Below are 60,948 nucleotides of genomic sequence, written 5' to 3' on the forward strand. Positions count from 1 at the left end.
CCTCACCCTGGCACCCCTCTTCCCTCCATGTCAGCCACATCATCATATCACCTATGCTAATGGGCATGGACTAGCTGAGTGTCCTGATTCCATCAACAATGAGGTAGTGTCCCCTGCTGCCCACCCCCCATACTGCCCAGAGCCTGGGATGCTCAGATTAATCCATACAATGTCATAGCCACTGTTCTGCTAGTTGTCATTTTCCTGGCCAGGTGTGAGGTTTCCCTGGGCTCTGGATGCAATACCCCAGTGCTCACTCATCACTGTCCCAATGTGGGGCTCAGGCTGCACCGAAGGCATCCTAAGACAGTGGAGGCACCAGAGCAGGAGGACCCCATTCGGACTTGTAAGTCTGAGACAGGCAGTGTGACAGAGGGAGGCAGACACCAGCCTGGGAGCAGAGATCTGGATGAATCTCCACCGCAGCCCAGATGGTGGGGGTCATTCAAATGCCCCCGGCTCCCGGCTCACCTTCCTCTTCACATCTTCAACACAAGTGTTGTCTGATCATATACTACGTGCCCGGGACCAGGGATGCTATGGCCAATAGATGCAGCTCCTACCTTTAATCAAAGTTTGCTGGGCCTCAGTTTACCCATCTTTGGGGTGGAGCACCAACCCCTCCATGGTCAGCTTCACTGGGAGAGTGTCCAGACCCCAGAAGGTTGTTTATAGGGCCACACCAGGGAACAGAATCAGGGAGTTAGGGGTTCTGGGTTCACGTTCTGGTGCTGCCACCAGCCAGCTGAGGGGCCCTCCCTGAGCCACAGAATGAGAAGGGTTGAATCATAGCATTTGTTCACCACTGACAATGGCCAGAGGCCAGGGTTCGGGTTAACAGAGACTGCAGAGAAGGGAGAACAGCTCCAAGGTCGCATAGAAGCAGGTGCTGTGACCGAGCATGAGGTCAGGCAGAAGCTTCTGGGCCACCAGCCTGTTGGCCCCAGTGGGCTGGTGTCTCTGCACCTGCCACAAAGCTCATGCTGAGCAAGGTCTTCTGTGGTGACCCAGGGCCTCAGCCATTGGTCTTGGTGCATTGACAAATTTCTTGGTATGTGGGTTTTTTTTAATGTTTTATTATTTATATGTATTTATTTATTTGAGAAAGAGAATGGGTAGGGGCTCCAGCCACTGCAAACAAATTCTAGATGCAAGCGCCACCTTGTGCATCTGTCTTACGTGGGTCTGTGTTTTCTGTTTGGCTTTTTAGCAGTTGGTTGTATGGAAGCGCAGGAGGTTGTTTCTGTTCGTCTGCATAATGCTGGGCATGGTACCCAGGGCTTTGGGCATGCCAGGCAGTGCCCTCTGATGAGCCACACCCCCAATCCATGGTTTAGCTATTGTTGTTGTTTTCGGTTTCTCAAGATAAGGTCTAGCTCTAGCTCAGTCTGACCTGGAATTCACCAGGCAGCCTCAAGTGTGGCCTCGAACTCATGGCGATCTTCCTATGCCTGCCTCCCAAATGCTGGGATTAAAGGTGTGCGCCACCACGCCCAACCGTGTTTTAGTTTTGTTCTTGTTGTTGTTTGAGGCCAGCCCAACAGACTTTATTTACGCAACAATGAGAGAGAGAGAGGGAGAGAATCAGCATGCCAGGGACTCCAGCCCCTGCACCCCCTTGCATGCACCCCTTGTGCACATGTACAACCTTGCACTCTTGAGTCGCTGTGTGTCTGGTTTACTTGGGACCTGGAGAGTTAAACATGGGTCCTTAGGCTTCATAAGTAAACTCCTTAACCACTAAGCCATCTCTCCAGACCTGTTTCAGTTTTTTTTTTTTTGTTTGTTTATTTATTTATTTGAGAGAGATGGACAGAGAAAGAGGCAGAGAGAGAGAGAGGGAGAGAAAATGAGCACACCAGGGCCTCCAGCCACTGCAAATGAACTCCAGACACGTTCGCCCCCTTGTGCATCTGGCTAACGTGGGTCCTGAGGAATCGAGCCTCCAACTGGGATCCTTAGGCTTCACAGACAAGCGCTTAACTGCTAAGCCATCTCTCCAGCCCGTGTTTTAGATTTTTGAATCAGGATCTCCCTATGCAGTCCAGGCTGGCTTTGAGCTCATGATCCCCCTGCCTCAGCATCCTGAGTACTGGGATGGCAGCTGTGAGCCATGGGTCAGCTTGCTATGTAATGTTTGCTGGTTTGGTTTAGCAAACACAATGGGCTCATTGTTCTGTCTTCACAGTCAGCTCTACAAAGCAAGGACTGGTACTCCCAAGCCCCAGTAGCACAAGGTCCCCCAGGGTTGAGCACTGGGGTTCCCTACTGCTTTGCACCCGCCTGTTCTAATCTCACCAATTCCCAGCTGCCCTTCCTAGATGCGTGGTCTGCCTCCTGGGCACCACTTGCAATAGTAGATGCCTTTCCTAACCTGGTTGGGCTGCGTTGGCTCAGCTAGCTGCAGAACATCCCATCAGAGCTGCCTGATGAATCTCAGCCTACTTTCGTCCCCCACCCCCCCAAAGCTGAGGGGTGTGGGCACAGCTATAAGTCCAGCCCTGTGGCATCACCCATGAGGACTCAGAAGAGGCCCTTACCCAAGGCCACACAGCAACTGTGGCTTCTGTCTCCTGGCTCCAAGTTCAGCTTTTTTTTCCCATTTGTTCATCTCTCCTCCTGGAATGTTCTCCCGTAGGACTTTGTGTGACTCCTTCTTTCCCGCCCTGCCTTCATCATATCATTTCTAGCACAGGTCAACCCCTCTCTGAAAAGCTCCCATACAAGCCAGGCATGGTGGCTCACGCCTTTAATCCCAGCACTCGGGAAGCAGAAGTAGGAGGATTGCCATAAGTTCAAGACCAGCCTGAGACTACATAGTGAATTTCAGGTCAGCCTGGGCTAGAATGAGACACTGCAATGAGACACTGCAACACCCCCCGCCCCCCGCCACCTGCCTGCCAACAGACCCTGCTTTTAGCCCAGCAAGCCAAGAAGGCACAACCATGATCTGCATCGATCTGGATCAGAGCTTTACCATCAGCACCTGGCTTGATGTCAACTTGTCACCTCAGTAGGCCTTTGGTAGATGAGTGAATGAAGGTCCCTGAAGTCCCCACAGCCTGGAGCTCACACTTCTCCTGAGGCAGAGCAGAAGGGAGGCTGGACCGGTCCCGAGAGCCACGCAGGCTCACAGCAGCTGTGGCTGCAGCCGCCTCTGATTAAGACCCAGCTCACAGAGACCTTGCAGCCATCGGGTTCCATTAGTGGCATCAGATTTTCATGCGAAAGCTGGCGGAGGGCCAGAAAAGACATCACCAGAGAGGCTGGCAGGCAGGAGGCTGGGATGGGGCCCAGAAGCAGTCCAAAAGGTAACTCTCCCAGCTCTGTCAGGAAGACTAGCAGAGGCTGGGCACTGGGCAGACTCTTCCATCTGTCTCCCCTTCTTCACCCACCACCTCCATCTGTGCAGCACTGGGCTAGTCACTTGCCTTCCCACGGAATGTTCTCCCTTCTGTGACTGCAAAGGAAGGGGCTGGGATAGTCAAGGGGTTCTCCCAGCTTGGGGGTACTGAGGGCCTACATGATGCAGAGAGCTGGAGACTGTGCTCGCTCCCTGCCTCTGCCACAACCCTTTTGGCCCATTGTGAATATAATGAAATTTTTGCGTATGTGTGGTGTGCACACACAAGTGTATATAAGCACAATTCATATGTGGAGGGGTTCACTTGTATGTAGAGGCCAAAGGTCCATGTTGGGGTCTTCTTCAGTTACTCTCCACCTTAGTCTTTGTGGCAGGGTCTCTCACAGAACCTAGAGCTGACCAATGCAGCTACACTAACTGGCCAGAAACCTCTGGGATTTCCAGTCTCCACCCCCCCCCCAAGTTCTAGGATTACAGGCATATACCATCACCCATACGTGGTGAGGATCTGAACTCAATACCTCATACTTTCATGTCAAACACTTTCCTGCCTGTGTCATCTTTCCAGGCCCTCCCCACCTTACTTCTTATACCCTGAGGATAATCAAAGCATTTTTCTTTACAAGGTTGCTGTGAGGGTTGGATGGCATATTTGCATGTATAATGACATGGTAGAAGTTCAGTAAATAAATGCTTACTCATTATTTTCAAAACCACCAGCAGCATCATCACCACCACCACCATCATCATCATCATCACCACCACCACCATCACCATCATCATCATTACCAGCATCATCCTCAGTATTACCAGAATCATCATCACCACCATCATCATCACTATTACCATCACCACATCCATCATCATCACCATCATCACCATCACCATCATCATCACTACCAGCATCATCATCACTATTACCATCAAGATCACCACCACCATCATCACCACAACCATCATCACCACCATCATCATCACTATTACCACCGTCATCATCACTACCACCATTATCACCACCACCACCATCATCATCACCACCACCAACATCATCACTATTACCATCATCCTCATCACCACCACCATCAGCAGCACTATTACCATCATCACCACCATCACCATCATCACCATCATCATCACTATTACCACCGTCATCATCACTACCACCATTATCACCACCACCACCATCATCATCACCACCACCATCAGCAGCACTATTACCATCACCATCATCACCACCATCACCATCATCATCACTATTACCAGCATCATCGTCACTACCACCATCATCATCACCACCACCAACATCATCACTATTACCATCATCATCATCACTACCACCATCATCATCATCACCACCATCATCATCACTATTACCATCATATTCATCACCACCACCATCATCATCACCACCACCACCATCACTATTACCATCATCCTCATCACAACCACCATCCTCATCACTATTACCATCATCATCACCACCACCATAATCACCACCATCATCTTCACTACAACCATCATCATCACCATCACCAACATCATCACTATTACCATCATCCCCATCACCACCACCATCATCATCACTATTGCTAGTATCATCATCTCCACTGTCATCATCACCACCATCATCATCATCACCATGACCATCATAATCACCACTACCACCATTATCTTCACTATTACCACCATCATCACCACCATCATCATCACTACCACCAGCATCATCACCATCAGCACCATCATTACCACCACCATCATCAGTATCTTTTTTTAATTTGTTTATTTTATTTATTTATTTATATGAGAACAACAGACAAAGAGGCAGCTAGAGAGAGAGAATGGGCGCGCCAGGGCCTCTAGCCACTACAAACAAACTCCAGATGCATGTGCTGCCTTGTGTATCTGGCTTACATGGGTCCTGGGGAATCGAGCCTTGAACTGAGGTCCTTAGGCTTCACAGGTAAGTGCTTAGACACTAAGCCATCTCTCCAGCCCCATCACATCACTATCTTTTTGAAAAATATTTGTATTTCTATTTATTTGCAAGCAGAGAGAGATAAAAGAGAATGGATGCACCAGGGCCTCCAGGTGCTGTAAACTAATTCCAGATGCATGTACCATTTTGTGCATCTGGCTTTATGTGGGAAATTCAGCTCAGGTCATTAAGCTTTGCAGGCAAGCACCTTAACCATTAAGCCATCTCTCGAGTCCCATCGTCACTATCATTAACACAATTTGTCAGGCCCCAGGGGCCCAGAGGTGACTGACTATGATGGAAGTATGCTCACGGTCTCTCTGGGGATCATAGATGCTTAGGTGACTCAGTCAGAAACAATGTGACAAATGACTGTGAGTGGTCTCCAGGGGAAAGACACCCACCAAAATGCCATAAGGGCATGGCAGCCACCAGTAATCCCAGCATTTAACAAGTGGCTAGCTAGACTAGCCAATTCTTTGCTAGCTGGGTTCAAGTGAGAGTCTCTACCTCAGTGAATATAGAGGACAGTGATGGAGGAAAACACCCAATGTCAACTTCTGGCCTCCATGCACACTTGCACACACACACGCACTCACACACATATGAGGATACAAGTGGGGCTCAGAGAAGTTAAGTAACTTCCTCGAGATCACGTAGCAAGTGGATAACAGGACTAGGCTTTGACTTCTAAAAGCCCAGACCTACAGTAAGTACATTTTCACTAACGCCACAGGATTCCGTGTACTTCAGAAGAGTGGGCTGTCACCGAACAAGTTACAGAAAAACAGGAAAAGCACTGGTATGATGAGAGTTCCCACAGAATGGAAACTGGTCCCCCTACATGCAGGAATTCTGCTTCTAGGAATCTGTTCTAAGGAGTCACGTGATTCAAGGGGTGGGACGCAAGCACAGCATCACCTATAACAGAAGTGGGGACAGAGTGAACGTACTGGCGGTGGCAGGAAGCACAGACAATGCTTCTGGGGTATTTGCAGTGGGTCAGCAGTGAGTGCTGAAGTCCAGGGTTGCAAAAGTGGGACCCAGGATGGCAAGGAAGCAGATGAACAGGCCTTCACCATCACCATCCACGGGCAAGTTCATCGATCACAATGAGACGCTGCTGTGGTGGATCTACTCCAGAGCTAAGCAGCCTCTTAGGGTCTCATGTAGCCCAGGCTAGCCTCTAACTTCTGCATAACCAAGGATGACCTTGAACTCTTTTTTTTTTTTTTGACATTTTGAGTCAAGGTCTCACTCTAGCCTAAGTTAACCTGGAACTCTACCTGTAGTCCAGGCTAGCCTGAAACTCACAGTGACCCTCCTAACTCAGCTTCCTAAGTGCTGGGATTAAAGTCATGAGGTAACACATCCGACTTTGACCTGAACTCCTGATCCTCCTGTTTCTACCTTCCAAATGCTGGGATTACAGGTGAGCCCCAGCATGACCAACTTCTTGGCATCTTTTGAAAAACTGAAACATATGGTCTGGAGAGAGGACTTGGTGACTAAAATGCTCACCAAGCAAACATACGGACCTGAGTTTGGGTCCCCAGAGTCCATGTAAAAATGCCAGGTGTGGTAGCACACAGTAATCCCAGCATGGGGAAGCAGAGACAGGCGAATCCCTAAGGCTTGCTGGCTAGCTAATATTGCCTAATTGGTGGGCTTTAGGATCAGTGAAAGACCTGTCCCAAAATAAATAAGGTTGGGGGCTTGGAAAATGGTTTAGCAATTAAGGCATGTGCCTCTGAAGCCTAAGGACCCCGGTTTAATTGCCCAGGACCCACATAAGCCAGATGCACAAGGGGGCACACATGTCTGGAGTTTGTTTGCAGTGGCTGGAGGCCTTGACATGCCCACTCTCTCTTTCTCTCTGCTTCTTCTGAATGGACTAGGCTAGTCAGCCAGCAAGCCCCAGAGCTCACTGAATGGACTAGGCTAGTCAGCCAGCAAGCCCAGAGCTCACTGAATGGACTAGGCTAGTCAGCCAGGAAACCCAGAGCTCACTGAATGGACTAGGCTAGTCAGCCAGGAAACCCAGAGCTCACTGAATGGACTAGGCTAGTCAGCCAGGAAACCCAGAGCTCACTGAATGGACTAGGCTAGTCAGCCAGCAAGCCCAGAGCTCACTGAATGGACTAGGCTAGTCAGCCAGCAAGCCCAGAGCTCACTGAATGGACTAGGCTAGTCAGCCAGGAAACCCAGAGCTCACTGAATGGACTAGGCTAGTCAGCCAGCAAGCCCAGAGCTCACTGAATGGACTAGGCTAGTCAGCCAGCAAGCCCCAGTGATATGTTAGTTTCCACCCTCCCAGCACTAGGATTACAGGTGTGAGGCACAAATCCTGGCATTTTACATAGGTGCTGGGGTTCTGAACTCAGGTCCTCATGCCTGTGAGACAACCACTTTGCCCCTCTATTTTCTTTCCGATATTCCTCTATGAATTACTAATGAGTGTACCTTACTATAACAGTCGGAGTTGGAAGCAGGCGAGAACTAGGGTTTCCTTGTGGGTTTTCTGTTTGTTCTGGAACCTGTGGTACTCAAGTCTCCAATTCCTGCCTCTGCAACACACTGTTCTGGCTGGAGGACCAGGGACTCACTCCAAGGTTCTTTGTCCCAAGTCCTCTGACTTCCACTCTAGATGGTGAGGCCAAAGCCCCAGAGAGAAGCCCCTGGGAGGATCAGTTTCCCCATCTACAAAAACAGGAATGAGAAAACTCCCTAGGGTTGCTAGGAAGGAACCAAAGAGCACCCTTCGCCATGTCTATGGGGAGCTTTGATGTAGGAATGCCACCCATGATCATGAGCAAAATGGGGGTCAGGGCAGCAGGCCACCTTGGATCCAACCTGGAGCCCAGTGGGTGGCAGGAGCTGAGTGAGCCACATCCAGCTGTTAATAGCCACAGTCCTGTTCAAGCAGACAGGCTGGGCAGTGGATCCTTGGGAACCTGGCAGACCCCGGCGGAACCTGAACCATGCCTCCATGGGAATGGAAGCCTCAGGGGAGCCACAGGAACACGCCACAGCCCACAAGCTCAAAAGACCCCGAAAGACCCCATCTCGCCCGCTGCTTTTCCACACAGAGAATCGATTTTCAAAGGTGCCTCCCAGAAGCAAACTGTGTGATTCATCCCATCCTGGCTGCCAGCCACCTCTTTGCCAAGTTCCCCATCTCTTGCAGCTGGGACCTCACCACGACGGGGAGGGGATGTTAAGGGGACAGCTGGGGTGGGGCAGCTCATCAACACCACCCAACCTGAGGGTGTGGACACAACATCCCTACCTCGATGTTCTTGGTATTGCCAACTGAGGCCTTTGGCAGAACTGAGACAGGGGAATGCCACGCTGGGGCCAAGGGAGATTTTCCCAGGCTGAGGCTTAGAGGAGAAGGGCCCTGGCCAAGTGGTTAGAGCTGGGGCGACTTCCTGCCCCCTGAGGGCTGAGGCTGCTGCCAGTTTCCCACACCATCCCATTGCAGCTGGCCCTGGGATGTCCCAGGTTGTACTGACCAAGGCAGAGAGCGGGCAGGGGGCAGAACAGGCAGAAATGTGTCCCAGGATGATGGAAGAGGTTGTAAGGAAAATAGTCTAAGGGGCAGGGGGTCACGCAGGCGGCCTCCATGGCTGACCAACTGTGTGACCCTGGGACAGTCACTTCCCTCTCTGGGCCTCAGCTCCTCCCTCTATAGGCTGCCACATGCCTGAAAGTTTCCCACAGTACCCAGATCTTTCTGTTACCCCTGGGGCTGACTTTGTGGGGGACGGCCAACAAATGGCTGAAATAAGGGACGTGAGGCTGCACTGTGAGGGTCCCCAGGACAATGTCAGGACTGGGTGGAGAGCTCAGTGGCAGGGCAGGACCTCCACAGAGGCCAGGAAGCCCCTGGAGAAAGCAGAGACAAGCTATAGAGGAAACCACTGGAAGTCCCAGATTCAATGAACAGTCACGCAAAGCAGGGGAATTGGCACAGGCTGAGAGTCACAAGACTCAGGGTGACAGGAGGGGGCCAGATTGTCCCTTGAGCCCTAGTGAAAGGGTGTTTGGGCACAGAGGCCAGTGAGGAGGAGGATGAGTTGCAGTAGGAAGCGCGACAACCCCTGTTGGCTGGAGCAGGCACACCATGAGGGTGCACTCTCTGGCTGGGGCTTTTCTGTCCTGTACCCCCTTTCTAGAAGCCCCAGTGGAGCCCTGAGGTCCTAAAGAAGCCAGTTTGAGAACTCACCACCTGACAGGATGCCCTCCAAGGACCCTTGTAGGTTCCACCAAGATCCTAGAACATTCTAGAACTGCTCCATAGGCCACACTAGCTCCCTCATGCATACCCCACACATCTCCAAGAGGCAGCATAATGCTGTTACAGAGGCAGAGCGGAGGGTAGGTCACAAGACCACACAGGCTATTCCTCCAGCTACCCGAGGTTCCCACATGTCCCCTCCAGATCATCCTACCACCCAGGACTGTCACCTCTTTGGATAACTCTTCCCAGACTCCCTAATAGATGGTCACACCTTTCTTCACATGCCCAGGGTCCTGGCTTGTGAGCTCCCTCAGCAAGACAGTGACAGCGCTTCCTCTACCTTACTCACTCACTCATTCATTCATTCATTTGTTCATCCATTCATGCACTCATTCAGTAGGGGACAGACTCCTAAGAAAGTGGGACCAGGTCCATTGAAGCATCTCTTGTCATTGGCCATAATGTTGTCTCAGCCCAGCTGGCCATGCACCAAGCCATCAGCAAGGACAGCAATAATGGTGGCACTAATGCTGCCAACACTGGAAGTTATGTTAGAACCATTTCCATCAGTGATGTGAGCATCTCCCAGCACCCCCAACAATGGTAACATGAGGACCCCCACCAGCTCCACCCGCAGAGCCATCAGACCAACACCAGTGACAATAATGTCAGCACATGTAATGTTTGACGCCTCTCCACTGATATGAACGCTGCTCCATCACCCGGCCCCTGTCCTCCCACAGCGCTGTCCTTCCTGACACCATCACCACCAGCAACCAGACACCAGGACCAAGGACCTTACCAATGCCATCGTCCTTCCTCACCACCCCCTGCACCACTTCCCCCAACACATCACCGAAACACCACCACCACCCTCACCGGGAGCAGCAAGTGCCACCCCAACCCTAGCCGCCAAGCCAGTGGCAGCGTCGCCATGAGTAACACCATGCCCCGCCTCGGCCCTGTCCCGAGAGCCCTTCATACCAGGCTCTACACGCTGGACTAAGGCCTGCCCAACTCTGCTCAGGGCAGCCCCACCATGCTGCCTCCCTTGATGTTTAAGAAAGCAGAGGGGGCTGGAAAGCTGGCTTAGCCATTAGGGCGCTTGCCTGCAAAGCCAGAGGACCAAGGTTCAATTCCCCAGGACCCATGCACAAGGTAGCATGTGCAACTCAACTTCATTTGCAGTGGCTGGAGGCCCTGGTGCACCTATTCTCTCTCTCTCTGTCACTCTCTCTCTCACTCTGTCTCTCTCTTTCTCTGCTCCCTCTCTGCCTCTTTCTATCTCTCTCTCAAATAAATAAATAACTTTTTTTAAGGGCCGGGGAGATGGCTTAGTGGGGTTAAGCACTTGCCTGTGAAGCCTAAGGACCCCGGTTTGAGGCTTAATTTCCCAGGACCTACGTTAGCCAGATGCACAAGGGGGCACACACATCTGGAGTTTGTTTGCAGTGGCTGGAAGCCCTGGCTCTATCTGCCTTTCTCTGTGTGTCTGTTGCTCTCAAATAAATAAATAAAAACTGAACAACAAAAAAATTACTTAACAATTTTTTTTTTAATCTGGATAGATGGCTTAGTGATTAAGGCATTTGCCTGCAAAGCCAAAGGAGCCAGGTTTGATTCCCCAGGACCCACATGAGCCAGATGCACAAGGTGGCGCATGTGTCTGGAGTTTGTAGCAGCTGAAGACCCTGGCACACCCATTCTCTCCCCCTCCCCTTTTTCTTTCCCTCTCTCAAATAAATAAATGAAATTTAAAAATAAAAATAAAAATAAAAAAGAAACCTGGAAGAACCCACTATCTTGACCCTGCAATGCTCTTCCCGGGTCTCTGCGTTAGCCTTCACTGCCTGACCCGCCCGAGCTGCTCCGGGGCCGCTCAATCGTTCTAGTCCCACACAGACTGCAGAGTTGGCATACCTGCCCTCAGGCCAGGTACTCAGGATGAGCCACATGGAGTGAAAGGCAGCTGTCACTGTGTCACTGGCAGCCCAGAGCACACACTCACATGGCATTGGTGGCAACGAACAGAACAGCATCAGCCAGCTCCCACTGTATGGGCATAAGTGTGTGTGCTGCCCGGTACATCCACAGTATGGCCCACGGGGGGAACCGAGGCTCTGAAATGCTCATTGATGAGCTGAGGCGACCAGACCCCACCTGTACTTTTCATCTGTTTTCCCTTCATTCATTCATTGTTGAGAAGGAGGCTCACGAAGCCCAGGCTGGCTCTAACTCACGAGTTAGCCCAGGCTGGCCTTGAACTCACAATCCTCCTGCCTCTACTCCCCTATGCTGGGATTATAAGCATGCCCCAGCCACAACTGATGCTCTTTTTGTTGTTGTTTTGTTATTCTTTTAAAAATATTTCATTTTTATTATTTATTTGAGAGAGGGAGTCAGAGTGAGAGAGAGGGAGAGAGAAAAAGAGAGAGAGAGTGAATGGGCATGCCAGGGCTCCCAGCCACACTGCAAACGAACTCCAGACACATGCGCCACCTTGTGCATCTGGCTTATGTGGGTCCTGGGGAATTGAACAGAGGTCCTTTAGCTTTGCAGGCAAGCACCTTAAGTGCTAATCCATCTCTTCAGCCTATTGTTGTTGTTGTTTTTCAAGGTAGGCTCTTGCTCTAGCCCAGACTGATCAGGAATTCACTCTGTAGTCTCAGGATGGCCTTGAACTCATAGTGATCATCCTACCTTGGCCTCCCGGGTGCGCCACCATGCCCAGCCTCACCTTTACTCTTTTTTTTTTTAATTTTTTTAAAATATTTTTTGTTCATTATTTATTTATTTATTTGAGAGCGTCAGACACAGAGAGAAAGGCAGATAGAGGGAGAGAGAGAGAATGGGCGCGCCAGGGCTTCCAGCCTCTGCAAACGAACTCCAGACGCGTGCGCCCCCTTGTGCATCTGGCTAACGTGGGACCTGGGGAATTCAGCCTCGAACCAGGGTCCTTAGGCTTCACAGGCAAGCACTTAACCACTAAGCCATCTCTTCAGCCCACCTTTACTCTTAATCATTAGTCTACACCTCCTCTCGTCACATAATAAGCATTTCATGAGCACTTATGATGTGTGGTGCATCTCAGATACTTTCGTCTTTGTAGCAGACCATATAATATTGGCCTTGAAATGAACTTGAATGTGGTTTCTGCCAGGCTCCTGATGGAGACAGAGCTGCTACCTCCCTGTCTCCTGGACTATGGCATCCCAGATACCCAGTACCCTGGGGCAGTAATCTCAGGTTTCCACCCAGGGCAGAGGGTGGCTGAGGCCAGGCGGGCCTCTCTGCTCTTAGAGCTTCAAGTGCCCCTCTAGCTCTCACAGCCCCAGGGGCCTAGCGGGTTGGTGTTTTGGCACCACCACCAGCAGCTGCCCAGGCAGCCGGGTTTCATCTTTCCAGGCTGGATGGGAGAATCCTGCCCCCCTCCTGAGTTCTTGTTCCCAGAGAAAGACTTTGGCAGGCCCCTGATCCTCTCTCTTCCTTGGGACGGATGGCTTCCAGCTGCCCGCGCCCAGCCTGGGAAAATTCCTCTGAGCTCTGCAGGTCCCCAGATCCTGAAACCTGAGTGGCTTCCTCCATCCATCCCAGCCAAAGACGGTGCCTCCCTGCAGCACCAAGCCAACCTGTCTGCCCAGCATGCCTCCAACCAGAGTCACCAAAGACATGAGGTGACGGCAGCTGGGATGGGTCTTGAGACAGGCGGCACCTTTGGTCACTGACCACTGTATGTGCCAGGCCTTGGACTACAAGTGGTGAGAGGGGGCCCCCAAATCTTGGTGAGTTTGACATTTTACAAATAGGGAAACTGAGGCTCAAAGAAGTTCCCAACACTGATTCAGACACAGAGTTTAAGACATAGTAACACGGGATAGTATGAGACAAATCACCCTTCGCCCCGTTATGTCGTTACAAAGGCGGCGAGAGGAGGCAGGCATGCACAAGGGACCGTGCCTGGAACACTGGGTCTGAGTAAGCCTAGGAAGGCCTCGGCCCATCACCGTGGACTGGGATCTGACCCCATCTCTGTCTTTGGCCTCATCGCTCACCCTCAGCCCTCTTCTCCCAAGACACAGAGCTCTCTGTAGGAGACAGATGTGACCAGGTCCCTTTCCTGCAGTGACTACCCTACTGCTTTCTGGGTAAGTCTCCGTGCAAGGTCCTGTCTTGGGATGCAGACCCCACCTCCCTCTCCAACCAAATTTAACCTCGCCCCGCTTCATGCCCTCCAAGTTTTCCTAAGCACACCTTGCCCTCACAAGCTTCTCAGTCTCCACTGCTGTTGATCCCTCAGCCCGGCTTCCCCTTCCCCTCCTGGCCAGGAGTAGCATGCACCCCATCACCAATGCCATCTGCCTTTACATGGAAGCCATCCTGAACAAGGGCTGGTTCCTTCCTAACTGGGAACTCCCTGGGGTCTGCTGCCTCTTCTGGAGCTTGGGGGGAGCCCCATAAAGGAAATGCCAGGCCTGTAGCAAGCTCCCACTCATCGCAATTCATCGTCCTGGCTGAAGTCAGCCACGTTCAGAGCAGATGCCTGTGGCCGGGTCTGGTCAGCCCCCAGCCCGTCACCACCACTGCCGAGGAGGGGAGGGGCTGGCAGCCTGGAGCTGGGCTTCAGCTTGTACAGAGTGAGAGCAACAGGTGCTCCCCATCCCCACCCCCACCCCCACGACTTTCCCACATGCAGCCGCCAGCTGGGAAGATGGATGGGCCTTCCCGGCTGGCCAAGGCTGGGAACGGGACTCATGTCACTGGGCGTCAGTCACATCCCCGCCTGGAAAGGGCCATAAAAATGTCCTGGGGCCAGACGTGGGGTACAGGCCATTTCTCCAAGTTGTGGGAGATCATCATTTTTTTGTGTGTGGGTGAGTTAGTTTTTTAAGGAAGAAAAACAAAAACAGCAATAACATGAAAGAACGGGGGAGGAACAGAGGGCTGACCGCAGCCGATGCGCGCAACACACACGGGCTCTCGTCCTCCACCTGCCTGGCCTGGGGCCGACTGTACTGGGGCCTGAGCTTGGCGACAGCTCCCCAAGCCTCAGTTGCTCATCTTTCACGTTCATCCACCGGTGAGCAAAGCCCTACAGCATCCATTTTGTACCAGCCTGGACTTGAGATGAACAGAGGCAGGAGGACCACAGTTGGGTTCTGAAATTCTCCGAAGCAGAAGGGCCAGAGCTGTTGAAAGTGGGTAATCTCCTCAGCACACTTAGCTGACACTTAGCTAGACATTCAATGAGCGCGGAACTCTCTTTACCCTGCCCCGATATGGGTACTTTCATTGCTTTCCATTGAAAAGTAAATCTGGGGGCACACAGCGACACCTGGAGGACAGGAAATGTATCACAGCTTGCGCCCTCAAAAAGCGCACCTCCTGTCATTTACTGAGAACCTACTGCGTGTCAGACACTAGGTAGGCCTCCAGTGCAAGCCAGGAATCTTGCCTTCCAGAGGGAAGGGGTCAGAGACGGAGCCGCTGGGACAGTGTGCGGCCTGCTATGCAGGTGGGAGTGGAGCAGAAAGGGAAGATGGACGCAGAGGGGCTGGAGGGGCAGCCAGTCTCCCTGAGGGCTGGATGCTTAAACTGAGATCTCTGGTCTTACTAGAAGCTACCCAGCCTCCTGTTCCCTGAAAAATATAAGCCAACCCCTTCTATTTACAAATAGAGAAAGAGGGCTGGAGAGATGACTTAGCAGTTAAGTTGCTTGCCTATGAAGCCTAAGGACCCAGCTTCGGTTCCCCAGGACCCACATAAGTGATGCACAAGGGGGCCCATGCATCAGGAGTTCATTTGCCATGGCTGGATGGCCTGGCATGCCCATTCTAACCCTATATCTTCCCCTCCTTTTTCTCTCACAAACACACACACACACACACACACACACACACACACACACACACTGAAAATAGATAAATAAAATTTTAAAATGACAAATAGGGAAACCGAGCCATAGAGAAGCCACACAGCCCGTTAGAAGCTTGACCTCCTCACCCCAGAACTTGAGTTCTTTCCCTCAACCCAGGACCCCAGGCAATAAGCAGGGGAGGGTCTCAGCTCCAGGCACACCCTGTGGAAGGGACAGGGGAGGTGACAGGACCTCTAGGCTGGAGAAGGGGCTATGCTCCACCTGCTGGTCACCAAGACTCCTCCCAGTCTGAGGACGCCCAGGCCAGCCTGCCCAGCCCACTGACAGAGCCTCAGAAAGTTGATTCTCTAACAGCTATCCATCAACTTGGCACATCCAGCTGTTGGTATGACACGCGTGTCCCCAGAGCCTCATCTACCTGAGGAAGCTACTCCAGGAGCACCCTCCCTCTCCCCAAATGACCTCTGCCAGTCAGGGCTGGAAACTGGAGACCCCTTTTAGGACCCCAGCCCCCATCCACACTGAGAGGGGCCTCCAAATGTCTTGCAAAGCCTAACAGTCAAAGGCCTGCTTGAATGTCTCTCGGGGCTGGGGAGTTCGGCCCCTCCTGGGACTGTCCTGATAACAATATGGGCTCTGCGGATTGTGGTCATTACTGAATTTAAGCCTCAAGACAATCAGGTACCTTGGCAGTTTCCCTCTTGACCACAAGATGATCAAACTGAGGCTCCAAGGTCACTTGCTGTGTCCTACCCAGGGACTGGCTCACCCCAACGCTAGGGGTCAACCTCTGCAACCTCAGATCACCTTCCTGACCCTACCCATGGTGAGCCACCTGCTCTCCTTGGCCTTGACAACAATCCGAGTCCCAGAGGGACCCACAGATCCATGTCCAAGGCCAGGAGCAGGAAAGGAGAAAGGAGCTGGGGTCTAGCCCAGAAGGCAACAGTAGAAAGCTTGACTTTCTACCTGATTCTGCAGCAACTGCCGACACCGTCTTAGATAATGAAACGTCTATGTAGGCCTTTGGTCCCAAAAGAAAAGAGCAGCTCCTAAAAGAGGCCTGGGTCTCTTCTTACGGATCGGCTAACCCCGAGGAAGACTTGGGTTGAAGATGGTGGGTCATCCTGTGAGGACAAGACAGGCACAGAAATAGAAACCAGAGTTCCTGGGATGTCCTGGTGAGAGGTAAGGTCTAGGAGCCCAGGGAGGGACAGCCAACTTCCAAAGGACACTTGGCCACAAAGAGACAGACCTTGAGCCAGAACACAGGTTTTTGGGTTGGGCTAGACCTTCCTCTGAACCCTAAGCTTTCTTCAAAGTCCTGGAGGGCAGTCAGGACCCCGGAAGGTTCTGTTATCCCCAAGGGAACCTCATAAGGCAGAGCTGGCGGAAGGATGCTGTGCCCATAGCTGGTGGAGTGAGCTGGTTGAAGAATGCTGTGCCCATAGCTGGTGGAGTGGGACGACAAAGGGTTAATTTTCGGCCGGATTGCCTTGATCCCCTAAGCAGGCAGGACCCCAAGTGGGGCCCAGGCTTGGGTTTCATGCCATCCCAGCTCGGCCAGGCTATAAAATACGATCATGTCTCTCTGCTGATTGATGGGCTGAGGGAACCTTGGGGAGATAGGCTGGGGCGAGATCGGATTTTCAAGGGCTCAGGGATGACATTCTATCCAAGGCCTTTTGGAAACCTCTATGGGCCCATCTCTGGGAAAGCCAAGGAGAAGGCTGTGCAATGGGGACACAGCTCACACCTCCAAAGCAGCCACACGCAGAGGGTGTCAGCCTCACAGGTGCCTGGGTCCTTTCCTAAAATGTCAGGTTAGCTGGGCAGCTGCTCACTCATTCTTTTTGAGAGAACAATGTGTGCCGGGCCAGGCAGACCAGACCTAATGGAGCATCCAAAAAAGAGGGACTCTGAGATGACCCCACTCTCCTGACCCCAGTATGCAATGTGGAGAGCCAGGGCTCAGCCTCCACCTCCAAGCCAAGCTAAGTTCTGACCATAGGAGCTCTGTGACCTTGGGCACACTCCTTAGTCAACCCAGGCCTCATCTCTAAAATGGGCTTCATAATAATCTCTCTACCAGGAAGAGTTCTAGAGTGCACCAGCAGAGATACACATCTAGAATTTTTCTTTTTGGGCTTTTTATTTTCTGAGGTAGGGTCTCACTCTAGCCCAGGCTGACCTGGAATCCACTATGTAGTCTCAGGGTGACCTTGAACTCATGGAAATCCTCCTACCTCTGCCTCCCAATGTGCTGGGATTAAAGGTGTGCGCCACCACGGCTGTCCAGTCTTTTTTTTTTTTTTTTTTTTTTGAGGTAGGACCTCACTCTAGCTGGGGCTGACCTGGGATGACTTCGCAGATGGCCTCAAATTCATAACAATCCTCCTACCTCTGCCTTCCATGCAGTGGGATTAAAGGTGTGTGGCACCACGCCTGGCAACAAGCTTAGAATGCTTCACAGTGGGGCAGCCATTGGGAAAACGTCGTCATTTTGCTTTGTTGTCTTGGGTTTTTTTTTTTTTTTGAATGTTTATGTGTATGTGGTATAACTGCATGTGTACTTTCTATTTTTTGAAAAAACTTTTATTTATGTTTTCCTGTGTTTTTATTTATTTGAGAGCGACAGACAGAGAAAGAGGCAGACAGAGAGAATGGGCATGCCAGGGCCTCCAGCCACTGCAAATGAACTTCAGATGCAAGCACCACCTTGTGCACCTGGCTTCCATGGGTCCTGGGTAATCCAGCCTTGAACCAGGGTCCTTAGACTTCACAGGCAAGTGCTTAACCACTAAGCCATCTCTCCAGCCCTTGCATGTGTATTTTCATGCACATGGGTGCACATGCATGCAAGTGTATATGTGTGCACATGCATATGGAGGCCAAAGGTCAATGTTAGGTGCCCTCCTCGATCCCTGCCCACCTTACTTTTTGAGACAGGGTCTCTCTTGGACCTACAGCTTACCAGTACAGCTGGACAAGCTAGCCAGCAAGCCCTAGGGATCCTCCTGTCTACCCACCTCCAGTACCATCCTGCCAGGCTTTGAGGTGGGTACTGGAGCCCCATGGTCAGGTCCTCATGCACTGTTCTGACTGGGCCATATCCCCAGCCCCCAGCTGACCCTCAGTCCTGCCCCTCTGCTCCTTCTCAACCCCTCAATTCCCTGCCCCAGTGTCCTTAATCTCCCCCAGACTGAGAAAGCAAGTACTGCACCCCAGGACCCTTCCAGACCTGGTCCCAGAGCCCTCCTTCTGGAGCCAGCCAGACCTGGATTCTAGAACCAGCGTCCTCCCACTGGGCTGCTAGAGGCCAGTGGGTCATACAGACCCAAACACAGCCCAAGACCCCCCAGCAGGTTAAACTTTGCATGTTCCCAAGAAGGGGCAAGGCAGGGCTCTCTCCCCTTTTTCTTCCCACCTGCTGCTCAGAGGGAGGCCCAGACCCTGCACCCCAAAGTCTGATAAGCCAAGACTGTTCAGAGCTCATCCACTCAAGAAACAAAGACTCGGAGAGGATGAGAGGCTTGCCCAAAATCACACAGCAGGATTGCCCAGAGCCGAGGCATCCCTGCTTCCTTCACTGTTTTCCTTGACTGTGACCTTGATCTGCTCCATGGGGCTTTTGTCCATTAATTGCATAATGTTCGGTGCCTCAGAGGGGCCAGGCTGATCCATCTCCCCCTAACCTCTTCATCTGAGTGCTCTGGATGTGAGAGTTACAGAGTCCCCTTATTTTAGGGACCAGGATTGTCACATGGCAGCTGTGGAGGGTTCTCATTAAAATCCTTATTTCTAGCCAGGCATGGTGGTGCACACCTTTAATTCCAGCACTTGGAAGGCAAGGGTAGGTGGATTACCATGAGTTTGAGGCCACCCTGAGACGACACAGTAAATTCTAGGTCACACTGAGCTAGAGTGAAACCCTACCTTGAAAAACCAAAAAAAAAAAAAAAAAAAAAAAATCTTTATTTCTGGCCAGAGTCATCAAAATTGGCACTCAAACCCAGTCCAGATACCCAGGGCTCAGAGCTTCAGGTGAGGCTTGTCCAATGCACTAGGGTTCAGGCCTTAAGTGCTCTGCCATTCATACACTGACCTGGTCTCTTCTTTCCCCACCAGTGCCCCAAATTCTTGGAGTTGGAGCTGGGTTTGGAGAAGTGCCCCATCCCATCTCCCTGAGGACCTCTTGCTGGGAAGCCTGTTGGCCACCAGCACCCTGTACCTCCCCACCGCCACTATGGTGCAGACTCAGATGCCTCAAGATTTTCTGAGATTTGTGGGCTTCCTTGACTTCCGGGCCCTCGTCTGCACCTTGACTTCCTGAGACCTGTCCATGTTTGACTATTGCATTAACAAACAGGGCTGGGCGTGGTGGCACACGCCTTTAATGCCAGCACTTGAGAGGCAGAGGTAGGAGGATCACCATGAGTTCAAGGCCACCCTGAGATTACATAGTGAATTCCAGGTCAGCCTAAGCTAGAGTGAGATCCTGCCAACAAAAAGAAAGAAAGAAAGAAAAGAAAACAAAGAAACAGAGTGAGACCCTACCTTGAATAAACAACAACAACAAAAAAGCAGGACACTGGGCTGGAGAGATGGCTTAGCGGTTAAGCGCTTGCCTATGAAGCCTAAGGACCCCGGTTCGAGGCTCGGTTCCCCAGGTCCCACATTAGCCAGATGCACAAGGGGGCGCATGCGTCTGGAGTTCGTTTGCAGAGGCTGGAAGCCCTGGCGCGCCCATTCTCTCTCTCTCCCTCTATCTGTCTTTCTCTCTGTGTCTGTCGCTCTCAAATAAATAAATAATTAATTAAAAAAAAAATCTGGACACTGGGTAGTGTGGTCCGTCTGAAGTCCTAGCACATGGAGGACTGAGATAAGAAGAGGGCTTGAGCTAGGAACTGAGAGCCAGCCCGAGCAAACAGAGAAGAAGGAATTGCAATACACTAGGAGTTCAGGCACCAAGTGTCCTTCGTATGCTGACAGCAGGAGGAGGTTGGGAAAGGGGGCTTGGGGCTCACAGCCAGATAACCAGACCAGCTAATGGAAATGAAATAGAGTCTTAGAATTAGAGCAGCCTTGGTCACATCCTTAGGTAGAGAATCACTCACTTATTGAATATCTACCAGTGAGAGCTCTGGGCTGTTCTATGAACTGAAGTTTCAGCACAGCACATGGAGTCCTTGCCCTCAGAACAGTTCCATCTAAGGCTGCTGAGGCAGATTATAAGCTCAAAAGCAAAAGAAATACAGAAGGATTTGTGGTTAAGGCACTTGCCTGTGAAGCCAAAGGACCCAGGTTTGGATCCCCAAGACTCATATAAGCCAGATGCACAAGGTGGTGCATGTATCTGGAGTTCATTTACAGTGGCTAAAGGCCCTGGTGTGCCCATTCTCTCTCTCTGAAATAAATAAAGTTAATAAAAATAAAAATAAAAAAGAAATAAATACAAGAGATCATCTCAGATACGGGTGCTATGAGGACAGTCAAGTCCAGAGATAAGGCTACAGAGGGCTGGAGAAATGGCCCAGTGGTTAAGGTGCTTGGTCTGCAAAGCCAAATGACCCCCCAGGTTCGATTCCCCAGGACCCACATAAGACAGATGCTCAAGGTACGTGCATCTGGTGTTACTTTGCAATAGCTGGAGAACCTGAAACACCCATTCTTTCTCTATGTCTGCCTTTCTCTCTCTCTCTCCCTCTCTCTCTAAAATAAATAAATAAGATTTTATAAAAAGACTACAGAGAGACAGCCATGCATAGGTGAGGTGAGGGCAAGACACTCCAGGTAGAAGAGAGAACAGCACATGCAGAGGTCAAATGAATGGGTTCAAGGAAGAGAAAGGAGTGAACACAACAGTGAGAATGACAGGAACGAGGGGATGAGACAAAGCCATAAGAGTTAGGAACAGGTATCAGGGGCCTTACAGACTAGCTGGAAGTCTAGAAGTCTACTAAGAGTGCTGGGAGCTACCAAAAGGCTGTAAGTTGCTGGGGATGTGATGTGATCCCACTACAGGAAGCTGTGGTGGTTGACCAGATGTCCCCCATAAACTCGTGTGTTTTGAATGCTCGGTTCCCAGCTGATGAGAATTTGGGAGGTGGAGCCTTTCTGGAGGAGGTGTGTTGCTAGGGGTGACCCTTGATGGTTTATTAGTTCCCAGGTCACCAGTGTTAGTTGGATTCACTCTCCTGTTGCTGTTTTCCACCTCCAGTGGCATGGATGATGCCCAGCCTCTGCTCTGCTCATGCCATCATTTCTCTGCCATCATGGAGCATCCCCTACAGACTGTAAGCCAAAATAAAAAACTTTCCTCCCATCAGCTGCTTTGGGTTGGGGGTTTCGTCCCGACGATGAGACGGTAACTGCAGCAGAGGACATACCTGCTACTGAGGGCAATGGCCAGCAAGGAGGCCACAGGTGTCCAGGTGAGAGATAGTGACCAATTCTAACATGACACCCATGGGTGGGAAGCTGGGATCTGAGAAGCCTGCAAGGGGCCTGGGTGGATGTCAGTGTGCAGGAAGGAGGGCACGCGGGTGACTGCAGAAGCCACTGCGCCTGCAAAAGATTTCGAGGTATGGAGCCTGCCTTCAAAAAGTGCCTGTGGGGGCTGGAGGGATGGCTTAACGGTTAAGGCATTTGCCTGCAAAGCCAAAGGACCCTGGTTCAATTCCTCAGGACCCACATTAGCCAGATGCACAAGGGGCGCACGCATCTGGAGTTCCTTTGCAATGGCTGGAGGCCCTGGCGTGCCCATTCTCCCTCCCTCTCTCTCTCTCTCTCTCTCCCTCCCTCCCTCTTTCTCTGTCAAATAAATAAATAAACGTAATTTTTTTAAGTGCCAGTGCCAGTTGGCTACCATTGTTTCTGGCCGTGGGATGTGTCAAGCCCCCGCTGTTCTCAGAGGTTCCGTGCCCACTTGTGTAAAGGGGAGTAAAAGCATCTACTCACACAAGCGGGCAGAGGCTTGGCGAGCTATAAAGTACCACAACAGAAACCATGGAACTATTAACTATGCAGGTCAAAGCCTACAAACACGAGTGGCATCATCCTCAACGTCTCAGAGTCGGAGGGTAGCCACATGACCCCACTGTGGCACACCCCATGGGGTGGGGGGGCGGTGAGGGAGAAGCCACACGCTTTGCTGTCCTGAGACCGTGAAGGCGGAAGCAGCCTCCAGCTTTAGAGCCAGAAAGCCTGACTTCATTCACTCCTCACTCAGTCCCACCTTGAGTGAGCTTCAGCCAGTGGTTGCCCGGGTCTAGGTCTCAGTTTCCCTTCTGCGTAGGAAAGGGATGGGAGTTAAATAACCTCTGCAACTGTGACCCTGCTTTTAATAAACCTCAGGCTGGAGACATGGCTCAGTAGTTCAAGGCACTTGCTTGGAAAGCCTGACAGTCCCAGGTTCGATTCCCCAGTATCCACATAAAGCAAGATGCACAGAGTGATGCATACATCTAGAGTTCGTTTGCAGTGGCAGGAGACCCCGGCCCATCCATGCTTTCTCTTTTTCTCTCTCAAATAAACAAACAAGAAAGAAAGAAAGAAAAAAATTGAAAATAATAAAAACTTTCCCCCGCTCCCCCCGCCCGCCATGCACAAAGTGCAGTCACAGGCGCCAGCCTACGAGGCCCGGATGGCCACACCTGCGGGTGACTTCCAGGATGGGCTCAGCCTGGAGCCCATCTCAGACCTCACCAACTTCCCATTGCCCTACCTGCTACTTCTCCCCCCTCCACCTCCCTCCTCATGGCTCTGGCCGGGCCAGGGTTAATTGCCACAGCCCCCCAGCCCTCAGGAACAGCCAGGAAGGGGGGCAGCCCCTGAGCCGCCTGCCCGCCGGCTGCACAGCTGTCTCCCCACAGTCAGGATTACCAGGCTCCCAGGGGCCCGAGAGGAAGCGGATTGCATTCTTGAGGGCCTTATGTCAGGCTGGCTGCTTCCCCCCAACACATACACGGCCCTCCAGCCCCCTCCTCAGTCCTCTGCCAAGGCGGTTCGGCAGGCAGGGAGCCAGCGAGGCTGGGCACAGCCTGGGTGGGACCAGCTTTCTCCTCCCTCTCACTTCCTTTGCCTACAAAGCCAGGCCATTCCTTGGTTAACAGTGTGATCCACGAAGAACAGGATACATTGGAACAGCTACCCTACCCACTGAGTGGCCTGATCCCCGGGGGGGGGAGTACAACCTCAATCCTCAAAGGAGACCCCTCGGGTAGCAATGTCCTGCCATTACCAACTCCATTCTACATAGGAAGCTGAGGTTCAGAGACGCTAAGTGAGTTGCCTAAGATCACACAGCTACTAGGTGGCAAAGCCAGCATTCAGACCCAGTGGTCTAGCTCTGAGGTCCGCAGGCTTAATTCCATTAACTTATCTGTTTGGTCACAGTTTATTTCCTCTCTGTTTCCTTGCTCTGCCTTCCCTGTGTTCCAGGAGCCATTGCTGTGTGGCATGGGGGAAGGAGCTGCCCTCTCTGTCCCTGGTTTCCTTCCTGCGCAGCATCAGAACGGAGGTGCTGACATGCAGGCTGTCTGTAGATGCGTATGTTGGGGGTACTCCCCCAGAGCTGTGCTTCCGGAGGTGCAGGCAGTGAGATGCAGGCTGCACGGTAACCATCCAAGCGGGAAAATAAGATGTTCAGACAAGCAAGAGATTCCCCGAAATGGGCCTAAACTCCTGAGACGCACACATGCCAGCCTGTATCTCTCAGGTGCCCTCAGCAAAGCTGCCATCTGCATGCTAAAGGGACAATCCAATCATGTTCTTTCTGCTCATCTAAAAAGTAAGGTGGGGCTGGAGAGATGGCTCAATGGTTAAGGCACTTGCCTACAAAGCCTAAGGACCCTGGTTCAATTCCCCAAACCCACATAAAGCCAGATATACAAGGTGGCATATGCATCTGGAGTTCATGGAGTTTATTTGTTGTAGTGTCTAGAGGCCCTGGCACACCCATTCTGTCTTTCACTCTTTCAAATAAATAAAATTTTTTTGGTTTTTTCAAGATAGGGTCTCACTCTCACTCAGGCTGACCTGGAATTCACTATGGAGTCTCAGGGTGACCGCGAATTCATGGTGATCCTCCTATCTCTGCCTCCCAAGTGCTGGGATTAAAGGCATGAGCCACCACGCCCAGCTCCTAAATAAAATATTAAAAAAAAAAACTAAAAACAGGGCTGGGGAGATGTCTCAGTGGTTAAAAACCCAGCCCTAGCCTCCTCATTATAACTGCAAACACATTCCTCTCCTCTCCAACCTCAGTGTTTCCATCTGTGCAATAGGGACAGGGCTACCCCATCTGGCTCTGGAGGATGACCACATGCTTCCTGACCTGGGCTGGGGTTGCTAGGCACCAGGTCAGCTGCCTCTACAGCTTACCTAACAAGAGCTCAATGCTGGGTGCAGCCTGGCCTCACAGCGCGCTGTTCCTTACAGAGGTTGTCAGGGGCCTGTGGTAAACACACCGAGATACGCACACACACTCAAATACACACACACTAACGCATGAGCATGCATCCAGGCACATATACAGCAGGCACGGACATGCCATTTCTCCACGGAGATGAGTGATGTATCCAGGGAGCCATGGCACTGGTATGCTTACACAGCCATCCCATTCACATTCCCATGTGCACACACTGTCTCACACTCAGACACACAGATGCATCCAACACCTTCCAACCAGAACCCACACACACCTGTCCTGTGCTTAGCCCTGTTCTCTCACACTTACCCATACCTAGCCTTGCAGACCCCATGACATGGTAGTGACATGTAAACACATATACTATGTGACCACAGCCAGTCTGGTTATTCGACCATACTTTGAAGACAGACCAGCCTGCTTGCACGTGTGGGTGTCTCCATGCCCTGCGTGTGTGCGCACACACGCGTGTGCATATGAGTACTTGTGTCTGTCTATTTATCTGTCTCTTCATATATCTATCCAAGACCAGTTCTAGGCCCTTCCAGGTCCCAGGTTGGGAGGCTTGCCCAGGAATGAGACCAACAGCACCATCTGCTGTCGGCTTCTGGGACTACCCTTCAGTGAACACATCCTGGACTTCCATTAGCCTTGGCCAAGGACCCTAGGGCAAGGCCTGATAGCCCAAGGCCATGGGATACCCAGTCCTCTGGCTTGGAATGAATCTGGTCATCAGAACCACCCGAGGAAGAGCTGTACCCAAGTTAGGGCCACTCACCTTTTATGGCTGGAGAAATTGGGTCCTGGGGTCAGGAAATGAAGAAAAGTGTGACTTTGTGAAGGAACCACTATAACTCTGTTAAGGAGACCCGAGATTCTACATGGACCACTGGGACTGTAAGGGTATAACCACTGTGACTATGTGTGGACGACTGTGACCCTGCATGGGTTTAAGTGGCGACCACTGTGACCCTGTGAGGAGGAAGCCAAGGCTGCAAGAGATCACTGTGACTTAAGGGAATCACTGTGACACTCAAATGGAGCAAGGGAGGATCAATATGACTCTGTGACTTGCTATAGGGGTCAACCACTGTGGCTCTATAGGTGGGCCGACTGACTGTTACAGTTGACCACTGTGACTCCGTGGGAATGACAACTGGTACTCTGTAAGGTGGACCACTGTCGCTTTGTAAGGGAGACCCAGGTAACTTGCTAAGGACCACTGTGATTCTCTGGTATGGGACCATGTGTCTCTACAAGGGGAACATCTGTGACTCTCTAACGGAGTAAGGGATGGCCACTGTGACTCCAAGGAGGGACCATTGTGACTCTGTCTGTGGGATGGCCCCTGTGTCTCTGTGGGCACAGCTATGACCCTGTCTCCAGGTCAGGCTAGTTAATACCGACACATAAGAACCACAGACACAGCCTCAGCCAGTCCCTCCCTGAGCCTATCTGTGCCCTGGCATGAGGAAAGCTTCGTTTGTCCATTTCCAAGATGGGGAAGCCAAGGCTGCCAGAGGCTACGAGAGGCACACAGCTGCTTTCCTAGAGTCCCAAAGCAGGACGTAGAGAAAGTGATGGCAGAGGACCCCCATATTGAACCTGTAGCCCTCACTACACACATAATTTGGCAGCGGCATGACCCACATGCTCCTGGATGTCCCTAGACACTGCGGAGGTCAGGAAACCCCCTCGGATAACTCCTGCCTCCTCCTTAACGTTGGGGCTTAAGTTTCAGAGGCTTCAAAGCTCCCTGACACTTGTTAACATCCTCCCGGTTCTGCACGGGAGTCTGGTTCTCATTTGCACCCGGCACCCCACGGAGGTCGGACACAGCACTTGGGCTCCATCCAGAAAGTGTCAGACTCCACGGGGCTGTGCTAAGGACTTATCTAACGTGGAACATCAAATCTTTGATCTGCCAATTAGGCGTCCAGGAGCCTGCTAACTGGAAGCAGATGGCTCCAATACATCATCATGAGATGGAGGATGCCGGCCCGCTTCCCCGCACAAGGCAGCAGGGCTGTCCTCTCCTCACCCCCCTGGACACCCAGGTAGGCATGTCTATCAGGTGGAAAGCTTGTGACCAGGGAGGCTCTTGAGTCACTGCCTATTTCTGAGGACTGGACCACTCTATAGACGGGTGGCCCTGGATGGGAGTAGCCTCAGAGCTCTCAAATTCTCCTCCACATGTCCCCAGCATCAGGTAGACTCCTGAATCCGGCAGGGGTGCACTGCCCCGAAGGCCTGCAGAAGTCAAGACGGCAACTGATTGAGAATGTTAGGCTAGGTCTCAAGCCTGGCAGGAGGATGGCATGAGTGCCTTTAGGGTGGCCCCAAGCCCACCTAACAACTTTCCCAGGCAGCCAGCAACCAAACCGAGGCTCCAGCCACATCCTTCCCCCACTCCCACCACTAATCCACTTCCACAGAGCACTGATGTGACCCCCAACTCCATCGCCCCCATTAGCCAACACTGGTCACCGTCATTGCTCCCCTGGACCAGATAGCTAGCAAACTCTTCAAGGGTCTCCGAGCCTTGCTCAGCCACTTGAACCCAGTCCCCACTCTCCTGGCTCCTCTCTTCCAGTGCCCCTCAGAGTTCTGTGTCCAAAGAGTGTCCGAGTCCTCGCACTTGTAGAAGATTCACGGGGACACTTATCCTGCTGACTACCCCCCAACTGCTCTAAAGGGGGTGGTTGCATCACCATCACCCCTCTGTTCCAAGGAGGGCCCCACAAGGCAGCTCAGGGCCAGACAGATGGCACAGTCATCTGTCTCTATCCCCCCATCTCTCTCTCTCTCTCTCTGTCTCTCTCCTTTTCTATTGCCCATATACCTGCTTTCTCTCCTGTCTCCCTCCATCCTTCCCCCTTCCTGTCTTTCTCTTCTCCTACCATCTCTTCCCTCACTCACCCGCTCTCAGGCTCAGCATCCTAATCCTCCGCTCTTGCAGCTGCCAGCTCTCTCTGCCACAGGACCTTTGCACAGGCCATCCTTCTGCCTGGCATCCCTTGCTTGAAACACCTTCCTCGCTTGGCCGACTACTGTTCATTCTTTAGGTCCCTGCTTGACATCAGCTGTCAGCTATCTGGAACCTTCCCACTGCTGAGAGAAAGGCATCCCATACTGCTGACTGATGCCAGGATAGCCTGAGCCCTCCACAGGAAGGCAGGCTGCTGAGTATAGGGACTATCTTTTTGTGTGGTACTGTGTTCTCGGTGCTACCTAGAAAGTGCTCAAAAAAAGAGCCGGATTGTGCTTGAGAGATGGCTTAGCGGTTAAGCGCTTGCCTGTGAGTCCTAAGGACTCTGGTTCGAGGCTCAATTCCCCAGGACCCACATTAGCCAGATGCACAAGGAGGCACACGCATCTGGAGTTCCTTTGCAGTGGCTGGAAACTCTGGCATGCCCATTCTCTATCTGTCTCCTCTCTGTCACTCTGAAATAAATAAACAAAAAAAAAATCATTTAAATAAAGAGCCCAGTGTGGTGGCGCATGCCTTTAATCCCAGCACTTGGAAGGCAGAGGTAGGAGGGTCCTTGTGAGTTTAAGACCACCCTGAGACTACATAGTTAATTCCAGGTCAACCTGAGCTAGAGTGAAACCCCTACCTTGAAAAACCACAAAAAAGAAAGAAAGAAAGAAAGAAAGAAAGAAAGAAAGAAAGAAAGAAAGAAAGAAAAGAAAGAAAGAAAGAAAGAGCTCAAAAAAGCATTGCTCAGCAAGTGAAGAAAGGAATGAATGACTGCCCCCAACATCCTCTCCTGGTCTGGACCCACATCTCATCCACTCCCACTGGCCATCACTTCCAGAGAAGTTGCTGGGTCTGCTGGTCATGACCTGCATCACTTTTTCTCCCTGACAACACTCATAAGCATCTCCTCTGGGCCAAATGCTTTCCAGGAGCCAAGACAGCCAGAGGCCGGTGGGCTCCTGTGGAGTAGAACACAGCTAGGAAGGAAGCTATCCGGTGTGTCGGTGTGTCGCGTTGACCATGATGGATGCGAGGGAAAGCAGGAGAAGGAGAAATAAATGAGGGAGCAGGCCTGTCAGGCAACAACACCCTGACAGAAGGAGCCGGCAGTGCAAAGGGCCCGAGGCAGAACTGTGGTGTATTTGAGGAAGAATGAGGAGCTGGATGTGGCTCCACAACAGGGCAAGAGAGGAGTCCAGAGGAAGGTCCCACAAGGGAGTCAAACCCAGCCTGAAAACTTCCCTGCCCGTTCCTGACTCTATAACCATGCTAAATAATATACAGTCTTTGTCCCAACACAAGTCCCCAGAGTCCCTCCGATTGGACCAGCCCAGATCATGTGACTCATTCTTGAGCCAATTACTACAGACAGGGGACAGACAGATCACCTGCTCCCTATTACAGGACGTGGACCCACATAGCTCTTGTTCTGAGAACAGGGGCCACTAGGTAGGGTAAGGAAGTGACAGGGAAAAGAGAGGCGGTTTCCTGAAAGGCAATGATTCCTTCAGTTGTCACAAGGGAAGGGATACCCGCGAATGAAAAATTAGCTGAAGGTGTGTAAAGTGTCTAGAAGGAGACAAAGACAAACCCGGGAAGCAGGGATTTCCCTCAACCTACAGTCGTTTACAATTAGGATTGTACTCAGTGAGCCTCCGTCACTGGGTGCGAACAAGGATGGATCGAGTTTGACCATCCTGACAGCTGCAAGAGGAGACGTGCCACTGATGTCCTCTGAGGTCCCAGGATCCTAGGACTGTCAGCGCTAATGGCAGTCCTCTAACGGAACCAAGAAGTGAGGCCATTAGCTCTTCTTCTTCCACCCTCCAAAAGAAAAATTACCTCAAGGGACCAGAGGCATGTGAGGAAAGAGAACTGAAAGATGAAAACTTCTGGAGCTCTGACAAGCTCAGGCAGAGGGGATGGAGGGGACAAGGCCATGTCCAGGACTGAGCCACAAAAAGTGGTTCCTGAGCCGGGTGCGGTGGCGCACGCCTTTAATCCCAGCACTCGGGAGGCAGAGGTAGAAGGATCGCTGTGAGTTCAAGGCCACCCTGAGACTACAGAGAGAATTCCAGGTCAGCCTAGGCTAGAGTGAGACCCTACCTTGAAAAAAAAAAAAAAAAAAAAAGAGGTTTCCCAAGAAACCCAGGTTGGGCATAGCTTCTGCTCATGCCCTGGGCTACCCTGGAAAGTGGAAGGGCCAGAGAAGAGGTGTTCCAGAAAGACCCCACAGTCCGTGCTGGGATCTGTGATGGTGAGTCTGCGTCATCAACCTGATCGCATTGAGAGAAAGCTAGACAGTCAGTAAAGCACATGCTTCCAAGCTCTGTCGGCGTGTGGGCCTGTGTTTGGAGTTGGGGAAGACCCGCCCCGAGGTGGGTAACACCATCCAATAGGCTTGGACCTTCAGAACGGGAGGGAGAAGGGGACCCTGGTGCACATCACTCAGACCCTCTTGAGCAAGTGAGGCTGTTGCTACCATGGGCCTCAGACTCCAGCTCCAGAAAAGTGTGGTGATTCTGGCTGGGGGCAAGCACGGGGGTATAGGTCAGTCACAGCACACTGCGCACCTTTTATGAATTCTGCTAGTCCCTTTGACCACCACTGGTGAAGGATCCTTATAGCTGTGTGGCTGGCAGAGCTTGAGGAGGGTACCTGGGCAGAGGAATGAGGTCGGGCACTGTTACTGCTGTCCGCATCACGGACCATGTGATGCTGTGACAGTAAGGACTGTAAGTCAGCATTTTGTCATTCTGTCATCATGGAGTCCCCATCCACAGATTCAACCTACCACAGACCAAAATACCTGTGTGTGTGTGTGTGTGTGTGTGTGTGTGTGTGTGTGTGTGTGTGTGTCTTGGTGGGTGTGCACATGCAGGCTACAGTACTTGGGAGAAACAACCCTGGCTTCTGATCATGACCTTTCGCCTTGTTTTGAGGCCTCTGGTTGTTCACAGCTGCATTTGCCAGACAAGTCACCTGTCTCCACCTCCCTAGCCATCCATGGGCATCCTGGATTCTACATGTCCGCCAGAGCATTTGGCTTTGATGTAGTTTGTCAGGTCTCATGGTTGCATGGCAAGTGCTTTAGCCATTGAACCTCTCCCAGCCCCTACCCACAATTTTTCTAAAGGCTGTATCTACGCTCACCAGGTGTGGTGGCACATGCCCTTAGTCCCAACACGTAGGAGGGTCGCTGTGAGTTCAAGGCCAGCTTGAGACTATATAGTGAATTCTAGGCCAGCCTGAGCTAGAGCAAGACATTATCTTGAAAAGCCAAAAAATAAAATAGTACCTATACTGAACATGTCTGGACTTTTTCCTTGTCGCTTTCCCTGAATAATAGGGTAGAACAACGTGTCCCCACCACGTTTGCCTTGTGTTGGGTATTCTAAGTCACCTGGTGATCATTTCAAGCTTATGGGAGCACGTGCATGGTTCTAGGCAAATGCAAGGCCGTTTTACCACAGGATCTGAAGTCTCAGATGTGGGTACCGTGGAAGGCCCCAGCCCCATGGGTGCTGCGGGAGCTCTCGGTACCCAGAACCCATACTGAGTCAATGACCTGAACTGAGACAGCGGCTTCAGGGAATGGGGGAGGGGACTGGCTGGGATTTAGTATCCATGACGCACCTGCTACGTGAAGCCAGATGCACAAAGTGACGTGTGCATCTAGAGTTCATTTGCAGTGGCTAGAGACCCTAGCGCACCCATGCTCCCTCTCCTCCCCCCTCTGTCTCTGAGGTGTGGTGGTGCACACGTTTAATCCCAGCACCCAGAAAGCTGAAATAGGAGGATCATTGTGAGTTTGAGGCTAGCCATAGTGAATGTCAGGTCAGCCCAGGCTAGAAAGAGACCCTACTTCAAGAGACAAAAAAAAACTACTGTTCCTTCAAATGCCAGGGCATTGAAACTGAGATCTTGCCACATACCACCTTGAGGTATGAAACAGATAAACTGAGACCCACAAGGAGACAGCCCTGTTCCCAGCAGCCCTCAGCCTGTGGCAGATACTCCTGCCAGAGTCATGGCTGGGAACTGTGACTCACTCCCGCGGAAGGTCGGAAGAAGTCCTGTATCCTCCAGCGATTAGCGCTGAGGGAGCCTGTCACTCCTCCTGAGCCTGAACACACTGACGCTTGAGCTCGTGCGGGCAAGCTGGGTGCTCCCCGGTCGGTCACGAAACCTCTCCGGAGAGCAATTCGGAGCCTCACACTGAAACTGCAGCTGCCTGGTGAGCTGCAGGGGCCAGGCCTCCTGGCAGGAATACCTGACTGGAGCCCACTGCGGATGGGGGAGGGGTGTACTGGGCAGCACGGCATTCCCGAAGTGTGGTGCAAACATGACCATGCCAGGATACACTGGCTCTGGGGCATCCGAGATCTGAGTGACCTGTAGACCACACCCACTGTTTGCCAGAGTGGGTAGGGCTGGGGAACAGTTTGAAGGAAGTGGGTTGCCCACAGAGGTGATGCTGTAAGCACTGGGATAGAGGGTCCCTGGAATCTGAACATTCAAAAACTAAAAGACACAGGCTGGAGAGATGGCTTAGTGGTTAAAAGCGCTTCCCTGCAAAGCTCAAGGACCTCAGTTCAGTTCCTCAGAACCCACATAAGCCAGATGCACAAGGTGGTGCATGCATCCGGGGTTCATTTGCAGTGGCTGGAAATCTTGGTGCTCTCCCTCTCCTTTTCCCTCTCCTTCCTCCTCTCTCACTCTCAATCTCTTTCTCTCTCTAATTCTGCCTCTTTCTCTCAAATAAATAAAAATAAAATATTGTTAAAAATTAAACTACACTAAATTTTTTAAAAACAATGTCATGCTGACCCTGATGGCTTCAGAGACACCTGGATATGCAACTGTTGCCATTTATTGAGCTCCTACCGTGTGCATTTTTGCATATTATCATGGATAAAATCTGAACACTTGTACTGTCCCCCACTTGGGAGGCAGGCAAGTGTAAACTCAAGGACAAACTTCTCCAGGGGCACCCAGCTTGCAGGGGCAATGCTGAGGTTGAAGCCCAGGTCGCTCTGTGGCCACCAGTCCCTTCTCAGGGGGCCTCTGAACGCAAGAAAAACAGCCGGTGATTTCACCCACGCGAGGTTTATTTGCCCAGCCCAGAGCACACAGAAGCCCCAATCTGAGCTCTTCTGAGAGTCAGGAATGAGATGCAGAAGTGTGAGACAGTGAGGGAACATGCCAGGCCACACTGCTGGAGCTCACAGCGCACTCCAGCCCAAGTCACCCTCACCAGGGCCTTAAGCAGGCACCATGGGCATTGCCTGAACCTGCAGGCGCCCATGTGACCGCCAGATGGCGGTGGTAAGCCGCTAATTCCTACCATTCTTAGAGACCAATAGGTCACCTTGGGTGGTTTCTTCCAGAAAGGGTGGCTGTGCCTGGCAAGCAAAACAGCTCAAGGGAAAAGAACACAGTGTGGCTACTTTTAGACACCCATCACCAAGTGGTTGAAATCAGCCAGGCTGCACTGTCAGGGGAACACCTACAGAGACCAGGGTGTGGTGGGGGCAGTCAAAAAGGCCTTGACTCCACCCACTGCCGAGGCTCCACCCCCCAGTGGGCGGAGCTAGCTCTTCCTCATGGTGTAGCCCTGAATCATGCTGTTAAAGTAGGCCTGTGTGTTGCGCTCAGGGTAGAAAAGGATCATGTAACATTTGGGGCCGAAGTAGCCCAGGCTGATGGCCAGGAAGTTGAGCACGGTGACCAACAGGTCCATGATGGTGACTAACACTCCGTCATGGACGGACATGAAGGTGCAGAGGGAGATGGAGGAGGTGAAGGAGAAGGTCATGCTCAGGGTGATGAACTTGGCTTCGTTGTAGTTGGTGGGCAGCTCCTTGCCCATGTAGGCGAAGCTGAAACCCACCACCGACAGCAACAGGTCCATGCTGGTGTTAAACAACAGCCCGTTGCGGTAGTTGGGGTGACAGGAGAGGATCATGATGTTGGGGTCATCGGGATCTGTCCGGCCTATGGGGTTGATGGTGGTGGACAGCATGTTGCCCACCACCAAGGCCGCCTTGATGGCGGTGGTGAAGGCCACAAAGATATAGGGGCCGTGGTAGCGCACCCAGAAGCCATAGGCGCGCGGGAGGCGGCTGGCCATCTTGAAGACGCACACGATCTGGAAGGAGCGCACGGTGACGCAGGAGAGGCAGACGGAGTAGCAGAGGGTAAAGAAGGTTTGGCGGCACAGACACGTGAAGATTGTGGGCGGCCCCACATACACGGGCACCATGCCAAACGCCAGCAGCAGCGGCGTGAGCATCAAGAAGCACATGGGACCCCCAGCCGAGCGCACCATGGGTGTCTGGAAGTGCTTCCAGAATATGACCAGGATGGCCAGGGTGCTAAGGAAGCCCAGGACGGCCAATATGAACACCATGATGGTGGGAGCCTCGTTCCACTCCAGGAAGGACAGCCGCCGCTTGAAGCAGGAGATGGCATTCTTGTGGGACCACATGGAACTTGGGCAGTTGTGACAGTTAAATTCATCTGTAAAAGCCCATAGTGACACCCATCAGTTAAACCGTATCTATCACACCTAGCCTGGGCCAGAGAAAAACTAAACAAACTCCCATACTCATGGCTAGAGCCCCCCCCCCATAACCCCATCTCACAGTTGTAGAAACAGAGGCCCAGCCAGTTTAAGTAACTTTCCCCAAGTCACAAAGCCAGTATGTTACCAGAGCAGTGTTTGAATGCAGGCCTCCCTGCTCAGAGCCTACCAACTATAGCTCCTTCCTTCCAAGACCTCACCCTTTCACTTTCAATCACGTCTTCAAGAATTTCATTCAAGCCAGGTGTTGTGGTGCACCCAGCACTTGGGAGGCAGGTAGGGAGACTGCTGTGAGTTCAAGGCCACACTGAGACTACATAGGGAATTCCAGATCAGCCTGAGCTAGAGTGAGACCCTACCTCAAGAAAGGAAGGAAGGAAGGAAGGAAGGAAGGAAGGAAGGAAGGAGGGAGGGAGGGAGGGAGGGAGGGAGGGAGGGAGGGAGGGAGGGAGGGAGGGAGGGAGGGAGGAAGGAAGGAAGGAAGGAAGGAAGGAAGGGGGAGGGAGGGAAGGAAAGAAAAGAAAAGAAAAGAAAAGAAAAGAAAAGAAAAGAAAAGAAAAGAAAGAGCGAGAGAAAGAAAGAAAGAGGGAGAGAAAGAAAAAAGGCAAAAAGAAAAAGGAAGGAAGGAAGAATTTCATTTAGTAATTTCATTCAGCTCCATCTATCATAGCAGGTATCCCAATATGGGAGGCCCAGAGATGGACTAATCCTGGTCCCTGAACCAGAGAGATGGCTCGGCTGTTAAGGCGCTTGCCTACAAAGCCTAATGACCCAGGTTCAGTTCCCCAATACCCGCATAAAGCCAGATGCACAAAGTGGTGCATGCATCTGGAATTCATTTACAGTGGCTAGAGGCCCTGAAATGCCCATTCTCTCTCTCTCAGTCCCCCACCCTCTCTCACTCTCACTCTCTCCTCTGTGCTTGCAAATAAATATATAATTTAAAAATAGCATTAAAAACCTAGTTCCACTGGCATCTGCGGCAGAAAGACCAGCAAAAGTTCTTCAGCAAACTTGGTGTGGTGTCCCCCATAAACAGGTGTCATGAATGCTAGGTTCCCAGCTAAAGGAGATTTGGGAATTAATGCCTCCTGGAGGCTGTGTATTGTTGGGGGTGGGCTTGTGAATATTATAGCCAGTGTCCCCTTGCTAGTGTTTGGCACACTCTCCTGCTGTTGTTGTCCACTTGATGTTGGCCAAGAGGTGATGTCTACCCTCTGCTCACGCCATCGTTTTCCCTGCCATCATGGAGCTTCCCCTCAAGTCTGTAAGTCAAAATAAACCCTCTTTTTCCCACAAGCTGCTCTTGGTCGGGCGTTTTCTGCCAGCAATGCGAACCTGATGGCAACAGTTGGTCACCACTTACTTCATGCCCTGTGCTCTGCTAGACACACACCAAGTGCTTTTACCCACAGATGAAAGTGCCCGCTTCACTCACAAACCAATGAGGTCTCAAGGAAGAAAAAGTTGACTCAGCCCTGAATGGTGCTAAACACTAACGTGAACACTGAAGGGGAGACCGTCCCATGTTCCTGGAGTCTGTGCTCTGCTGGGAGAGAGGTAGGGTTTCTCATCAAGAACCCGTGCAGTGGTGGCACAGGCCTGTAATCCCGGCCACTCAGGAGTCTGGGGCAAGAGGATCACAAGTTCAAGGCCAGCCTGGGCAATTTAGTGAGATCTTGTCTCAAAATGAAAAATAAAAAAGGAAAGGCTGGGGCACAGCTTAGTGGTGGTGCTCTTGTCTAATCTACATGAGGTCCTGTGTTATATCTCCAGTGAGGAAGGAAGGAAGGAAGGAAGGAAGGAAGGAAGGAAGGAAGGAAGGAAGGAAGGAAGGAAGGAAGGAAGGAAGGAGAAAGGAAGAAGGGAGACTGCTTGGGAGATGGCTCAGTGGACACAGCACACGTCACACGAGCATGAGAACTGAGTTCGCATCCTGGCCTGCAGCTGCATGCTGGACAGGTGTGGCCGCCCGCCTGTGATCCCAGCACTCTGAAGGTAAAGACAGAGGATCCTTGGGACTTGCTGGCCAGTTAGACTAGCCTAATTGGTGAGTTTCCGGGTCAGTGAGAGACTCTGTCATAATAGGTAAGGTGGAGAGCAATTGAGAAAGACACCCTGTGCCAGGCGTGGTGGCGCACGCCTTTAATCCCAGCACTTGGGAGGCAGAGGTAGGAGGATCGCCGTGAGTTCAGGGCCACCCTGAGGCTACAGAGTTAATTCCAGGTCAGCCTGGACCAGAGTGAGACCCTACCTCGAAAAAAACAAAAAAAAAAAAAAGACACCCTGTGCAGAGAGAGGAGAGAGAAAGTCATTCAACACATGGCCACTTGAGCAATGTTGGGCTCTGACAAGGTGAGGCGCTTGGGAGGCTAGAGAGAGGTAAGAGGCTGTCCCTGTCTTCCAGAATCTTCCTTCTGTTACAAGAGTGATGCATTCGCTCACTCATTCGTTTATTCATTTACCATCCAGGGGACACCTGTGTGTGGTCATGGGGATCAGGGTCAGTCCTCCCTGGGGTGACTGGCATCCCTTCGAGCTCTCCTCCTGAACCAGCCTGCTTTGGGGATTTTACTGCACTCCAGGCACTTGGCACAGGCAGCATCAGACATGGTCACTGAACTTTGGGGGAGACCCTCTAGACCTTGACAAGGGGCAAGACATCCCTGGAGACCCCAGGGCTGCTAGGCAATAGGCAGAACCCAAAGTGGGGCCGAGGCAGCGCGGGCGGGGGCTGTACCTGTGGAGTTGAGGAAGGTGCCCGGAGGGCAGTCCCAGCACTCGAAGCAACAAGGGTGGAGGCCCACAGGCTTCTTCCTTTGCCCACGCGGGCAGTTCTTGGAACAGCTGGACACCGGAATCTGGAGCAGGAAGGGAAAGAGACCTCAGCCTTCTTTCCCCATCCTGTGGCTTTCCCTCCTCCCCTCACCTAGCAGGATGCCCAGGAGAAGGTGGCCTGGCCTCTGGTGGAACTGCTGTGAGAACTGGATCTTTGCAAAACCCCTCGTGGTTTTGCCTGTTTATGATGGAACCCACCAATCTCTGGTACAAACACACAGGGAAGAGACAGAGACTGCAGAGAGGATAGGCCACAACCCTGGGCTGCTTGTCACAAAGATGACAACATCGCAAGAAAGAACCTGAAAACTGGAGAGAGAGAGAAAGAGAGAGAGACCCTGGATCCATCCTTGCCCAGAGCTTCATCACTACCTCCAGAGTTGCCAATGACATGAACAACACTTCTGCTACCCCAGAGTTGTCAGTGACATGAGCGACAAGTTTACGTTTTGCTATGTTGATTTTCTGTCACTTGCAACCTAGACTCTAGTGAGGACATTCTCTTGGAGAGCAGGGGCTTCAGATGACCAAGAGCATGCCAGGCTGTCCACACCTATTGTCTTTCTCGCAGAAGAGCCTGACACAGGGATGCCTCTGGCTGTTGTGTATTGAATCAATCAATCAATCAATGAACAATAAATTACATGGCAAAGAGACAGCGGGAGCAATGAGGTTGGAGTGGGGAACCGAAGGATACAGAGGATGGAACGTCTGGGCCTGGTGGCAGGTGTGCGTGGGAGAAGGGGGGCTTGAGCACCCCACTCGGGAGGTCTGTGCAGGCTGGAAAGGTAGAGGCCGCGGGAAGCAGCATGGCTCTGGAGAGGGCAAATAGCTTATGCCCTTTAAATCATACACCTGTCTTTTAAATTTATTTTTATTTATTTTTAATTTATTAGCATTTTCCATGATTATAAAAAAAAAAATCCCATGGTAATTCCCTCCCTCACACCTGTCTTTTTGACAGCCAGTGAGGACAGGGTCACCCAGATACACATAAGATCAGCCCAGGTCCCCAACCAGGTTGCTGCAGCAGGACGCCTCAAGATCACAGCCCTACTTTGCTTGTCTCCTCAAGTCTAAAGTCTCAGCCTTCATGTTCCATCCTCCACTCTCTCTTTACCTGGCCATCAAATATTTCCAACAAGACATGCCCAAAGACATAAAGCAAAAAGATCAGAATTGAAGGGAAATGAGTAAGAAATAATACTCAATACGCATAAGCAGAAAGTGTAATGCCCTGCTTTCAGGAATCCCTAGAAAATAATAAAAGATCCACAGGAAATTTAAAGACTTGAACTACATAACACAGCAGAACAGACGTGAACAACAACGGGACACACAACGGGACCGACTTGAACGACGGGACACACAGGCAAACCTGACAGACTCCTACAGACACTCCTCCAGCAGTAGCGGAGTGCACATCTTGTCAGGGGCACATAAACCATTTTTCAGGATAGACACTGGCATGGCCCATACACCGAGTTTGTTTACATCTTCATTTGTTTTTGACGTGTGTGTTAGTTTGAATCAGCTGTGTTTTAGTGTGTGGTGTGATATGTGTATGCATAGTCAGGAGACCCACTCATTCACATATTTGTTTGAAATGGATTCCTTCACAGGCCCTGGAACTGCCATTTTTTGTTTTCTTTTCTTTTCTTTCTTTCTTTCTTTTTTTTTTTTTTTTTTGTGGTAGGGTCTCACCCTAGCCCATGCTAACCTGTAACTCACTCTGGTGATCTTTCTACCTCAGTTTCCTGAGTGTGCTTGGATTAAAGGCCACCATTTACTTTTCATTTACCTTTTTTTTTTTTTTTTTTGAGGCAGGGTCTTATGTAGGTCAGGCTGTTCTCTAACTGTCTGTGTACGAAGGATGACCCTGGACTCCTGATCCTCCTACCTCCATCTCCTGGATTACAGGCCTGTGCCACCATGCGCAATTTCTGCATTGCTGAGGCTCAAACTTGGGGCTTGGTACATGCTGGTCGAGCACTCTACTAATGGAGCTATTGCCCCAGGCCTCTGTTGACTTTTTGTGATGGGGTCTCTCTATGCAACCCAGGCAGGCCTCACACTTACAGTCCTGACGCTGCGCGCCCCTGAGTTCTGCGCCATCTCTCCTGGCTTTCCATTTTGCATATAGTATGGATATTTATAAATCTCCCTGTGGTTATATCTTCCACCGCCCCCAATGCATTTTGTTAGTTTTTTTTAAAAAATTTAATTTTAGGGCTGGAGAGATGGCTTAGCGGTTAAGCGCTTGCCTGTGAAGCCTATGGACCCCAGTTTGAGGCTCAGTTCCCCAGGTCCCACGTTAGCCAGATGCACAAGGGGGCGCACGCGTCTGGAGTTCGTTTACAGTGGCTGGAAGCCCTGGCGTGCCCATTCTCTCTCCCCCCTTCTATCTGTCTTTCTGTGTCTGTCACTCTCAAATAAATAAATAAAAAATGAACAAAAAATATTTTTAAAAATTTTTAATTTTAAATATATTAAAGCATTTAGCATACAACATGCCACCTACTGTAGTTACCTTCTCCTTACTGGGACAAACACCCAACCAAAAGCAGCACATGGAGGGAAAGGGGAGATTTCTGGTTTACAGTTTCCAGGGGAAGTTTCGTCATGGAGGTGAAAGCATGACAGAGCCCCAGAGAGGCTTCTGTCTCCATCCCCCTCAGGACTGGGGTAATAGGCATATGTGGCCACACCCAACTTTCTACGAGGGTCCTGGGGATTGAATTTATGCCCTCTTAGACCCTCATGCTTGTGCAACAAGTGCTCTTACCTACTGAGTCACCTCCCCTTAATATAAGTTGATTTTTTGTTTGTTTGTTTGTTTGTTGAGGTAGGGTCTCACTCTAGCTCAGGCTGACCTGGAATCCACTATGTAGTCTCAGGATGGCCTTGAACTCCTGGTAATTCTCCTACCTCTGCCTCCTGAAAGCTGGGCTTAAAGGCATGTGCCACCATGCCCGGCTCTCTTAAAATAAGTTTTAATAAAATTAAAATAGCTGGGTGTGTTGGTGTGCAACAATGATCTAATATTGAAACCTTGGTTGTGATATTTCAATGAAATAACTTTTTAAAAATGTTTTGTAGCATTATAAGTGTAACGACTATTTAGTTTGCCTTTTCATTCATTTTTATTTTTGTAATTCTCTTTGGAAAATGTAAACTAATTTAAATAGTATACTTGTAAATTATAATGATGTAAAATCAATGAATGTATGTATCTGTGTACATGAACACACATAAATGGCTTGTCTTCACCATGGATTTTTTTGTGTCTGTATAAAATGTTTTGTATAAAGGTTTACTTTCAATAACAGTAATGTATAATAAAAACATGTAAAGTTGTTTAAAAAAAATTAAAATAGCTGGGTGTGGTGGTTCACGCCTTTAATCCCAGCACTCGGGAGGCACAGGTAGGAGGATCACTGTGAGTTTGAGGCCACCCTGAGACTACATAGTGAATTACAGATCAGCCTGGGCTACAGCAAGACCCAACCTCGAAAAATAAATAAATAAATAGATAGATAATAAAAAAATTTTAATGATTAAAATCCTGTTTGGAAAATGGCAATCTTACCAAAAGCAATCTACACATTTAATGCAATCCCTATCAAAATTCCAAAGGCTTTCTTCATGGAAATAGAAAAAACAATCCAAAAATTCATTTGGAATCACAAAAAACCTCAAATATCTAAAATAATACTGAGCAACAAAAAAGAGGCTGGTGGTATCACCATACCTGATTTTAACCTATACTACAGAGCCATAGTAACAAAAACAGCATGGTACTGGCACAAAAACAGACATGTAGATCAGTGGAACAGAATAGAGGACCCAGATGTAAGCCCAAGTAGCTATAGCCACCTGATATTCGATAAAAATGCCAAAAATACTCATTGGAGAAGAGACAGCCTCTTCAGCAAATGGTGTTTTGAAAACTGGATATATATCTGCAGAAGGATGAAAATAGATTCTTCTCTCTCGCCATGCACAAGAATTAAGTCCAAATGGATTAAAGACCTTAACATCAGACCGGAAACTTTGAAACTGCTAGAGGAAAAAGTAGGGGAAACCCTTCAACATATTGGTCTTGGCAAAGACTTTCTGAATACAACCCCAATTGCTCAGGCAATAAAACCACAGATTAACCACTGGGACCTAATGAAATTACAAAGATTTTGCACCGCAAAGGACACAGTGAAAAAAGCAAAGAGGCAACCTACAGAATGGGAAAAAATCTTCACCAGCTATATATCTGATAGAGGATTAATATCTAGGATATACAAAGAACTCAAAAAGTTAAATAATAAGGAATCAAACAAGCCAATCAAAAAATGGGCTATGGAGCTAAATAGAGAGTTCTCAAAGGAAGAAATACGAATGGCATATAAGCATCTAAAAAAATGTTCTACGTCACTAGTCATCAGGGAAATGCAGATTAAAACTACACTGAGATTCCATCTCACTCCTGTCAGAATGGCCACCATCATGAAAACAAATGATCATAAATGTTGGCGGGGATGTGGAAAAAAAGGAACCCTTCTGCACTGCTGGTGGGAATGCAATCTGGTCCAGCCATTGTGGAACTCAGTGTGGAGGTTCCTAAAACAGCTAGAGATTGATCTACCATATGACCCAGCTATAGCACTCCTAGGCATATATATATCCAAAGGACTCATCTCATTTCCTTAGAAGTACATGCTCAACCATGTTTATTGCTGCTCAATTTATAATAGCTGGGAAATGGAACCAGCCTAGATGTCCCTCAACAGATGAGTGGATAATGAAGATGTGGCACATTTATACAATGGAGTTCTACTCAGCGGTAAAGAAAAATGAAGTTATGAAATTTGCAGAAAAATGGATGGACCTGGAAAGTATTATACTAAGTCAGGTAACCCAGGCCCAGAAAGCCAAGCGCCACATGTTCTCTCTCATATGTGGATCCTAGCTACAGATGACTGGGCTTCTGCGTGAGAATGAAAATACTTAGTAGCAGAGGCCAGTAAGTTGAAAAGGAGACATAAAGGGTGGAGAAAGGAAGGGAGGAGGATACTTAATAGGTTGATATTGTATATATGTAATTACAATGATTGTAATGGGGAGGTAATATGATGGAGAATGGAATTTCAAATGGGAAAGTGTGGGGGTGGGGAGGGAGGGAATTACCATGGGATATATTTTATAATCATGGAAAATGTTAATAAAAATTTAAAAAAAAAATCCTGTTTGATTTGCACTATAACCACAATGTAACAAAACTGGAGATCCTTCATAGAAGGACTGTGGAAATTAAGCAACTTACTACCAAGTAAGGATGGGTCAAAGAAATATTTGCAAGAGAAATTGAAATTGACAGTATTGAAAATAGAAACACAACGTATTTTCCCCCCAAAGGCACATAGCTATGGTTCTGTTTACACACTGTATCTAACAACAGTCAAACGCATGGGAACCAAATATGGAAGGGTAGCTGCCAGAGGGTGGGGGAGGGGAATGCAGCGCTGTCCAATGGGTAAAGCCTCAGTCTTGCAAGATGAGAAAGTCTGTGATGCCTTGCACACATTTGTGAATCATATTTACTCTTCCTGAATTGTGTGCTTAAAAACAGCTCAGGTGGTGGTGGTTTGAATGTAGCATGTCCCCCATAGCTTCATGTTAAGCCTCATGCTCAGTCCTCAATGGTGGAGCCTTTGGGAGGTGGAGTCTGGCTGGAGGAGGTGCATCACTGGGGTCAAGCCTTGGGGTTTTATAGTCCAGCCCCCCTGCCAATACTAAGAGCTCCTTCAGACTGCTTTCTTCCTACTGATATGACAAGCTGTGATACCCAGCTGTGTGCTCTGCCATGCTTTCTCCGCCATGGCAAATCTTCCCCTCAGCCAGGCGAGGTTGTGCACGCCTTTAATCCTAGCACTTGAGAGGCAGAGGTAGAAGGATCTCTGTGAGTTCAAGGCTACCCAAAGACTACATAGTGAATTCCAGGTCAGCCTGGACTAAAGTGAGATCCTTCCTCCCCCCTCCCCGCCCACCACCAAAAAAGGACTTTCCCTGGAGACTATAAATTGGCAATCTACCCTTTCATCCCATGTGATGCTTCTGGGCAAGTGTTTTGTCCCAGAAATGAGAAGGTAAGTACAGTAGGTGGGTAGGTTGTATGCTAAATGCTTTAGCATAATTTAAAATAAAAAGTTTAAACATAACAAAATGTTTTGGGGACAGTGGAAGCTATAACTATAAGGGAGATTCATAGTTATAAATAACTATACTTAAAAAGAAAAGCCAGGAGTGGTGGCACATGTCTGTCATCCCAGAACTCAGGGGCGCACAGCATCGGGATTATAGGTGTGAGGCCAGCCTGGGCTACATAGTGAGATCCCGTCACAGAAAATCAACAGAGGGCTGGGGAGATGGCTCCATTAGTGGAGTGCTTGACAAACATGTACAAAGCCTCCTGGGCACGGTGGCAGAGGTCTGCAATCCAACACTTGGGAGGTAGAGGTAGGAGGATCAGGAGTCCAGGATCATCCTTAGTACACCAACAGTTTGAGAACAGCCTGGGCTAGATAAGACCCTGCCTCAAAAATGAACAACAACAAAAAAAAAAAAAAAAAGGAAAGCAAGCATGGTGGCTCATGCCTTAAATCCTAGCACTCAGAAGGCTTGAGGTAGGAGGATCATTGTGAGTTCAAGGCCATATGGGGGCTACAGAGAAAGGTCCAGGTCAGCCTGTGCTAGAGTAAGACCCTTCCTCAGTGGGAGGGGAAAGAAAACCAAAGCAGAAAGAGGCAGAGGAGAGGGTAAAACCAAAACCAGCTCAGCAGAGTTAAGTTTGCCCCTTATCCTCCATCACAACACAGGCCGCATGGAGTTCGGTAGATGTGACATTCTGCAGACCATCAGGCTGGCCCGGGGTGACATGGCACCGTGCTAACTGGATCTGGTGATCAGGAAACTTTCAACGTCCCAGTAAGATCCTCCAACCCCGCAGTGCAGGAAGCAAAGCCTGCTGTGACTCACAGGCTGGTGACGTCTGCGGGGAACCAGTGGCCTGGGCTTCTCTTCTAGGGGAGACTTACACTTTCCTTTCCTTTCTTTTCTTTCTTTTTTTTTTTTTTTTTTGTGTGTGTGTGTAGACCAGAGATCAGTGTCCAGTATCTTCCTCAATTGCTCTCTACCTTCTTTCTTTCTTTTTGTTTTAAAAATTTATTTATTTGAGAATGACAGAGAAAGGAAAAAGGCAGAGAGAGAGAGAGAGAAAATGGGTGCACCAGGGCCTTCAGCCACTGCAAACAAACTCCAGATGCATGCACCACCTTGTGCATCTAGCTTACAAGGATACTAAGGAATCAGGCCTCTAAGTGGGGTCCTTAGGCTTCACAGGCAAGTGCTTAAATATTAAGCCATCTCTCCAGCCCCTCTCTACCTTATTTATTGAGATAAGGTCTTTCACAGCACCTGGAACTCATCCATTCTATTAGGCCAGCTAGCTAGCAAGCCTTAGGAATCCTCCTGTCTCCACTTCCCCAGTGCTGAGATTTCAGGTGAGCATCACCACACCTGGCTTTTACATGAGTGCTGGCGATTGAAACTCGGGTCCTCCTGCTTATAAGGCAAGCACTTTACTCACTGAGCCATCTTCCCAGCACAAGTCATACATGTGTGCCTCCTGATATTAATGGATGGCACTTGTGAACCTGTTTAGACTTAGGGCAGCATAAATTGTTGGAAATGAACTTGATAAACATTCCACACCATCTGTCAGGAAATCCCAAAGGCTTCACAATGCAAACCATAACATTCCCAGAGACAGACCCTACAGAAGGCCCTCGATTCCATGCAAGCTGTTCTGCCAGTCAGGCCATGTGACCAAGCCGATCTGATGACAGAAATTGTCTGCCATGGATAGGGACTGACAAGTCCCCGCATAAGAGTCACAGCGTAGGCCTTGGGTAGCAAAGTGTGACTTGCCACCTGAACATCCATGCCCGGCAGCCTGCTGGGCCAGTGTGGGAAGGGAGTTCCTGACAGCACAGCAAGTGGCCATTACAGTCACAGTCTCCTGACGTGCACATCTCCAATGCAATGGTGGCCCCGAGAAGCTCATGTGGGCACAGGACATGTCCTTCCTGCGTCAATGGTCAAGGCCCGATACCTGTGCCTCTGCCTCATCACACCTACGGCCTTGTGGGGGAATTACTCAGTCAGTCAGTGGACGAGGAACACAGCTAACTGGGCACGCTCACAGAGCGGCCAGCTGGATACCTGAAGGCAAGCAGGGAATGAGCTAATAGCCTGCCAAGCCAGTCCCAAACCAAAAGTCCCAGGATGGAGGCACCTCAGTGGTCTCGCCCCTGTTTTCTCACCCGATCACTTATTCCTGCCCATTGCTTTTGCCACCCATTTCATGCAGCTGTCACCTGTCCACACCTCACCTCAGCTACCAGGCTGTGTCTTTCACTCTGTGCTGGGGCTGCAGTGTGAGATGCCTGTAGGAAACTGCTAGTCACTTGGCCACACGAAACCTGGAAACACAAGACACGGCAACTGCCGGCCTCTAGGGGGCAGCAGCCAGCGGGTCAGAGCCCAGGGGCTTCCTTGCCTTGGGAAGTAACTCTAAGACAGCTCCTGGGAAGGTCCTCAGAAGATGGAATTTCAGTGGTTCTCAGCAGTGTCTGGCCTCAGGACATTCCCCTGGACTGGCTTTCCCTGTTCCCTGTTACATGCTCTCCCATCTCCCATGCCTTTTGTTCCCGGGACATGTCTGGAATAATCTCACACATAACTCTAGCCTCAGGCTCTATCTTCTGGGAGATACCTAAACGAAGAGCTGTGAGGTATCAATAGTGACACCCGCAGAATGTGATCTTCCTCGGAAAGAAGGTCACTGCTGAACGAGAGGACTGGTGTTCATTTTCCCTCTTGTTTCTTTTCTCCCCCTTTGGTTTTTTGAGGCAGGGTCTCACTCTAGCCCAGGCTGACCTGGAATTCACTCTGTAGTCTCAGGCTGGCCTCAAATTCACAGCAATCCCCCTGCCTCTCCCTCACAAGTGCTGGAATCAAAGGTGTGGGACACCACACGCAGCTCGTGGCAATCTTCCTACCTCAGCCTCCCAAACGCTGGGACTAAAGTTGTGCATCACCAATGCCAGGCTTAGGACTGGTATTTGTGTTTGTTTGTTTGTTTGTTTTGTTTTTAATTATCTATTTATTTACTTGTGAGAGGAGAGAGACAGAAAGAGAGAAAATGGGTATGCCAGGGCCTCTAACAACTGCAAATGAACTCTAAATGCATGTGCCATCTTGTGCATCTGGCTTTATGTGGGTACTGGGGAATTGAACCTGGATCCTTTGGCTTTACTAACAAGTGCCTTAACAGCTAAGCCATCTCTCCCAGACCCCAGGCTAACCTGGAATTCACTATGGAGTCTCAGGGTGGCCTCAAACTCATGGCAATCCTCCTACCTCTACTTCCCGAGTGCTGGGATTAAAGGCGTGTGCCACCATGCTCGGCTCCAGACAGTATTCTTATGTGGAGGGAGCATTTGGACACAGAGACAAACGAACAGAGAAAATGACCAATGAAAGAAGACAGAGATCAGAGTCAAGCACTGCCAAGTCAAGGAAGGCCAGAGAGCACCGACACGCTGTCCAACGCCAGGAAAGAGACCCTGAGGCTCCGGTCGTGGCCTCAGCAGAAGCTGGCCCTGCCTCCCCTTCCAGAACCCGACACAGTGAACCTGTGTAGTTCACGTACAACTTTGTTGCTGAGCACAAGGAAGCAAAGGAAAACTCCAGACCCATTTACTGACCCACAGAGGCCTCCAGAGAGAGCATCTATGGTCCAGGAAGAGGGATCAGGTTCTTGGAGATGCTTAGACCCCTGGATCCCTTCCCCTACTCCAGGAGGCTCATTTCTAACCTTTCTTTCTCCCACAGAATTCTGACAGTCTATAACAGAGAGAGGGTAAAACAAAAGACCTTCAGTCTGACAGCTGGCATGGCCACCATAATGCACGCACGCACGCACACACGCATTAAATGGCCAGCTTTAGCAGGGAGTCTGTGTAGAGATAGCCTCTACCAGGCACAAGCTGGGTGGACAACTTAGGCAGGTCACACAACCTCTCTGTGTGTCAGAGTACTGACCCAGAACGATGGGAGGATGGGGAGTGTCAGCCTCCTGGGGCTGATGTCCTTAGTGCTGTTGTCTGGGACAGGCAGGTCCACTCAGGGGTTGTTAACAGAGGCCCTTGAGCCCCTCAGAGGCCCCAGGAGTCAGAGCACCTTGAATGACACACTTCTCGATCACTAGGAAAAGACAAAACCCCTGACTGCACCCCAACAGACCCCCTCCAGCTCCTACTGATAAACCCATCCTCCACGCTGACCGTGTTGTTGACAGTGTGCCAAGTCACGTTACTGATGAACTTCAGTCTCTTCTGGATGAGGTCATAAGAGGCGATGCTCCGGAAGGGGTTCTGGCCCAGGCCCCACTGCCACTGGACAATGTCCAGCTGCCTTAGCATGTCCCCGTGACTGTCAAAGTGGACCCGGTTGCCCAGGAGGGTGAAGTCGACATCCTGGATTTTCTTAAGTAACTGGAGGAGTCAGAGAGAAGAGAGGCAGAGCTGACATCAGAGATGGGACCAGACCTCCAAGAGCTGGCCACCCCATCAGCCTCTGTTTCCAAGCCTGCGAGATGAGGGCATTTACCGGCAATGGCTGAGGTTCTGCCTCAGGAGCCACCTGCATCTCGCTGTGAGGCCTTGGGCCTGTTCTTAACCTCTCGGAGCCCCAGCTCTAGTACAAAGTAGAAGCAATATGACCCTATCTTCTGAGCTCTGGGGCCGTAAATGAGTTTTTCCGCTTAGAATATCTGAAAATTAGTACAGGCTCACCTCCCATTGTTTCCTAGAAGTCACTTCTGTCACCTTTCTTAAGCCCTCCAACCTCCAAAGACCAGCTGGATGGCTCCCTGTCTCCCTACCCTTCTGATCACTACACATTAGGGTGAGCTCTTTTTACTATTACACAAAGAGAGAGAGAGAGAATGGGCACGCCAGGGCCTCCAGCCACTGCAAACGAACTCTGGACAAATGAGCCACCTTGTGCATGGGGCTTATGCAGGTTCTGGGGAATTGTCCGAAAGTTCTGAGGCTACACGGGCAAGCACCTTAACCACCAAACCATCTCTCCAGCCCTAGAGTCAGCTCTTTTTGTCATCTCTTCTGGAAAATGGTGCTAGTAAGAGCATGCTCTGAGCTAGGTGGTCTCTAGTCTGAATTCCAGTCCCAGTTCTGTCCTTAGTGACTTTGGATCCCCGTGCCTCAGTTTTCCCAAATGTAAAAGATCAACCATGATGGTGGTGACTTAGCCATGATGCATGCTGGCAGTACCCAGCAAATAGATTGGCACTATTGACAACTGTGTGGGCTAGTAATGTCATAGGACCCAGGATAAAACTCAGGGGCTCATTAGTTGGCACCCAAATTCATTTTAAAGAACTGAACATTGAGCTGGAGACATGGCTTAGTGGCTAAGGCACTTGCCTGCGAAGCCTAAGGACCCATGTTCAATCTCTCTCCAGATCCCACATGAGCCAGACACACAAAGGTAACTCAAGTGCAAGGTCACACATGGGCACTAGGTGACAAAAGCATCTGGAGTTTGATTGCAGCAGCTGAGGTCTTGGCTCTCTCTTGCTGTCACTCAAAAAAAAAGAACTGAATGTTAATAATTACATAGTTTTAGATAAGTGATTATAATAGCAAGATTAGGCTCTGAGAATAGTGGATGGAGAGGTACAATTGGAATAGAATCACACACACACACACACACACACACACACAGAATATATAGGGTGTTGGGGATCAAACCCAGAACTTGACATATACTAGGCAAGTAATCTACCACTGAGCTACATGACTGGCAAGAAATATTTAGTTTTATTTATGTATTTATTTATTTATTTATTTATTTATTTATTTATTTTGAGGTAAGGTCTCCCTCTAGCCCAGGCTGACCTGGAACTCACTATGCAATCTCAGGGTGTCCCTGAACTCACCGTGATCCTTCTACCTCTGCCTCCTAGGTGTGGGAACTAAAGGAGGGTGCCACCATGCCCAACTTGTTTATTTTTATTATGATTTACTATTTATTAGAGACAAAGGTACCTAGGGAGAGAGAGAGAATGGGCACACCAGGGCCTCTAGCCACTGTAAACGAACTCCAGAAGCATGTGCCATGATGTGCATCTGGCTAACATGGGACCTAGAGAATCAAACCTGGGTCCTTAGGCTTTGCAGGCAAGCACCTTAACCACTAAGCCATCTCTCCAGCCCATAGTTTTATTTTTGAGATAAGGTCTCACTATGTACCCCAGGCTAGTCTTGAATTTACGGTGACCCTCCTGCCTCATCCTTCCAAGTGCTGCTCTTACAAAAATACAACATCATACCAGGCAGAGAGAATGGTTTAAAAGACATGTATAGTGCTCTGTTAGAGATGAGAGCAGTTATTTGGAGATGGGTAGGGTTCTAGAAAAAGGGAGAAAGGAAGAAGAAAGGGTAACTAGAGGAAGTGGCCAGGGGCTTTAAAGAACAGCAAGGAACAAAATGCACATGGTCAATGTGAGTCCCATCTGCCTACCCCAGCCTCCATCCCTGTAAAACCACATCAGGGTTGGAAGGATGGCTCAGCGAGTAAGATGTTTGCCTACAAGGCCAAAGGACCCAGAGGACCCAGTCTCAATTCCCCAGGACCCACGTTAGCCAGATGCACAAGGGGCGCACACTTCTGGAGTTGGTTTGCAGTGGCTGGAGACCCTGGTGTGCCCATTCTCTCTCTCTCTCTCTCTCTCTCTGTCTCTCAAATAAATAAATAAATAAAAACAAAATAATTTTAAAAATTAGGGCCAGAGAGATTGCTTAGTGGTTAAGGCACTTACCTGCAAAGCCAAAGGACCCAAGTCCAATTCTCCAGGACCCACGAAAGCCAAATGTACAAAGTGGCATATGTATCTGGAGTTTGTCTGCAGTGGCTGAAGGCCCTGGCATGCCCATTCTCCCTATCGCTCTCTGTCTGCTTCTTTTTTTCTCTCTCTGAAATAAATAAAATATTAAAATATAAACCCTACATCAGCTTCCTGGGCAGGGTGTGTATGGGGGGCTGAGGAGGAGGGGGAAGCCAGGCATGGTGGTGCATACCTTTAATTCCACCACTGGCTATGGTCACAGGACCTCAGAATGTCGTGTTGGAACTGAAAGGGAAATCAGCTCCCTCCTGGCTAGCCCTCATGGTGTTGGAAAGCACTATGGGAGCCATGAGAGGAAAATGGTCACCAACACCATGAAGAAGCAGGAGACCCTATGGACTACGAATTCAAGCAGCCAGTCAAGAAGTACACACTTGTGCAATAGTGGTATGCAGCCTCTGCAGGTAAGCCAACTGTTCTCTGATTGGACATGAGGCCTACTCATGGGAGAGAACTCGTACTGGTACTGGAAACCAAGCCAGAATCCCATGGTCAGGAAACTCATAGACTTCAGAGAGAAGCCCCACTGCTCTCTGGAGAAGAGTGGACTTGCCCGCACAGGCATGCACACACAAAATCTCTTGAATTTGCATACCCCCCTTTTAACTCAAGGTACTGTCACTCTTGTTTGGAGAATCTGCTTTATAGTTTATAAATGGCCAAAGAAAACAAGAAGAACCAAGATCCATCAATAAGATAAGAAGTTAGCCAAGCTGGGTGTGGTGGTATACACCTTTAATCCCAGCACTTGGGAGGCAGAGGTAGGAGGATCACCATGAGTTCGAGACTACTCTGAGACTACATAGTGAATCCCAGATCAGCCTGGGCTAGAGTGAGACCCTACCTCAAAAAAAAAAAAAAAAGAAAGAAAGAAAGAAGAAGTCAGCCGATTGCCCACCATGATATGTGCTACCTGTTCCACACCTGCCAGGCCCGTGGAAGTGACAACATGAACACTGCCCTTACTGCTAGCCTGACAACCAGACCCAGGTTGATGGTGACAAACACAGTGATCAATCAAAACCTATCAAAACAGAAATTCAGAGGCTACAGAGAACTTAATACTAAATTAGACTGCCAAGAGGCCTGCTATGGCTCAGGGAACATTGCAGAAGAGGGGATGGAAAGATTATAGGAGTCACAGATTGGGTAGGAATAGCCTGAAGCATGGTCCCCCCCCCAACTACCCCACAGGGACTGACTGAGGTTTTCATGACCCCACAGTGAATATCATAACCTCACTGAGGAGGGCTTCCAGGGTAACTGGAGCTGGAGCCAGGGGATAAAAGAGAATAACCTGTTATAATTAATATACAAAAAAAATTGAATTAAAAAAGCAAGGCCAGGGCTGAAGAGATGGGTTCATGGGTAAGGCACTTGCCTGCAAAGCCAAAGGACCCAGGTTCGGTTCCCCAGGACCCACATAAGCCAGATGCACAAAGTGGCACATGCATCTAGAGTTTGTTTGCAGTGACTGGAGACCTGGATGCACCCATTCTCTCCCTCCCTCTTTCCCTCTCTCTCTCTCTCTCTCTCTCTCTCTCTCTCTTTCTCTCTGTATCTATCTGCCTCTCTCTCAAATAAATGCATAAAAATGAAATAAATAAAGCACTATAGATGCACACACCACTGTGAATCTTGCTTTTAAACATTATATATATATACATATATATTTAAAGCAAGGCTAAGACTGGAGAGGTGGCTTAGCAGCAAAGCCCAATGTTTGATCTCTCTCCACATCCTACGTAAGCCAAACACACAAGAGCGACACGCGCGCAAGGCCGCACATGCACACTAAGCAGCACAAGTGGCTGGAGTTCCATTGCAGTGGCTGAAGCCCTGGTACGCCAAGTCTCTCTCGCTTGCTCGCTCACTTGCTCGCTCTTAAAAAAAAAAAAATCTCAGCCAGCTCATACTCAGTCCCGAGACCATCCAACTCCGTCTACCTGGGTTCCCTCAAATGCTCCTCCAGGCCCAGAAGTCCACAAGAAGGAAAACCCTGAAGGTGACCAGTTTGCTGTGTGCCCACTTCTCATTAACTCCTTGCTTTTCTTTCTCCCCAACATTTTCTTCCATGACTATCTTCCTGCATTCCATCAATACACTTTTGGGGTCCTTTAGAATGGTTCCCCTGGAGCAGAATCTAACTGCCATATGTCGACACCCTCGCTCAGCCAGAAGCAGTGAAAGATAGACCAGTCATTGGCCTCTTTGCCCTGACAGCAGTTACAGTGTCTTCTCAAGAGAGTGGGGAATGAGAGGGAGTGGGCAATGAGGGTGACTGGGGCCCTGAAAGTAAAAGAGACAGGAAACTCCACACTTGCTACAGATCAAAGGATAATCTAGATTCTTATCTCTGACCTGGTTCCCTAGACCTGTTTTTCCACAAGCAACCTGGGCCCCTCTTGGAAGGGAGGTTGGTCAAGCTTAGACCCCAGAATGTGGCTAGCCTCTTCCTGAGACAGCCCCTAGCCCTAACCAATCAGCTGTCCCTCTGGCTCACTTGAGCCAGAAGACAAGGCCCACCACCATAAGGTCATATATACCTTTGCAAGGGGAGGGCACGCTCTCTGAGCTGCCTGACCACTTAGGAACTTCTAGCTGTTGGTGAGTTTTCCCTCAGCTGGGCTGAGCTGAGGGGAGAGCCCCCTAGCCCTTATTCTCCACATAGTCTCTTTATCCCACAACCCCCTCCCCAGCTCCCCAGAGGTCAGGAGCTCTTTAAACATTTTTTCTCTCTTTTCTTCCCATGTTTTTCCAAGGCCCTCCACATGGGATCTCTAGCCACATGAATGTCTTTTCCTGGCTCTGTACTTCCCTCAATAAATAAAAGAATTAAAAAATAAAAGCAAGGCAATACAGCACAAGACAGTGAGAAAACTAGCCCAGAGCCTCAGAGAGCCCTGAGGACACACCAGCCTACCCATGACCCTCAACCCTAGACAGGCTGCAAGAGGAGCTAGAGCTCACACTGCCCAGGGACTTCCTTCCAGAACATTCCCCCAGAATGTTCCAGAACACACTCTTTTTAAAAATACATTTTCTTATTTATTTGAAAGCAGGGGGATGCAGACAGAGAGACAGACAAGAGAGAATGGGCACAACAAGGTCTCTAGCCACTGCAAATGAACTCCAGATACATGAGCCGCTTTGTGCATCTGACAGTATGTAAATACTGGAGAATTGAACCTGGGTCGTTAGATTTTTGCAGGCAGGCGCCTTAAGTGCTGAGCCATCTCTTTAGCCCCAGAACAGACTATTTTCAATGATGGTTAATTTTTAAATAAATTTGGGGGATGGGCAGATGGCTCAGTGGAAAAGTACTTACCACAGAAATATGAGGACCTGAGTTTGGATCCCCAGCACCCATGTTAAAACCAAGCATGACAGCTAATGTCTATAATCTGGAGAAGCCGAGAGCAGAGGATTCCTGGGCTTGCTGGCTAGCTAGTCTAGCCAAATTGGTGAGCTCTGGTTCAGAGAGAGACTGTGTCTCAAAATAATGTGGTGGAATGATTGATGAAGACACCTGATGTCAGACTGGAGACATGGCTCAGTGGTTAAATGCATTTGCTTGCAAAGCCTGACGGCCTGGGTTTGATTCCCCAGTACCTACATAAAGCCAGATGCACAAAGTGGCAAGTGCATCTGGAGTTCATTTTCAGTAGCAAGAGGCCCTAGCATGCCCATTCCCCCCCCCTTCTCTCTCTGTCTCATACACAAAAATAAATAGATTTGGGCTGGAGAGATGGCTAAGCAGTTAAACGCTCGCCTAAGAACCCTAAGGACCCCAGTCTGAGGCTCAATTCTCCAGGACCCACGTTAGCCAGATGCACAAGGGGGCGCACGCATCTGGAGTTCGTTTGCAGTGGCTTGAGGCCCTGGCATGCCCGTTCTCTCTCTCTCTCTCTCTCTCTCTCTCTCTGTCTGTCTGTCTGTTGCTCTCAAATAAATAAATAAAATAAAAATGAACAAAAATAAATAGATTTTTAGAAAGACACCTGATGTCAGCCCCTGGCCTCCACAGACATGCATACATGTCACACACACACACACACACAAACACACATGAGTGTCCAGCACAAATACATTCACAAGCAATAGATAAATAAGTTGAATTTTCTTTGCGATTCAGAAGGGACTTCCAGATCTAACATGAGGGGGGGGGTACTCCATGCCTCTGACACCCCTTTGCCCCAGGGCCCGACCAGAGTGGCAACAGCACTATGGGGCCCTCCCTCACCTGCCAGGGGTAGACCACGTCCTTGGCACAGCCGGTCTGGTTGCAGCGGAGGAGGCTGTGCAGGGCGTGGGCCACGGCGTAGACTGCCGAATACACGCTGTACACCACGCGCTCCCCAGATTGCATGAGGACATTGTTGAAGTACTCGGTGGTGTTCAAGCAGGTGTCGCATTCTTGGTTGCAGGTGGCCCGCAGGTTGGTTCCGTTGGGAATGGGAGGTCTAGCCTCTGCAGGGCGCAGGCGGAACTCACTGAAGCCCGGGATGTACACTCTCTGGATGGTGACCCCCAGAAAGGTGCCGGTGTAGTGCGGTTCCAGAAGATGGTGCAGGGCCGGGTCGATGGCCCAGGACTCCGAGGCGATCCACACGACGTCCCCAAAGTTGTGGCGTAGCACTTCGTTGAAGAAGTTGTGCAGGGTCAGCTCCGGGGAGAACACCACGATGATGCGTGCCGTGCTCCACTGCAGCTTGGAAAAGATGTTGTCCAGGGCCTCCTGCTGCTGGGGCCCCATGGCGTGGTTGGGATCGGTCACGGGCAGAACCTCCTGGAAGGCGATGCAGATCTCGCTGTGTCGGAGCAGCCGTTGGCTGAACAGCTGGCTGTTCTCCCGGCCGTAGTCGTCGTTGCTCGCCAGCATCACGATCCAGTTCCAGCGGAAGTGCAGCATCAGCTGGACCATGGCCTCAATGTGGTGGTTGGCACTGGGCGCCGTGCGAAGCACAGCCGGGAAGCGCTGCTTGTCCTGCAGCTGGTCAGAGATGGCGCTGTAGGTGATCTGCCCGAGGGAAGGGGGGGACACTGGCTTTAGCAGAGCAACCTACTGTGTGCCTGACCCCGTCGGGTGGACGGAAGGCAGGGAAGGGGGAACCTGTCTGCCATCACTGCCCAAGTGACATGTGGGGGACACAGTGTGAGCCATACCCTTCATCCTCACGGTCACCATAGAAACACAAGAGAACCATGCCCTGGCTGGATGGGTATCAGTCTCCTTCCTGTCACCTAGCAGCACTGACTAGGCTCCCACTGTGTGTCTCTTGAACACAGTGCCTTCTTCTGCACCCCAACACCTCAGCCTCATCCTCAGCCACACATCCTCCTGGTCCCCACACTTATTCCCAGCTCGCTGGTTGCCCTTTCTCCTCTCCTGCTTGCGGCCTTTCAACCGTGGCCTCCTATCATAACCCATCCTCATTTCCTTTCCATTCTAGCCCCTCCTTCCTTGATGATCCACTCAAACTCCTTTTGTAAAAAATATTTTTTCACTTATTTTTATTTATTTATTTGAGAGTGACAAAGAGAGAGAGAGAGAGAGAGAGAGTGGGCACGCCAGGGCCTCCAGCCACTGCAAACGAACTCCAGACATGTGCGCCCCCTTGTGTATCTGGCTAACATAGGTCCTGGGAAATTGAGCCTCGAACCGGGGTTCTTAGGCTTCACAGGCAAGCGCTTAACCACTAAGCCATCTATCCAGCCCCACCCAAACTCTTATACAGATAGCAATTCTAGACCAGCAGCCCCAGCGTCTGCCCCCGGCCCTGGCTTCTCTCCTGAACCTCTGGTACAGACTTGCAAATGGCTAAGCACACATCAAGCTTGACCTTTCCAACATGACTCTGCTTCTCTCTGAGCCTGCTTCATGCACCACCTTCCCACCCTATTGATAAGGAGCCCATCCCTCCTAGTACTCAGACTAAAAGTTTTGGTGGCATTCTGGACCTCTTCCCTCTCTCTCTCTCTCTCTCTCTCTCTCTCTCTCTCTCTCACACACACACACACACACACACACACACACACACACACACACACACGCCCGACAGGCTTATCAACACATCCTCTCTTCTCTCCTTTCTAGATGCCTATCTAGTACCTACCACCCACCTCCCCACTCCATTCCAGCACGATCGTCCTGCCCTCCATGTTTCCCCTGGACCCTGATTTGCTCATCCTGTTCTGGAAACCCATCAGGCACCTCCAGGCTTGGCACTTCGCAACCCTTCATCCTGGAATGCTCTTGTCCTAGATGCCCACGTACCTCCCTGAATTCCCATGAGTCTTTTGCCCAGTGGCCAGTGAGCCCATCTGATCACCCGGCTGAAAATCCCTCTCTTCTACCGTGTCTCAATCTCTTGACCCCAGCATGCCTGCCTGCCCGATCCTGTTCAACTTTGCCTCTTAGCCACATCTGTTCTCACCTCTAACACACTACATAATTCTTATGCATGCACAGGGCCTGCCTCTCCCACCAGTAGACAAGCTCTACGTGGGCAGAAGCTGGTATGTGCATGGTGCCCAGCTGTTTCCCAGCACTGTAAATCCCTGGCACACAGTAGGTGCTCAAAAAAAAAAAAATCACTGCTACAGGGCTGGAGAGATAGCTTAGCAGTTAAGGCATTTTCCTGCAAAGCCAAAGGATCCAGTTCGACTCTCCACATAGTTGCTGTAGTCCTTGAGGATGGGCAGGAAGTGGTTATCCTCTGCCAGGAAGTAGAGCCCGGGCTGGACGTGAGCCAGATGCACAAGGGGGGTGCATGCCTCCGGAGTTCGTTTGCAGTGGCTGGTAGCCCTAGCGCACCCATTCTCCCCTGCCCCCGCGCTTCTTTCTCTCAAATAAAAAATAAATAAATAGGACTGGAGAAATGGCTTAGCGGTTAAGTACTTGCCTGTGAAGCGTAAGGACCCGGTTCGAGGTTTGATTCCCCAGGACCCACGTTAGCCAGATGCACAAGGGAGTGCATGTGTCTGGAGTTCGTTTGCTGTGGCTGGAGGCCTGGTGCACCCATGCTCCCTCCCTCCCTCCCTCCCTCCCTCCCTCCCTCTCTCTCTCTCTCTCTCTCTCTCTCTCTCTCTCTCTCTCTGTCACTTTCAAATAAATAAAAAAATTTAAAAATAAATAAAGAAGTAAAATTTTTAAAATCACTGTTACATGATAAACAGATTAGCTCATTCCTGGTCTAGATGCTGAGCATATAAATACTAACGTTACTGAGTGCCTCCGATGTGCCCGACCCTTTATATCATAAGAGCTACGACCCTACTGTCAATGTAATGAACACACCATACTGTGCTACACTGAGCGCTTGCCCCCATACTGGCGGCGGTTGAGTAACACCAGTCAGAAGAGAAGCACTTTGTGAGGGCTGACTAGGAGGCAGAGCCCTGCGAGGCAAGATTACGATCCTACACACTTCGGAGTTCTCGTCCCGGAGCACCGTGACAGTGCCGCTGACCCTGAGGAGCATGGGAAACTCTTACAGGTCAACAGCGTCAACCCCCACATGAGCTCTTACCCCAGCATCGAGCTCTCACCATCCATTTTACAGGTGGGGAAACAGAGGCTCTGTGGATTAAGAGGTTTGCCAGACCCTTCCCAGTGGCCAAGTGGGCCAAGACCCAACCCTAAGCCCCTGCTGGTGTTGGGCCATCGGGACAGCTGCCCTCCGGCCCCTCGCTGGTCCCATCTCCCAGGCCCCGCAGCCTCACCTGGGGAAGAAGGAAAAGGGAAAGGATGTTGGCCACGGTGATGGTGGACTCAGAGTTGTCAGGGCCGATGACAGCCACCACGTGGGGCACATAGTTGCTGTAGTCCTTGAGGATGGGCAGGAAGTAGTCATCCTCTGCCAGGAAGTAGAGCCCGGGCTGGACGTTGTTGGACAGGTAGCATACGTCCACGATCTCGTAGCCCAGCCGCACGCCCGGCAGCAGACTGCTGAGCTGGTTGACCTCCTCCACCGCAAAGCGCATGGCCTGCATGAGGTTGTAGCCCAGCACCTTTATCTCGTACCTGCGGGACACATGCCGGGAGGGGGTGGCTCTAGAGGGAGAAGCCACTGCCCTCCTCCAAGCATGGGAAAGCCAAGAAAGAGCCATGCTAGAAGATTCTGGCATTTTAGTAACATCTTGTCACTGTGCCATGTCTCTCTCTAGAGTTACGACTGAGGCCAAATATCTTGTGTGTGTTCGGCTCCCCATGACTACCTCAGACACTTGGACCCTTGTGACCTGATCCCTGTAATCTCTACCATTTTCCACCCATGACCACCACTAGCCACAGTGACCTCTTCACCACAGTGACCGCCATCTGTCACCATCATCATGTACTATCCCTGTCACACGCTCCCACCATTGCTGCCAGTGTGACTACAACATTGTGACCACCACCGGAAACAATGACAGGGCCTGGAGAGATGGATCAGCACTGAAGGGAGCTTGTTTGCAAAGCCTGGTGGCCTGAGTTTGATTCCCCAGCACCCACATAAAACCAGATGTACAAAGTGGCACTGCTTCTGGAATTTGCAGTGGCAAGGGACCCTGGCATGCCCATTCTCTCTCTGTGTCCCTCATTCTCTTTTAAATAAATAAAAATATTTTTTAAAAAGCCGGGTGTGGTGTTGCGCACCTTTAATCCCAGCACTCGGGAGGCAGAGGTAGGAGGATCGCTGTGAGTTCGAGGCCACCCTGAGACTGCAGAGTGAATTCCAGGTCAGCCTGGGCTAGGGTGAGATCCTGCCTCGAAAAACAATGAAAAGATAAAATAAAATAACACCACCGTCACCACCACTGTCACCATCACCAGCATTACTGTCCCCACCACCATCATCACATCACCAACGTTGTCACCACCACCACATACTCTTCTCCGTTTTCATTACCACCCGTGCTCCTGCACTCAACATCACCGTTACCACCACGCCACAGTCATTGTCACAGACATGGTCACGGGCATCAGAACACCTGGCTTGGTTCCATCACAGGTACCCTCTCACCTCCTCAAACCCGCAAGTACCAACGTCATATGAACGGTGAATTCCCATAGTCAAGCCTTAGCCTTCCCTCTCTTTGTTTGCCAGAATGTACCACTGCTCTCCACAGGGTACTGTCACCCCAAAGGGCTCACAGACAGGAGTTCCTTCAGGCCCAGTGGCCCTTTCTGCCAAAACCACAATGTACCTCGCAAGGGCACAGCACCTGGTGTTTAGGCCAAGCCTTGCCATGGACTCTGGGGGCACTTGTTAAAGTGCTGAGGGTGGTTTACATGCACAAATATCCCCATAACTCTTCATTTTAATTTAATTTTTTAATAATATTTTAAGATTTTTATTTTATTTATCTATTTGAGAGAGAGGAGAGAGAGAGAATGGCATGCGCCAGGGCAGTCTAGCCACTGCAGACAAACCCCAGATGCATGCGCCACCTTGTGTCTCTAGCTTACATGGGTCCTGGGGAATCGAACCTGGGTCTTTGGGCTTTGCAGGCAAATACCTTAACCACTAAGCCATCTATCCAGCCCTGATTTAATTTTTTATTTGTGTGGGAACGTCTGACGTGAGTACGTATGTGTGAGTACAAACGTGTGCATGTGTGCCATGGTGCTCACATGTGGAGGCCAGAGGAGAACTTTGGGGATCCATCTTTACCTTCCACTTCATTTGAAACAGGGTTCCTGGCCTTCCAGGAAATTCTCCTGCCTCCACCTCTCATCTCATCGCCTCTGTGCTGGGATTACTAAAGCCTCCCATGGCTTTTGGTTTTTTTGATGTGGGGTCTGGCAATATGAACTCAGGTACTCAAGCTTGCATAGCAAGCGCTTTTATCCACTGAGCCAACCCCCACCCCCAGCCTATACCGTGGAACACCTTACAGACAGGTGACATTAGGACTATCCGGGTCTCAGGGCTGCAAAATACAACCGCCAAAAATTTCCGTAGCATGAGTTGGGATGGGGACTGGGGACCAGCAAACTGACAGGATGGAGGGCTGGCAATGTATGAGGAGGAGTGTCCTGGGCCCTGACTTGTCCTCCAGAGGACCCCTGGCCAGTCATGACTTCCCAGCCCACTCCACTTGGACCCTTACTCACTCCTTGCACTTGGGCACCTCCAGGACGTTAAAGGAGACCGGTTTCTTCACATTGGCATGCAGGGAGAAGAGACCACCCAGGAGGTAGTCCCCGGCCAGGTGGAAGTTGGAGCTCTCAGACAGCTCGGCCGAGACGCGCAGAGACAAGAGAAACCAGCAGACTGTCCTTGCCTGGCTTCCCATGATGGTGAAGTGACAGCTGAGGAGCTGACAGCTTGACATGGAGGAATTTGCACAGACATTTACATAATGATAGCCCTGCCACTGCCACTGGGCTCCTGGAACAGGTGGAGAGCCTTGAGGGCTCTGGGGAAGGAAGGGAGGCTGGGCCAGGATGCTCAGTTCTGGGGGTTCAGTGGGGCCTGAACAGCCTGGAGGAGAAAGGCATCCCCATGACATGACCCCATACCCAGCCTTATACTACCTGGGTGGGAACAGGCTTTGCTGCCAGGTGGCAAAGAGACTCCAGGTTTCAGGGCCCAAGCAAGCTGAATCTGACACATGGTCACAT

General features: G+C 50.5%; 1 protein-coding gene across 1 annotated transcript; it reads right to left on the minus strand.

Annotated features, from left to right (window-relative positions):
* Positions 1–33,460: 33,460 nt before the first annotated feature.
* Positions 33,461–60,620, minus strand: Tas1r2 (taste 1 receptor member 2). Its single transcript, XM_004657587.2, has 6 exons — positions 60,439–60,620; positions 58,062–58,362; positions 54,580–55,356; positions 47,692–47,901; positions 37,194–37,314; positions 33,461–34,389 (listed from the first exon to the last, which is right to left on the minus strand). The coding sequence occupies exons 1-6, from the start codon at positions 60,618–60,620 to the stop codon at positions 33,461–33,463; spliced, it is 2,520 nt and encodes an 839-aa protein (XP_004657644.1).
* Positions 60,621–60,948: the final 328 nt, after the last annotated feature.

The sequence above is a fragment of the Jaculus jaculus genome, chromosome 5 (genome assembly GCF_020740685.1).
Source record: "Jaculus jaculus isolate mJacJac1 chromosome 5, mJacJac1.mat.Y.cur, whole genome shotgun sequence".
Taxonomy (NCBI): domain Eukaryota; kingdom Metazoa; phylum Chordata; class Mammalia; order Rodentia; family Dipodidae; genus Jaculus; species Jaculus jaculus.

Bases quoted from the DNA above. Each gene is read 5' to 3' on its own strand.
- Tas1r2 (XM_004657587.2), bottom strand. From the start codon at position 60,620: ATGGGAAGCCAGGCAAGGACAGTCTGCTGGTTTCTCTTGTCTCTGCGC. The intron at 58,363-60,438 runs GTGAGTAAGGGT...TGTGTCCCGCAG, and splicing joins GAGGTGCCCAAGTGCAAGGA to GTACGAGATAAAGGTGCTGG. The intron at 34,390-37,193 runs GTACAGCCCCCG...GGGCTTTTACAG, and splicing joins CACCTTCCTCAACTCCACAG to ATGAATTTAACTGTCACAAC.